The sequence below is a fragment of the Quercus suber genome, unplaced genomic scaffold, assembly GCF_002906115.3.
Source record: "Quercus suber isolate HL8 unplaced genomic scaffold, Cork oak 2.0 scaffold_430, whole genome shotgun sequence".
Lineage (NCBI taxonomy): Eukaryota > Viridiplantae > Streptophyta > Magnoliopsida > Fagales > Fagaceae > Quercus > Quercus suber.
This window is the reverse complement of record NW_027069881.1, coordinates 320847-383371: the sequence shown is the minus strand read 5'-3', so window position 1 is coordinate 383371 and position 62525 is coordinate 320847. Positions and strand designations below refer to the sequence as shown.

Genomic DNA, 62525 nt, shown 5'->3' with positions numbered 1-62525 from the left:
TCTCCTATCCACGTCTATGATTCCAACACTTTAGTAAAGAGTTGGATACGAGGTGTAGGGTACACCATTACTCCTCAGGTAGTGGCTGATGCTCTAAGGGTACCGTTGGTTAGGGATCTTGTCTATCCTATGATGAGTCTCCCGAGTTGAGCGATGTTTTATCTACATCACTGGGACTTCTGTCCAGTGGGGTTCTAATCCTAGGATAACTTCTGCTGAGCTCTCCGGGTTGCACTATCTGTTCCTTAGATAGCTTGTCATTCCATCTGGCCCATTTCTTATGTTCACACCATTCCTCTTGAGAGGTGTGTATTTTTGTACGCTCTGCTTACTGATGCTCCTATTAGTTTTCCCCATCTCTTTCTTCGTTCTTTGAACGATGTTTATAGGAGTTCATCTTCTTCTCATGCCCTTGTTCATCCTATTTTCATTCATAGGATTTTGCTCCATCTTGACCTTAGTGACTTCCCTTCCTCTGAGCCCGTTCATATGATAGCTCCCATAGGTGCGTCTTTTCTTAGACAGAGGGCGCTCATCTTCGAGCTGGTTCTAAACACCTTAGGTCCGAGCCGTTTAGTAGCGACCTCCTCCTTCTTCTTCTACAGATACTGCTGGTGAGGATGTTCCTAATCCAGTTGGTGATGATGCTGCTGCTGCTGATGTTCCTCCACCTCCTTCGACCGACTTTGATGTTCGTCGTACTTTGGAGACTGTTGTGACCGTTCAGGGGTCATGGTCAGATTTTGGTGGACTTACTAGATGAGATTCGTGCTCTCCGAGCCGATTTAGCGCGTCTTCATTCACCCTCACCACCTCCTTTTGATGGCGACTCATGATTGCTCTTTGGCATTCCGTCACAAAAAGTGGGAGTGGAGTTTTGACTTGTAGGAGATTTTGTTGTTAGGGGGAGAGTGGAATTTTGACTTGTAGGAGATTTTGTTGTTAGGGGAGATTTTTCTTACTTGTTGAGAGGAGCTTGTGGAGTTTTTAGATTGTATCTAGGTGCTTTACTTTGTATATCATTTTTGGAGATATTTATGTTAGGGGGAGTAACATTGATTGATATACATGTTTTTTTATTGATTCTTGTTGATTTGTGATTCACTGCTTATTGATTTATATTTATGAGTTGATCATTTATATATGTCTTTATTTTGTGTTGTGTGAATCTTACAAGAATGTTATACCTGTTGTTTTACTCTTTTCTGTCACACATGCATTTATGCGTTTGTTGAGTATTTCAGGAATATACAGGTTGATTCAACTAAGCTGCTGTCTACACTTGCAACCGATGGATAGTAGTTAGGCTGAATTTGAAATTTATGAGCATTTCTTTGTAAAGGGTTTTTTACTTGTAAAACTTTGAACTTTTAATTAGGGTTTTGTCACGGATTGCCAATGGGGGAGTTTGTTAGGTTCTAAGGTCTTAGGATTTTATATATTTAGAACTCTAATTTGTAATGTTGGCAAACCATGATCAAAACAATGTATTTAGTCTTGTTTAGGCTTGCTCAAAGTTGATTTATTATTTTAAAGTTGGAATTGAGTGGCTGCAGAAGTACTTGGGACTTTTGGCCTGGCTCGATCGATCAAAGAATAGACTCGATCGATCGAAAATCGCACAGGTTGATTTTTCTACAGAATTTTCAATTCAGCCTTACTTCATTAAATGTTTAGGGTTTTATGTTTTTACCCTAAGTATATAAACTAAACCCTTGCCACATTTTTTAAGGTTGCTTCAATTGTATTGTTGCTCATACATTGCTGTTTTGTGTAAGTCTCTTGTCAGATCTTTGAGGAGCCTTCCTTTACACAAAGCTTAGGGTTTTCAAGTTGGAGATCTTATCTACATCTTGATGATCAACTTGGTTGCTACCATTGAAGCTTAAAGAATATCAAGCGGGGGTGCTTGTAGCTGATTGAAGAATCCAAGAAAGAAGGAGTCTGTGGATTCGGAGCTTGCACGTGGTCGTGTCAGTAAGTTCTACTGGTGGGTAGCATTAGGAAGTCGAGCGGGAAGCTTGTAGTCCTTCTGTATGAACTTCGATTCTTTTGCATAGTGGATTCAGGTTTACCTTGAGGATAGCTAGGTCAAATCCTCCCCAGGTTTTTACCGTGTGATTTCCTAGGTCATCATATCTTGTGTTCATTTATTTTCCGCTGCTTTATATCTTGATATGATTATTTGATTGCTTTAACCTAGAATTGCATAATTTGACTAAGTAACAACTTGGCTAATTAATCTAGGCTAACCAATCTGGTTGTTTTAAGGGGTCTAAAACCGTTCGATTTCATTCTTTATCCCCTCTTGTATGTAGATGGTTCAAGAAAATATTTAGCTCGAGTCTTGTATACAGATCAGTGGATCACCTTTATTGGCTTGCTTTATTTACTAAGCACGCTGCTAATATATTGAAGTTAGCCTTCATGTAAATGGATCAAATTTGAGGGGCCAGTTAATTATTATTTATTTGTTTTTGAGGTCTCTCTCTTCACATCAATAAGGCGCAATTTTAGTGGACCACATCAATATTATATATTTACAATGAAGAAGAAATAAATTTTAAGTTAAATTGTTATTGGCTTGCCTTTTTTGATGCACACTTGTGTGGGTTTCAAGTATACGTGTCTCATCTCAACTAACTCACCTCTGCTTAATATGCAAGAGGGACATTGAACACCTTATTTTCTTGTTGCACACCAATATGTACTCTGATACTACTTGCTTGGGAGTTGATATCTTATGGAAATTTTAAATGAGTAATTAATATAACATATAAAAGCTCTACTCATTTAACTAAAAATTTTAAGCTTATGACATCGGGATTTTTGGGCTAATTATTTTATATTAACCATTTACTCTTATTATAATTTTTCAATATGCTACTTGTCTCACATGGATATACTATATGACTTAACAATTTAACCATATTTTAAAAATCTAAGAGGCATACTGAACTCAATCACAAGTCAAACAAAATAACCTTAATCATCATTACCCACTTAGAAAATCCATGCCCTCATACTGCCTATGGCTTATACACCTCATAGAAATCATTTCCAAACTCCGTTTTCTCATTCCTTACTTCACTTCACTAGAAACCCTTCTTAAGAAAGGCAAATAACCCTTACTAATTAAGGATACTCATATCCTTCTAAGTTAGTGATCAATAAAAGGACTAGGCAAACTCATCCTCGTTTATATTTGATTCCACTCTCTCCCTCCATTCACACTTAAGTTTATTGCTAGATCTTTTCTCTTATACTCTTTACTTTACTATTAGATATAAGTTAGAATTCCTTCGTTATTTGTACATTCTTTCTTGGACTAGAGCTTTATTTCTTTTGTAGGCCTAAAAGCGTTAGCCGAGGTCAAGTTTGATATTTCAGGTACATGTATTGCCCAATTGAAACGCACTGTCGTGCATGTTGAAACTTAAACTTATCCATATGGTGTAGGTATATCCTAAAAGGACACGCATAAATTCTAACGAAACTTGAGACAAGTGGAATTCCTTTCAACAAAATGTCGAAGCTCCTAGCAGCCCGATTTTGCAATGACTATTTTCTTGTAATTAAGACTTAACCATCCACGTATGGTGCAGTTGAGTGGCCTTTTTCTTTTTTCTTTTTTTGTCCGGTGCTTCCGTAAGTGTGGCCCTGGACTTCCTCTTCAAAGACTCTCAACAACTAGTGGAAATTAATGTATGCACATATATATATGAAATGAAAGCATCAAGCTTTTATCACTTTTTATTCCAAGCAGATCATCGGATACACATCAGAGAAATTGTTAAAATTAAGAGGAAAAATGAAACTGAAAGGGAACATTCGGGGAGATCTAATAGTGTGCTCTCTCTTTGCCACCAACTTGCCATTCTTATCTTCAATTCTGACCTTTAGTTTTCTTTCTTCACTTTATACTTCTGGTCTAAAGATTCATGCAAAGGGAAGCGGCATGCAAAAACAATCTAGGGTCGAATATGCTATAATGAAAATCTAGGTACAATTGATGATAGTGTCTATCAGTGTTTTCAATACGTAGAAAGTGCGTAGAAAAACTTGAAGATGTAACGAATATATCTTCAAGTCCTCTCTCTCTCTCTTCTTCTTCTTCTTCTTCTTCTTCTTCTTCTTCTTTTGAATAAAATAGAGAGCATATTATTAAAGCGGCCTAAAGGAGGAAAGTGGCAATAGAGAGGGAATCTGCCCATCAACCTACTTACAAAAGGCCAAAGAGGGAATGGAGGAGATGGGCTTGGAGTCCCCAAATTGGACAGAAAGAGGCCCAATGGGCAAGGGAATGAGCCAGGCCATTGGAGGACCTGGGGCAAAAATTAAAAATAACATTAACAAAGCTAGGGAGAACTCTAATGCTGAGGGAATTGGGACCACGAGGCCATGAGTAACGAGAAAGCAATCATGTATACCACTTGTGCACGCATATCCAAATATCCTATTCCATTCCCCTGCATGTTCAAAATTTGGTGTAAATCATGTAGTATAAAAGGTACAGCAGAGTTATGGTAGCAACTTGAACATGAGGCATAGCAAAGGAAGAAGATGAGGGGTTAGGAAAAAACAATGCAAATCTCCTTTGGCAAAAAAGAACAGGCAGATCGATGCATATTGCAAACTTCTGTTTCGACAAAGGAGAATTGCCCTGCCATTCACCTGCACATAATTGTTATTTCATCCTTGCACCTTCGATATCGTGACTATACCAATAAATAAGCTTGTAATGGTTTCTAACTTTGTCTTTACTATAATTATTTGGTTTCTCTTGCCTTGGTTACAGTTGTATTCTTTAATTGTTTGGAAGGAAAAAGCTGAATTATAACAAGTAACAACATGGATCAACAACATGTGAATTCCAACATGGCAAGTACTAAGCTTAGAGAGATCTCTATATTAAGGTGTACGTAATATGGGTTACAAGAACGTGATTTATATTGAAAGGTAGCTCAATTTAGTACTATTTCTGACCAGCATAAGCTTCTTCTTCTTTTCCCATTTTTCTTTTTCTAGGAAGCATAAGACTTGTACAACTACGCAAATCTTTGTGTGAATTTTGTATTCTTCATCGTGATGATTTACTGTTACATCAAAAGTAACCTCGTGTTGATCTTTTTTCTCCACGAAGAACCTTCTTATGATCCTCTGATTACTTAATTAACTAGCTAAAGTGATTATTTATATGAAGAAACAGAAGTATATCCAGCTGATTTCAAGAGGGAAAAAAAATGTCATGTCATTTTCAAATAAACATTAAAATGGTTTCACGGTCATATTTATATATTCACACTCTTCCTTGTCACAACCAACAACATTTGTGTGGACATCTCTACGCTTAAGCATTTGTGTGGACAGCTCTACACTCTTCCTTCACTTTATATCTGTGCCAAATCTCTTGAGTTCCACAAAAAATGACTTTGATCGACTTGACAAGAGGTGTTTCATAGTGTCTGGAGTCGATTTTTACTGAATTGTCGGTTGGTGGAGGGTCTCTCCCTCCAACACCCGAAGTTGTAAGGTGGAGTTTGGGTTAAGTAGAAACTCAACCCGTGAACACCTCTAGCTACTCTTGATAAATTTATTCCTAGCAGTATTAAAAATATAATAGGAAATTTACATGAAAACACCACAAATGAATAAAATATATTAATAAAAAAGAGTCTGAATATTATCATAATGATATTCAAAACATCTGATATATCAATTCTAAATTATATAAAAAGATTATAAATTTTTCCCAAATGCATTGTTGCTGCCACATTTGGATCTGAAAGTAAATTACCATTCGTAAGTTAAAAATTAGAAAAATTTTAATTTCAACCGAGACATGAACCATGACCCCAAAACTCCTCAAACTCTTCAGCTTTGATAAAAATAGTTAAATTAGGTCAAACTCAAGAGTTCCACAATAAAACATAAGGTTTGACCAAGTTTGACCGGTTGTGACTAGAAGATTCGATTGGTCAACCCAAATGATTCTTGAGCCACCACACATGTATTTTGATCCCTTTAAAAAATAATGATAACTTCCCATATCGGATGTAAACCAAATGAAGTATCAAAGAAACAAAACAAAAAACAAAAGCCTTCCAAACTAAGAGCAAAATGTTTAACCCTTTCCAAAATTAAGGGTGTGCCAACCTGCCAATCTACCAAAACTGATCCGATCTAACCCAATCCACCAGGTTTGGTTAGTTTTTAGGGATAAGTGGGTTGGGTTGGGTTTTGAAATTGCTTTTTACAGTGGGTCGGGTCAGGTTTGTGTAATAAGATTCACAAATCCACCTAGCTCGACCCAATCTGCATATATTTAATATATATTTAAAATTCAAAAAAAAAATTATTTCATAATATTTAAAATATATTATAAAATTTTGTTATTTTTTTTTTCTCATCTTCCTAAATAAAACCCATCCAATCTGCATATATTTAATATATATTTAAAATTCAAAAAAAAAAATTATTTCATAATATTTAAAATATATTATAAAATTTTGTTATTTTTTTTTCTCATCTTCCTAAATAAAACCCAAACGCTAAGGGTATGTTTGGTAACTTTTTTTTTCCTCTTATTTTTTGTTTTCAAATCAATTTTCTATTTTTGAGACTAATAAACTTGTTCAGCAACCCAAAATAGATAGAAAACAAAAATTATTCTCAAAACTCAATTTGTAAAGAAAATTAAAAACAGGTAAAAGACTATTTTCAATTTCTAATTTTCAAAAGTCAATGAAAATATGAGCTTGATTTAATGAATTTGTCTTATTTAATGAGTTAGCATTAGAATTCGAATCCTAATAACAACATATTTCAGCAATTTTTTTTTCTATCTCCTCTGTTCTCTTACATAGAATTTTCTCTCTTTATTTTGCACTCTATTCTTTTTTTTAAAACTCCATTGTGTGAAACTCAACGGACCTATAGAGAAGCATCACCTTACAGGTTGGAAGATCTTAGGCAAGCATATTGAAAAAGTATTTATGAATGTTGTTAGAAAATTGCATAAATTGTTCACAGTTTCTTGGTGGGTCTCCATGTGCAATGTTGGCTTAGTTCCCTGGTTGGTTCTCACTATATATATTAGTAGCAAATATTTTTTGAAGTCAAAAGATGGTTTATATTTACTGTTCATGTAAAGTGTACAATATTATACACTATTCTTGCAGATATATACACATACACATTTGCTTAATCTACAATGTGAATTTTATATAACAATAAAATGTAAACTAGTACTTTTCCTATTTTTAATGTTAAAATTGGTTGTACAGTCACTTGCATTGCCAAAAGTTTTGTGCAATGTCCATCTAATGCTAATACCATATAGCATTGTGCACATAAAGTATAAACTATATAACATATAACTTCTTTAGAAATTTGTAATCATCCTAAGTGCTACATTTCATATTTGGATAATAATTTCCATTTGCCTTTTGTAACAAGTATATAATATTATTTCAGCATCATCAAAGTTACCAAAAAAATTTTATATTTTTTTTCTTTAGAAAAATATTTTTTTATTTAAACTAACCAAACATGTTTTTTATTTCAAAAATAAAAGATTTTTTTTTTCTTTCTATTCCCAAAAACAAGTTTTTGGAAATAGAAAACAAAAATTGTTACCAAACATAACCTAAGTTTTCCTTATTCCAATCTCCTTCTTATCTCACTTGTTGGCTTAAACTTTGAAGCACTATCAAAATTTAAAATACTTTGTGGTTTTGTTGTTCTAATGCTCAATTTAATAATAACAATAGTAATTAAAAAAAAAAAATTCAAACCATGGGTCCAACCCGATCCATGTGGGTTGGTGTTAAGAACAGAGTATGGTGTTTTGAGTTTCTAGTTGGATTCGAGGTCAGCTGGTCCTCCAAGAAGAAGAGAGAAAAAAAAAGAAAAGAACTGAATTATGCTTTTGCTTAGTCAATGCTTGAATCCGTACAACCATGCTCTCTTGCCTTTATACACTTTCCTGCACTCTAACTAACTTGGAATTACTAACTAACTAATGCTAGCTGTACACTCACAACTAACTCACCAGTACTGCCACTCTCAATACCAATCACTTTCAATTACAATTGCTACTTAATACAAATCCTAACAATACCCTCCCCATTAAAACACCTTGCCCACAAAGTGAGGAAATTGTTGTTGCAGCAAGTACAGACTTTCCCAGGTAGCATCTTCCTGACTTCCTCCTTGCCATTGGACTAAAACTTGAGTGATGATCCTACTCCTTAGCTGATGAGTTCTGTCCTGCAGAATAGCTATGGGTTCTGGATTAAGAGTGCCATTTGAATCCATAGGTGGGACGGATTTAGGCCTTAAGTCATAGAAGGTGGAATAAAGTCTTGAGTCTGGAATGGGCAATGGCTGGAGTAAACCAGCTGGACCCTGTAAAATGTCTTGTATCTCCTGACCATGGACATTACTAGCCTTAAGATCATTCAACCAAGCTGGAGTTGGAAAATAAATCTTACATAAAACGGAATCACCTAAACCACCCTTAGCTGGAAAATCTTCTAAAACGCTATCAGCTGGAGAATCTCCTAAACCACCATCACCTGAAGTATCTTTTGAAACGCCATCAGTTAGAAAATCTCCTAAGCCACCATTAGCTGGATTATCAACTCCAATAGTTGATAGCCTTGACTCCATGTACACTGGATATACTAGTAACTTCCTTTTCACATCCCTACCCACAGCAACTTTAATAGTGAAAGGTCTTGCACACTTCAAAAGATCAGCAACATCGTATTTCTTCCCTGTACAATAAAAAACAGAACTACCAATCTTGCCTCCCACCAAGTAATCTTGCTTCCTAGTACGTAAAGCCCTTGAATCAAGATTTGATTTCTTATAAATGTTATGATCACCTTGGCTATAGAACTTGGCAAGTAACGCACTACTGCTACCAACACCATAAGTCAATGTAGAACTTATTTTCTTATAAAAATTGTGATCATTTCGGCTATGGAATCCGTCATTTACCTCACAGCTATCACCAAGAAAAGAAACATCTAGTTCCTTGGCTTAATGACAGCCACTAAGTAGCGAGATTTGGCCCTCAACAAGAATGTGTAGTAAATCTACTTCTTCATTCTTGATTACATGAACCGACCCATTTGGTGAAACATGAGCATGAGTGTGTGGTAAGTCTGCTTCTTCATTCTTGATTACATGAACAAACCCATTTGGCGGAACATGAGTTTGGTTAATGCCAATGAACATTGGATTACTCACAAGAATAGGCGTTTCTTGAATAGTAGCCTTCACTGGATTGTCACAAGCAGTAGATCCAAATTTGACTTGTAGTTCTTGAACAAAGGCACCCCAACTATCATATAGCCCAATATCTTCAGCATTTTTGAACCACACTAATGCTTCCCCATCCATGTGAAAATAGGCCATCGAAAGCTTTTCATGATCTGGGGTCTTGTAATAGTTGAAGTATCGGTTTGCTTTACAAACCCAAGCCGCATATTCTTCACCCTTGAACCTAGGAAAATCAATCTTGATTGGTTTTGGAAAAGCCAATTCAATCTTGATTGGTTTTTGCAAGGCGATGGCTAGAGCATTGCTTGATATATGATTCTCATTGGACAAAGCTTCAAATTCTGCCTTAGACATACCCACTGTTGAAATCTGTCTCAGCCGAGCCAAGGCCTCCATAGGGTCATCATATGCTGTGGGACCAAACCTTACATGTAGTGCTTGTACCAATGTTTCCCAGTTTGAGAACACCCCAGCTTCCTTAGCTTCTTGATACCAGACCAGAGCTTCTTGATCTATGTGAAAAGAAGCAACCAACAACTTCTCTGCAACCGGTGTTTGATAATAGCCAAAATATTGATTGGCTCTATAAACCCAACTAGCAGGATCTTCCCCTGAAAAACGAGGGAATTCAAGCTTAATTGGTTTCATGAAGGATATAGCTAAAGAATTTCTGATTGGGGTTACAGGTTCTTGGGAAGAATGCGGTCTAGCTTCCTCGGAATTTATCTTTTGCAGAATGACATTAATATTCTGAGTCATGGCCTTGATGTTCTGATTCATCTCATTCAAGATCTTGGTTTGAATGGCAAAACAAGTTTCAGCCATTGTTGTCACAGGATTGAAGCTCTGATACCATTTGTTAAGAACAGAGTATGGTGTTTTGAGTTTCTAGCTGGATTCGAGGTCAGCTGGTCCTCCAAGAAGAAGAGAGAAAAAAAAGAAAAGAACTGAATTATGCTTTTGCTTAGTCAATGCTTGAATCCGTACAACCATGCTCTCTTGCCTTTATACACTTTCCTGCACTCTAACTAACTTGGAATTACTAACTAACTAATGCTAGCTGTACACTCACAACTAACTCACCAGTACTGCCACTCTCAATACCAATCACTTTCAATTACAATTGCTACTTAATACAAATCCTAACAGTTGGGTTGGACCCCTATGATGGATTGGATTTTTTTTAATATACAATGGTTGGTTAGATTGAAAATACTCCTCAACCCGACCCATACGCACCCTTAAACCAAACATTTGAAATTTTTTATGATGTACCAATTTTCAAGAGGCATAACTTCTCACCGTAAGCTATGATTTGTGCAAACTTGATTTTGTTGGAAAATTAATATTATGAAATTTCCAATGGTACCTTGTTTGTTCAATATCAAGATCAGGTAGACTCTCAACAAGCCTCCAGAAATCAAAGGCAACATTAGAAAGTCTCAAAAATGCGCACTCCAGGCACCCTTGTCTCAGGTGCTACTCTATTTAGGCTTTTTGTAAATACCCCCTCCCTCATCTTAGCAAACATATTGCATCATTCTCCTTGGAATGATGGCATTCTGATGAGTTTAAAACTTATAAAATATGTGGGATTTTAAAACTTATATATAATAATCCTAAAATTGTACATGATAATATTAATTTATACTAAAATATTTTGTTAAATCAATGTAGTTGCTCGACCCTTTAATTGTCTCGTAAAAATATCTTATCATTACATCAACTTCGGGGCAAACAAGAAACAATAGAAATACTTTATATCAGATTGTTAGAGGGGGAGATAGTAATCTCTTTTAGAGTAGTCTATTTTTCATGTAACATGAGTTGAATATATTCTAGGACATTTATGTACTTATGCAATCTTGTGTGTCGAAGATCTGTGTTGAAGAAACAAGAAAACTACTCAAGAAAACTGCTAATTCTTGTGCCTCAACTGCATCTTGATAGTAGGTTGACTGATAGGGCATTACTAAAGCTTAATATCTAACTCAACACCTCTTGGCCAATCGAGCTATGAGAATTCCGAACAAATTTTCCTGTTTTAACCCATGATAACTAGGCATGTCTTTGGATATGTGCACTAGGGTTCCCAATGATGTAAAAACTGTACTTAACAGTCGGTATCATACAACAAAGAGGAGACATGCGTACTGACAAGCTACTGCAACTTTGTACCCCTAGGGCTTTGTAGCGGGCTAATACTAGTTCATATTGGAGCATATTGTTGCGAATAACTTATATCAATCAAATGCATCAATCAAGTGTTGTTGTAAAAGTTAGTCACAAATTGGTAGATTCATGCATAGAAGAAGTCTGCTAAGAAGAGTAGTCTAACTGGGTTGAAGCTGAGCTTTGATAGATTAATAGGTTCTACTGTAGGTGGATACTTTAGATAAAGTAAGATTCCTTATACTTGTATCCTTATTTTTATTAGTGAATTCTTCAGAAGTGATGATTTACATAATCACTAGTTGAGTTTTTTCTAAGAAAATTTTTCCCATCGTGACCATATCACTTGTGCCAAATTTATTTTCTGCTACACTTTATTCTAGATTGTTGACGTTGTCTTGTATTAATTGGACTTTACATGTAATTAGACATATTAAACAACTTGAATAATTAATTAATTTAATTGTGTCAACTTTAACCAAACAAAGTTGATATAAATACAAGGGTAATTATTTATTTAAATTGTATTATTAATGTAAATCTTGTATTGTAGACTAAACAAAGTTTACAATATTGCACACATTTACATAAAATGTACACAATTGTTTAGTTTACCATATAAATCTTAGATTGCTAGTAAAATGTAAACTAAGAACTTTCCTAAACACAGTCATAAAATCTTAACTTTTACAAAGTGGATTTGAAATTTTCTCTTCTATACTTTTGTTTATGCAGGCAAGAAAAAGACTTATAAGATGAGGCTTTTATGGTGCTCTAAGGGTGTATTTGTTTGGACGTGAAATAGAGTGGATGGAAAATTTTCAGGAGAAGATAGGAGAGAAAATGAGTTTGTGTGTTGTGTGGTTGGGAGGAGGGGAAAGAAAACTTTTGTGTGGGGCCAAGCATTTTCCACCCAAGCCCACACAAAACTTTTCTCTCCAAAATGGAGAGAAAAGAGGGGAGAAAAGTTTGAGGCATACGGTGGTACAAAATTACCCTCACTTTTTATTGCTTTCACTTACCCCTCTCGATCTCTTTACCGTCTCTTGTGACCTGATCATCCTTATCTCTTAGCCTCTTCACAACAACAGTGAACTCATCTTCTCTCTCTCTCTCTCTCTCTCTCTATTCCACATTCTGTTGTATTAATCTATTATGTAAATTTGTTGCCCACATTGTTGCTGCCCAGCTGGGAAGATAAACTGCTTAGTTAAATATTTTGATGATTAGCTTATATATGACTTTGCCAAGTTAAATTTATGTGATTTTGCCAGCTTATATGTGATTTGCTTAGTTGATTTATAAGTGCCAAGTTTTTAGTGCACGCTTGCCCAATTGCCGACGTTATACACTATTTGTTGCCCATGTTCCGTGGAGTTTTTATCATCAAAGTTTGTTTATTTATTTATAAATTTATTTTTTTTTAAAATGAAAATGTCTTCGTTGTGATTCTAAATCTAATTAGGTTGATCTTGGTTTGATCATTGATGTGGTGAGATTTTTTTTTTTTTTTGAATGTTCTGTAAATTTTTCCCCTAAATGAGACTATGTATGGTTTTGGAAAATGAATACAAGTTTAGTGAGATTTGTTTTTTGAATGTTTCTTAAATATATGGCCATGTATATCCTTTGAGTACTGGTTTGAGGTTGAGAGTGAGTGAGAAAGGGGTTTATGTTCTTGTCCTTTTGGGCAAACAAGAGAGAAAACGAAGAAATGGAGAATATAAACGAACTAGAAAATTGTTTGGGTGAGAGTGCACAAACGGTAGTACATGGTGTTAGTGTTTTAGGACCAAATTTATCATTTTTAAAAACCCGTGGATGTGTTTGGTATTACCCCAAACTTCAGGGTAGGTCACTGTAATTTACACATAAAAGTATTCATTTCATAACTTTTAAATGAATCATATAATTTATTTAAATAATATATATGAATGATTTTATAAATCGTCATGTAATAGGCAAATTGGAAGAAATTTCTTCCAGATGAATTTGAAGTAAAACTTTATCTTCTACTTACCATTAAAAATAAAGTGAACGTTAAATCTTCACTCATTAAACATGTCTATATGGTTTACTAATTAAAAAAACCTTATACGTGAGAACCTTTTCAAATCTCATTAAAAAAAATATATCTTCAAAACATTTAATGCATGTGAGAACTAAGAATTCGTTAAAAAAATGATATAGCACATTTACAAGAATACAAATTAAGCACTACAATTTTTTTTTTTTTTTAATTTTTGGCAGCATTCTTTAATTAAGAAATGTTTGGAGGATCAATATAACCAACATTAAAATTTTTTATTCATTTTAGGGAAGTATATAATTAGTTAAATACTTTATTACTTTTTGGGCGCTCACGTGTTAGTAATTATAGTGACATAATTTACGTACTTAAGATAATTACCTCAAATCTACATGAGGGTTAAGTTCACCTTTATCTTATAAGCCCATGTTTCAAAATTAGCAATTTACGTATCTAAAGTCAATTCCATTTAAGCTTCTGCAACTCACTTCTAACTTTCCATTACGAAAAAATGGTTTTTATCACAAAATCAAACTTAAAACAAATTAAAAAGTTAGGTTTTGAATTCTTTACAAAAATGATGAACATTAGATATGAAATTTCAAACATGTAATATCAATTTTTTTGAAAGTATAAACTCAAATCAAATGCCCACGAAGATGCCAAAATTTTCACAACAAACACAAAACACAAACTCACAACCCATGTTCACTTCATCTGCAACACAAAACCACAACCAAAAACAACTTCCAAGCCCAACACAGCAAAATATATTAACTGATCCACACACATACTCAAACCTACCACAGTTGAAATCAGTTTGCTGAAATGAACATCCACGAGCAGTTTAGGTTTAGGAGCTCTCTAGAGGTCGGGTCAAAGAGAGCAAGGACATGGGTTTGGGTCAACTCGGTGAGTGAGGAGCTACTATCTACTTTCTGGACAAGAAAATGATGAGTGTTCATCAAGGGTTTTTTTTTTTTTTTTTTTTTTTTAGGGCTTTTCATACTTTTTTCAAGGATTTTGACCCTAAAAAAAGACAACTTTGTTGTAGTGAAATAGTGGAGTCTGTGGAGATAGCGATGGTGAGGATCTTCTGGTCATGAAAGTGGTGATGGAGGATGACAAAGATGAGGAGTGGAAAAGGAGGCAAAGTGGGTTGGATTTGGATCAGTAATGGAAAGAAGAGCTTTTGTTAATTTTGCTAACGTGGACTTGACTTATTTTATAATAGAGAAATAATATGTTTACAACATTTTTATAACAAATCTTAAGTGGCAGGTTGTTATTAGTTGTTATTGTTGGGGCAAAAAAGTAATTTTAATATTAGTTTCAAATTTAAACCAATAACAATTAACCACCTGTAATTTGTTGTAAAAATATTGTAAAATTATTATAGACGTAATATCTCTCTTATAATAATAATAAATCATGGACTTGACTTGGATTACTTGATGAGTTAGACTTTGGTTGGACCCCATTCATCATCTTGTTATAGAGCACATGTTAAGGGATAATAAAATGCTAAATTCTGGTACCTAATACACATTTTCCAAGAATAGGATATAAGAGTTAATGTTTTAATGGATTACATGCACAAATTCATTGTTATGTTTTTTTTTTTTTTTTTGAATATGTGTTCAATTTTACTTTTTTTTAATATATAAAAAATTTATTTAATAAAACATTACATGAATTTTAACCATTGCCGTTAGGGCATTTTTTTACAAGAGCCTTACAAAATAAAGTTAATAGAAATTTTAGTATAATAAACTTATAAATAGAAATTGACAATAAATTTATTTAGAATCACTCTAACAAGATAATAAATAACTATTTAACTTGTCGTGATCAGTGATATGTTGGTGTATAATACCTATGGAGAAAAATCTATATTATCTCTAGTACCACCATATTGCAAAAATGTAATTGTGAATGCAAAGAGAAAATTAAACACCATGTGAGCATATGTGCAACCACGCGTTTGACTGTTATACGTGCACGTATATGCCCTAGTTACATAAGGAAAAAAAAAAAAGGAGATGCTGGGTTTGATATATATTAGGTAACAACTAACAACTAGTGCCTTGGCATTATATAAACATTACCTTGGGTTTGATATATATCTAAGGTGACTGAATGATTGCACAGCTTAATTGCCGGGCAAATATCCCTTGGCAATGAACGTCTCCACCTTGTGACCTAAATCACATACGTGTATGAAGTGCAGGTGAGTGGTTAACTGCCAAAAGACTAATTGCCCAGTAATGCAACCGTGCATACGCTTGATCCATTTCGTTGATGAATAGTTTTGGGTGTTCATCTCTATATATACCTGAGAAAAAAAATCAGACAATTCTGGGATGTGCCATGTAAATAGGATATTCTTAGCACATACCCTTTGTTTGGTAAGTTGCAAAGTGGTCCTGTGGCTTCAATTCACGCAACCCTAGCTCTTTTTCTGCACTAGGTTAGATGGAAAAAATTAAAATTCCTCTCTTGGTAGAAAGAATAAAGAAATATGAATTATCTATAAAGAATATCCGCATAATAATTCTTCAATTCGCTTCTTGTTTAAGTCATGTGCATGAACGTTTTTCAACACAAAACTTATGGAAAAGAAGAAACAATTGATTTCAAGTGGACATGATTAGATGGTTTTACATGCATATATACAGGAATGGAAATAATTTTACTGTGTTTTGATTGCTAGAGAACATTGGAAACTAAGAGGTGGGTTGACTTTTGGGGTAGGAACTTGATTCCAACTGAAAAGTTTAATTCTCCATAGCCTTTTCAATCTTCTTTATATAACTGTTTGTGGGGGAAGATTCTGATAATTTTGAATTATATTCAACAATCTGCCATCCTCTGGTTATCTTAAGACATTTCATTCTTTATCCCCTCTTGTATGTAGATGGTTCAAGAAAATATTTAGCTCGAGTCTTGTATACAGATCAGTGGATCACCTTTATTGACTTACTTTCTTTACCAAGCACGCTTCTAATATATTGAAGTTAGCCTTCACCTCATATGGATCAAATTTGAGGAACTGATTAATCTCTCTCTCTCTCTTTCTCTCTCTCTCTCTCTCTCTCTCTCTCTCTCTTTATATATATATATATATAACTGAAACCTCTAAAACTCTCACAATTTTCCACGTCAGCACAATATTTAAAAAATAAAATTAAAAACTTTTTTTTCACTCAAAAACAAAGTTGGATACTTATCTTAAAAATAAACAATATAAAAATATAAAAACAAAACAAAACCGAGCTTAAGAGAGACTCATGTTTAGGACTCTTTTCCTATCTCAAACTCTAATGGCGTTTAGCCTAATTAGTTTAAAACCCTACGGATTCGTCTACACTTTTATCTCAACTATCATTCAATAATTCCTCTAAATCATCTTCTCTATTTTCTATGACTAAATTTCTTAACCTTAGATGGCAAACTAATCTGTTTTTCTCTTCGTTTTTATCTCAGATTCTTAGCCAAACCCTTCACCTCTACCTCCTTTATTTATTCCAACCCCAATTTTCGACTATATAGGAATTTCTCTTTAAAACCCAAAGAACAAAAACGTGTAAACCCTACACAAAAGCCTTTGAAGTCTGAACACCACAAAGATTTAGACTTCAGACACAGCCTCTTCAACAACCAAGTCTTCTTGAGGAATTTTATCACAAAACACTTACCTCTCTCCTCGATTGAGTAGCAGAGACCCCAGCTTTTAACTAGTTTAAAATCATCCTAATCAGATTCTCACAACAATATGCAAACTTCACCCTCTCAGATTCAACCCATCCTAACCCTAAGGGCCAGGAACGACTCTTATCTATCAAACATGACCTTGCAGTATTCTATGGGTACTCCAAAAGACTTCCATTTACTTTTCACCATAAACCTTAATTATGACATTTACAGGTAATTTTGAATGTCTGGTGAAGTTTAATATTAATCTGTAAACATGCATAAGGTGTTATGCTCCGAACCCAAAAGGGTCCAAAGCATGAGAAATACATCCCAAGAGTACCTGTAGATTTTTCCTTTTTGAAAAATCAAACTATTGGAGATCTTTATTTTCCTTTCTTTTCCACATGATAAGAATATATAACCATACTAAAATCTCCACATTACAGGTTACAGCTCTATAACACATTTACGAAGAATAACTAAAAATCATGTGCATCCACAATATACATAAATATATTACAAAACTCTGATTAAAATTACACAAAGTCATAATCTTATCAATAATAAGGACCTTAACATCGAGTCTAGGCCTACCACGACAAAGGCTAATAAACCTCAAACAACCCACCTCCAATAGAATTAATTAAGGTCTCGTTGAACATAACAAGATCGAGTCACCAACCATTTACAATAGAAGTCTCCAAATTTAACATAGCAATCTAATCATCACCAAAGAAGTAAGGTCCATACCCAAGGTATAGCTAATAAATCTGAAAAAAACTGTTAAAGGGTGGAATGAGATAACGGCCAGTAAGTAGCATAACTAATGGGGGTGGGGGAAATGCAAATCTCATGATAATGAACAGTTTACAAAACATGTTTTAGTTTGGGAAATTTCTAATAGAATCATGCAAGATCATTTTCAATAATAATGTGACAAGAATGATTAAATGATAAAACACAAAGTTTCTCAAAACAATACCATGAAACTATATACAATAATCTATGAGCACTGATAATATAATTCTAAAGCCATAAAATCTAACATACGGTAATTTATCACAAATATACCACATTACCATATAGACCGGTTAAGGGATCCACCCATTTACAATTGGCATGATATTGTTCTCTTTGGTATGCAAACTCTTGGCCCCATGGAGAGCAGCCTCACCCATACCCTTAAGGTTTTTCTCTCCCCCCATGGGCAGCGGAGAGAGCGCGTCAAATAGGACCTCTCTTGCATATGGTCTTTTGGCCCCATGGGCAGCAGCCTCACCCACACACAATCAAGGAATCTCTTCCCCCCATGGGTAGTAGGGAAGAACGCACCATTCAAAGTGAAAGGGAACTAATTTTGATTTGATTCTGTTGTCACATAGCATGGTGTTAAAACCATATAAAGCTCATAGGCATACATTTCCTTTCAAATTCATAGTTTATAACTAGATAGTTTCAGAAAAACCTTAAATAATCTAACTTCCACAAAGTTTATAAGGTTTTCAACTTTATTCTTGTTAAAAAGATTTTCTATCAATTTCTCACATAACAAGACAAAATAAGCATCTTTCAATTTTCTAATATACCATAAAATCAAAGATTTCCTTATTAAAGATTAAATAAAAGATGCTCATTTATCCATGTCAACAAATTAATGCATTTCTCCAAATGCAATACCAAATATGATGCATTTTCATATATAATCATACATATATTAGGGTTACGACACGATAGTTTTTAGGAAAATATTATTTCTATAGGTAGTTTTCAAAAACGTGTCTAATCCAAAAACAACATTTATGCAACATGTTTATTTTCAAAAATCCCATTAAAAAAAAAACTACTTATCTTTCAACCTGCAAAAAGCCTAATTCTCCAATCTCCAAAGGAGATTAGCTAGAACCTCAACAATATCAAGCAAACCTAACACAATAAGCATAAAGCTTAAAATTGTATCTAACTACAATTTGGGAATTGTCAAATAAGCACTTAATTAGTCAAGTCTAGTATTTAACCTCATAAATAATAATATATTCCACTTCCAAAATTTCTCAACAAATTGATTCACAAGGCATAAACTCTAATTTATAAAGTTAACTCATTTAACATCATCTCCAACATCATGAATAGCTTCCATAAAATTTACACTACATCATTAAGAGACCCATGAAAGCAAAATCAAAATATCATCCAAGACAAGAAATTTAGAACTTCAACTAACTCCAAATAAACCCAATGACAATGGAAAAATTAGATTTACCAAACATCACATGTTATAACTCAAAACCCCCAAATTTTCCACTATACATAAACCTTAGGTAGTCATCATTAGCACAAACTATAAACTCACTCATTAAATAATTCCACCAATACAAAACCCATACTTATAAACACATAAATATTATTTCCAATGCTCATAAATCACATGGGTATTATTATTAAAGCTTAGATAAAAATAACCTCAAGCAAAAGCATTTAAACCCACCAAAAAGATTAGAAATTTTTACCTCAAATAAAAGATAAAGTTGCTTAGAGATTCCTAAGGATTTTCCAGTGGCATTGCCGGAAAAATGATGGTGGTATGGATGTACCGGTGGGAGAGGATGAGCAAGTGATAGGGAGGAGTGTATGAGAGAAAAGAAAAGAAAGAAAAGAAAATAAGAAGAGAGGGATGGCCGGATATGAGAGGGTGAGGTAGATTGAAATAAGTGGTAAGTAGTGGGGTTAGGTGGGGCACGTGGGAACCCAAAAAAATCTGATCTTACACCTTTTTTTTTTTTTTTTGACTTATTTTAACTTTTTGCTATATATAAAAGCTAAAAAAAAAAAAAAAAAAAAAACAATAAGCTAGTTCCAAACACACACTAATTCAAATCTTACTAAACTTTTAATTAATTAGGTGTTGGGACTACTGGTCCAAACCAATATATGATTGATAATATACTTAGTATGAACTTGTTAATGCATATATATATATATATATATATTAGAAGGAGCTTGATAATGTACTTATATTGGATCTTGATTTCAAAAGCTTAATATTAAGCTCAAGCTCAAACATTGTTTTTTAGGCTTAGTTCAAGCTCAAGCATTGTTTTTTAGGCTTGGTTCAAGCTCAAGCCAAACTTAAACATTTAACATTTATTGTCGAATTGAGTTTGAATATTTAATACTCGATAAGGTCAGCTATTAGTCATTATCTTTTGGACTGACTATAAATCTTAGGAATAATTGGGGTGGACAAGTAATAAAGTTTTGAACAATTGAGGAGGCAAACTAAAAATCCATTGAACTAACTAGAAATCTTAGAAATAATTGGTGGGTGGTTCTAATTTTTTGGGAGGACTATATTCTATTACTAGTATAGTTGTAGGAGAAAAAAAAATTGCAATGTAGCTTTCTAACAAGCAAAAGAAGTTTAAGGATAGCTGTGATTCAAAACCACAGGGATTCCAAAATCCATGCCTGTACAAAGCGGATTTCCTTTGGGCCGAGGCAAAGGCAGCTTAGGCCAATAATCCTCCATTGCGGACTCTTTTGAATACAATTTAGTTTAGTGTTGTTTGAAGGGGATGCTTAAGGGCTTTTGGATGCCATCACTGGGAAAGTTGAGGAGACTCCTTGGGAAATTTCTAATCTTGTTTGTGATATTTCTTCCTTGTTGATGATCCATGATCTTTTGTTCCCAAGGGTGCTAATGTATCGGCCGACAGTTTGGCCTCCTAGGCCAGCTTTTGTAACTCCTATGGCCTGCTACATTTTCACTATCCCTTCTTGGTGTGCATACAGCCCATCAACTGGACAAAACCAACCCAACATTATGTTTTGTGTTAGCGTTCGTAGATTAATGGGTTGGATTGGATTAGGATTTTAATGTGAGCCTTGGGCTGGGTTAAGTTTGGATTGATAGTTTTTTCAACACATTATATATATAAAGTTATTTTATTATACTTATTTTAATTTTTTTGTGTGATTTATTTTGGTATTTAAAAAATTAATTTTGATTAATTTGAAAATTTGGAATATAATTTAAGTATATTATGTGACTTGTAATAATATATTAAAAAAATATTAAATAGTTGACAAAAGTCCAATTTTTTACGAGGTATGAAATATGTAAAGCTTTGTGATTGTTCTTTAATTTTTTTTTTAAAGAAGAAGAAGAAGACGGAAAGAAAAAAAAAAAAATATATATATATATATATATATAAATATAAGTAAGCATAACCCACTGACTCATTTGGGGGTTGGGTTGGGTTGGGTTGGTTTTTACACATATGATGGATTGGATTAGGTGGGGAATTTTTCCACCAGACAAGGTTGGACTAAAAAAAAAAAAAAAACCCTTCCAACCCAACCCTACGCAACCAATGCACACCCTTACGTGGAGGGCTCCCCGATTTCTTCTTCCTTTTTGTTATCAATAAAATATCTCATTAATTAGAATATATATACACACACATGGATGGGGATACAAATAAAGCATAAACACATTGTCCATAGCACATCCCTATTTTTCCCAAAAAATTTTGCACAAAAATTTATTTCATAGTATTTATGCTTGATTTTAAAAATTCAACTTGTTTTTTTTTTTTTTTTTTGGTACAAAGGGGAAATTTTATTTATTCAAATAGACAGTTTATGAGAGTACATAGTTTGTTACATAGAGCACACTTTCTAAGAGTGCCCATTTGACAAACATCCCTAAAATACTTTTCATACACAAAACTCGGGCATGACTCATATACAAAAATTCTATCCATTTGCAAGCTTCCCCTTTTAGCCACTCCATTAGCCTCCCGGTATATGTGAACAGGAAGGACGATCTACTTGCGAGTGATAAGGGACCTGCAATCATTAATTAAAACATAAAGTTGTGGCGCATAAGCACCATCATGTGTTAGTCATTGCATAGTTAGGGTAGAATCTATTTGTAAATTAATATGTTTAAATCCCAGATTCCAAGCCATATTTAAACCAAGCATATCTCAAACTAAATGAGTGATGAGAGAAGAGTTATTACATACCACAGGTTATGGAAAGCATGCTTAGCCATGACCCACAACATGGGCCACTGTGTTAAGGAGGTTCTTGTAATCCAAGAAACACGGCACTTAACATGTCAGATTGTGATGTTTCATTCGCTGGTTAATTCAATGACTTACCATGTCATCCATTTCTGCAATAAATTCCACTTATTCTATTGTAAAGCCATTACAAATTGATTCATCCCTTAGGGTCCGTTTGGATTGAAGGGGAGTGGAGGGGAGTAGAGTAGATTTGGCTGAAAATATGCTAATTTTGGATCAAATCTACTCTACTCTACTCTACTCCACCTCCCTCTCCCTCAATTCAAACAAACCATTAAAACCTCAACATTTTGCCACAACTAACCTTGTGATCCCAAATTCTTATAGAGAATGAGAAACCACATCCTATTTTTCCTTGTTATCCTGAATGAGTTCCCTTCCCCTTGCTAATCATGGATGGCTTCCAACTGACCCATTTGTGCTAAGTTTATAGAAACTTTTTGAGGGCAGAAGCCATCCTCCGAATTTCTAAAATTATAGTACTAGTTTGTACTCACAAGTCACACTTTTTACAATAGTTGTGTGTTTAGATATATCTTATTTTTGGTAACTTATTTATATAATGAGACATAAAAAGTTAAAAGCTAAAAGTTTGATATTTGAATCTATCATTAACATCACTTTTTTCACTTAATTATAACCATTCATCTCGATCAATCGGAGTTATGCTATAGTCACAAACTTTTTTACAATATTTTTACAAACTATTGATGTAACAAATTCTTACAAATTTTCATCTGGATCCAACCACTGTTAGGGACATATTTTTATGTAATTGGCATATCTTTTGATAAAATGCACTTTACTTGTATTTGGGTAAATCTAAGTAGGTTCAAGATAGTCATTACAAGTGGTTAAATTGAAGACGTGAAGATTACTTAAAAACTACCCAAGAAAAGTGCAATCTGCAAGTCTCGATACCTCCTCGACAGAAGCTCGATCTGTCAAGATTCATTAAAACTCGATAGATGTTTTGATCTATCGAGCTAACGGGATTTAGACTATAGCTAGCAACATTTTTATTTTAAAAAGCTATTTGTTTATGGGTTTGTATAATCCTTATTGGACTAAGAAAGCCCAAAGTTTGTATAAACCTATTTGGAATAGGAGAGCCCATTAAGCTCCTATTTAAAAGGAAGTGGAAAAAGAAAAAAAAAAAAAAAACCTAGAGAGCTTCATAAGGTTTTCTTTTTGAAACCCTAGCCTCCTCCTACAGAAGAAAGAGTTTTTGTTGCGTTTCTTGTATACCTTTGGGTTCTGTAATCAAGCAAAGTCTCTTGCACAACATTGAAGATTTTATTGGTGTTTCTATGTGAAGTTGCTGCAAATCAACTACAACAATCAAAGGGTTGCTATAGAGTTAGACATGTACTTGGATTCGTGCAAAGGAGTAAGCTGCGTACTGGAATCCGCACATCAGATTGGTTAATCACGTATTGAGAGCCATGCATTGAAAATGAGAGATTGTTATTACAGAAAAAGTCCAATTAGGTATTGGAGTAAAGGTTCAACTGTAGATTGGTATAAGGTACTGAGATTCCTTTACTTGTAACCACTTATTGTGATAATAGTGGATTTTCGGGAGTAGTGACTTTAAAATCATCTGGTGGAGTTTTCGCCGTGTAAGTTTTCTTCATTTGTAAATAAATTACCGTATCAATTTATTTTTCGCTGCATATTTAGTTTAATTGGTGATTTGTTTGTGCTACCACACGTTTTGCATGTTAATTTGATTATTAATAAACTTGGCTAATTAATAAATTAATTCATTATAAGGGGTTAATACGTTTTGGCCCATCAACCACAAATATCTTTTTTTTTTTTATTTTTTTATTTACATGATATTATATTAATACTAGTTTATTATATTAATACTAGTTTCTTTGTAAAAAAAAAATAGTAATTTTAACATTTTACTAGAGTATAAACCACTTCCTGAATCATAATATCATATTACATCTCAAAAATATCAACCCCGTGAGTCTTTTTTATTTTTTGAGAAAAATCAATTCCATGAGTCCAAGACGGCAAGACCCCATTGGGACTCACATTTATTAACTTCACATGTAAACCAACATTTCTCTCTCTCCTAGGTTAGACTTGGTTGGTGTGGATGTGGCTTGTGAATTGTGATCCACCGCAGCCGCAGGGACGTTTATCTGTGTGAATAAATGTGAGCAGTTGAGGCATAAATATTGGTGTTGGAGAATTAAAGATGGCTATAAATGTGACAACCTTCCTTTGATGTAGTCATAAATGAACGAGTTTGACAGAGTCTAAGATTTTAGCTGCTTCAATAATTTCGAGAACAACACTTTCCCACTTTACTATCAACATTGTGATTTTTTTTTAAATAATAATCCCACGTCGGTAAGTTGTGATATTAAAAAGGAGTTTATCACTTGTTCCATAATACTAACTGTCATATATAATTTTGGTATTGACATATGAGTGTATTTTTTTATCTCATCTCCCTTTTCTTATACGTGTGTGTGTCTTAGATAATATTGTTTATAAAAAAAAATATATCAAAAGATTAGAGATTAAATTGACACATAATATAAATGATAAACAACAAATACGTATCTTTATTTTTTCTTATTTGAAAAATAAAGCATCCTTAATCTTTTGGTATTGTATCAAAATCATCTTGTCCTTAATTATAAGAGTGAGCATTTTTCATTTGTCAGAGACTAAATTGACACAATAGTAAAGAGTTAGAAACCAAATTAACACAATACAAAAATAGTATGATCAAATTTATGCATTTAAAATATTAGAAATTAAATTGACAGTAAATGTTCAAAAATAGATAATGGAGCTTGTAAATATAATTAGTGCCTTGCATTGTGTTTTGATGTGTTACTACTTGGGCACTAATTGAGTTTATCATTACTAGAATCTAAAATTTTCCAATTCCCAGTTATGATGGGTCTTAAAAACTTTCTAGTTTCTACTACTGCGCCACCTTGGTACGAACTTTGTGATCTTTCTCCATTATTATTTCCANCTTTGATGTAGTCATAAATGAACGAGTTTGACAGAGTCTAAGATTTTAGCTGCTTCAATAATTTCGAGAACAACACTTTCCCACTTTACTATCAACATTGTGATTTTTTTTTAAATAATAATCCCACGTCGGTAAGTTGTGATATTAAAAAGGAGTTTATCACTTGTTCCATAATACTAACTGTCATATATAATTTTGGTATTGACATATGAGTGTATTTTTTTTATCTCATCTCCCTTTTCTTATACGTGTGTGTGTCTTAGATAATATTGTTTATAAAAAAAAATATATCAAAAGATTAGAGATTAAATTGACACATAATATAAATGATAAACAACAAATACGTATCTTTATTTTTTCTTATTTGAAAAATAAAGCATCCTTAATCTTTTGGTATTGTATCAAAATCATCTTGTCCTTAATTATAAGAGTGAGCATTTTTCATTTGTCAGAGACTAAATTGACACAATAGTAAAGAGTTAGAAACCAAATTAACACAATACAAAAATAGTATGATCAAATTTATGCATTTAAAATATTAGAAATTAAATTGACAGTAAATGTTCAAAAATAGATAATGGAGCTTGTAAATATAATTAGTGCCTTGCATTGTGTTTTGATGTGTTACTACTTGGGCACTAATTGAGTTTATCATTACTAGAATCTAAAATTTTCCAATTCCCAGTTATGATGGGTCTTAAAAACTTTCTAGTTTCTACTACTGCGCCACCTTGGTACGAACTTTGTGATCTTTCTCCATTATTATTTCCAATTCTTTTACCACCACCCTGGCCCTGATGATGGTAAGGGTAGGGTTCAAAATGGATTCACATTAAAAGGAAGACTTAAATTCTTAATTGAAATGTGGAATGATATTGTAGAAGAGCTGACAAAGGCATTGAACGTGGAATGAATTGAATGGTTTTTTTTTTCGGGAATATGAAGGGGAAAACATAGTAGACTTAGTTTCATGGAACTTACAAAGAGTTTGTAAAGAAATACTCTATATATATATATATATATCAACTTACAAAGTCTACCATCGTTATTTGATTCTCAAAAAAAAAAAAAAATGATGTGGAGTAATTGATGATAAATGCAATTATTATAATTTGCACCCAAAGATACTACTAGTCGCCTGCAGTAATACTCCAATATGGTACTAGCCTACTAGAGAGGTATACCTTAAAAGGAACAATGTCCCTTAATTTGATTCTTTAAAAAAAAAAAAATTAGTGTTCTTAATTTGGTTGGAAAAATTAACAAATCCTTTAAGGGTATTTGCTATAAGAAATAATTTTAAAAACTTTTTATGTAAAAAGAAAATTAATTTTTTTGATGGTTTTTTATAAAATGATAAATTTTTTTAAATTTTTTATTAACAAATACTCTAAAGATACCCGTTAACTTTACTCAAATTATTTATAACAAGACCCTAATTTCATATAACCATCGCTAATGCATCAGCCACAATGGCAGAAAAACATTCACACATTCACACTTGCACCGAATATTTTTCTTCAAAATGAATTTACTGTGTATGTGTATGTGTGTACCACTGTACCTAGACAAAAGGTGGCGACTTTTCTCGTATGCATTGCACATTACACACCATCCGTGCTCCCTCTTTGTTTTCAGACTAAAATGGCCATAACATAAAACCATGGGGATGTCAAGGAAATCTAATGGCTAAGCCAAGCATATTTTCGTTTCTGACCATTTATCAGTCTCGGTTCCTAATCTTTTCTAAGTAATGCGACAGTCACAAACTATTTTACAATATTTTTACAAACTGTTAATGTGATCAATTTTTTATTAGTTTTTATTTAGGCATACTATTAACATCATTTTTTCATTTACTAATAATTATTCACTACACTAGCAATTTGTAAAAAAGTTTGTATATCTAATATTACTATCTTCTTTAGGTAGGTTTTATCAAAGTAATGCAATATTCACATAATTTTCAACATGTTCATAAATATTTTAGGAACTTCATATCCACTTTCCCTGTTAAACTACAAAATAACATGTTTCAAGCATTTTTTTAAATCAAAACTAGTAGCAGATGAAAATTATGTTTATGCAGAAAAAGAAATGTTAAAAGAGTTTTGCTAAACTGGTGCTTATATATGCTATGACCTTAGCAAGTTGCCTATCAATCCATCACATGATTGATCCTTTGAATAAAAATCATCCTTGACGTGGTCAATAGACAGACTCAATAGTCAATAGACCAATTGTTCCCCTGTATACGGATCATCATGATGAAAGATGTACCATGCACTATGTCTGACCCAGAACTCGTGCTAACTAGACTTACTCCTCTACATGCGTTTCTCAACCATGGTTGATGATTACAAGACGACGAAAATACAACCTAACAAGAAAATGAAAGAAAACGAAAAGAGCTTGAAACAGAAAAAAGTACACTTCCAACTAAAAGCACATGATAAATTTTTAAGAAAAATGCAAAGACAAACTATTTTGCATGTTTTATGTGACAATAAAAAGTTGGTAAGTAAACAAATAATATTAGTGGTGTTAAGATGAAAATTACTAAGAATTTAATACATTAACATACAATTTATAAAAATATTGTAAAATAATTAGTGACAGAAGTGTTACTCATTTTAATACCAATATATTAAAACTTTTTTAAAATAACACATTAACAAATATCTTAAGATAAAAATATTATCAGTATATTAATTTTTTTTTAAAAATAATTTATTAACAAATGTACACTTTTATTTATTTATTTTTTTAAGAAGGACCCTTTTATTTTGTTAGATGGAGCAAAAAGGCAACCAAAAAAAAAAAAAAAAACCCACAAGAAACATGGCTCATTCTTCTTCTTCCTCCAAATCTCCTCTTCCTCCTCCTCACCTATCATCACACTTCACTCCAGTAAGTACATAAACATATATAAATATTAATTAAAACATTAACATAAAACAATTGGAAATTAATGTTTTATTTGATGTAGTTTTTTTATTATTATTTATGTTTGTTTGTTGTAGATTCAAGAATGTGAAAATGAAGATGGGTATGGCGATGAACAAAGGCAGAGTAGAAAGACTACACCAAGTGCGCCAAAGCACCACCCTACTCCACTTCATCAGCCTCACAAAATTATTGGCAAACCCAAGAAGATTAAGCAGTCAGATTCTGATGCCAATGGAGTCGAAGATGGTACTACTGCAGTGCGTTGCGACAAGTGTCGTCCACACGCGCGTGAGAAAATCTCTGTGGTTCCACTCGACAACAATGGCCTCAACAAGCACTCTAATGCTTCTTCTTCTTCTTCATCGAGAGCAAGTCCCAATGGCATATTCAAGTCCATATTTTTATCTTTAACGAGGAAGAGCCCGAGGTCTAGTCCCTCAGAGGCGGCGAGAGAGGAGCAGTGGAAGAATATTGCAGTGGCTGAGCTCTCACAGAAGCTTATTCACGCTACAGGAAAGAGAGATGAGGCTCTTCTTGAAGCTTCAAGGCTTAAGCACTCCATGGCTGAGCTAGAGAAGAAGCTCAACAAGCTCGAAGTCTATTGCTATAACTTGAAATCTGGGCTCCAAGAATGTAGCACCACTAACTCGTCGTATCAAATGGGAATAAAGACTAGCCGCAGTAATGGACACAGCTCAATCGGGCTTAATGACAAAGTGATTGAACACTTTTTGGTTTCTGTTTCGGAGTCTCGGTCTTCGGTCAAGCTATTAAGCCGTTCGCTCACTATGCAACTTAGGAACATGGGAAGCAAAGTATACGAAAGAATTTCAGTTCTCCTCCAGCCTTATGATATAAAGTTCTCACTCTCAAAGAACCCAAGAAGTTTGGTGTTTTACCTGGAGGCTTTACTAAACAAGGCTTTTTATGAAGACTTTGAATCAATTGGGTTTCGAAGGAATGCCTCGAATCAAATCTTGGACCCGATTGATAGGTGCACGGCTAACTTCGAGTCCTTCAACTTTCTTCGTGGTTTGAAATGGGAAGAAGTGTTGAACAAGGGGNTACATGGAGGACATGGGTGAGATAAGTTGAGAAGGTTGGTTCCATCTGTGGTTCGTATCATGGTTGCACCTGGATTCTATGTCTATGGCAGTGTGGTTAGGTGCAAGGTTCTATGCAGGTGCTATAATGACATCAACTACGATCAAAGTAATGGTGAAGGAAAGGGTTTAATTGTATGAACTTAATTCTTAAACATTATGAGCATTCTGTAATACTTGTAGTTGTTCTGCTTAATTGTTACATGGGTTGTTTATGATGGGTGCCTATGTTTCTAGAATTTGGGTTGTGGGGTTTTTGGGGGGTCAGAGTCTTGGATCTCTTTGTTTTATTCTCTGTCTCGTCTACTGAGATCTTTTATCATTTTCACTCATTGGTACATGGGGATAATTGGATTCTGAATCTGTATGAAGTATGATCTAGATAACTTTTGATGCGTCCTAGCTATGTGGATATTATTATCAACTAGGGAAGCTGAAACAAAGGAAATAGAAAACAACCATGTGAATGGAATCAAAGGATGCTTTTCTTGTGAATGATTTTTGGATTTTATGAATTCAATTTATCATTTTATATGAGTATTGATCTTGTTATGGAACGACGGAAGCCAGTTCTCTGTGAGAGTCCAAGCCTCAGCTGGGAAGTGCAACTCAATACACCAAAGAGGTACAAGTCTATTTGCAAGGACAAGGTGTATTTCTAATATATGTTTCCTATCCTATCCTATCCTATCCAATCCACCAAAAAAAAAAAAAAAGGAGATTTGGCAAAAACTAGAGATTTCATGTTCAAGTGCAAATTATTACAAGCGCTAGTGTAAGTATAAAAAAAAACTAAAAGGGAATAAGATATTCATGGGGATTTTTTTTGAGGAAAAGATATTCATGGGGATTGATTGTGAAGATTATGTTAAAGCTCAATATAAAGTAGAACCCCAAGTCTGCAATTGATTGAAACTTCAATTATCCTTATTGCAGTGGTGCTGCCAAAATCTTAATATTTACTTACATTATGATGCAACTATTCAAATTTAATGATCAGATAGTTCCAGAGTAACGGCATAATGGTTTTCTGGAGTAGTTTCTACGTTTTTGAATGACATTGAGAGTACCTTTATTGTTTCTACATGAAAGGCCGCTGTTTAACCTTCCTTTTACTTCTTGAGATTGTAGCATCCTTCGCGTACTCTATGATCGAATGGTGTGTTTAGATAGTAAGATTTGAAAATTTGGATTTGACTTTGAGTGATTAAAATTCAAATACTTTGTTTGGATAGTTTTGAGAGATCAAGTAGTTGAATTTGAAATGACATCTAAAATCAATGGATTTGAAATCAAGGCATTTCAAATCTATTGATTTAAAATCAAAATTCAAGTTTCCAAACACAACCAAAATTCTACTCCAAAGTTCCTGGGTAGAAACTAACAGGTGGGTCACCTATGTGTAGTTAAATTTTGGTTATGTCAAAATTTATCAGCATTTTTGTTTTTGACAGGATCATTTAGACAGATTTGCTAAAAGAATATTTGGTTTTTGTCTGTCCTGTGCTTTGGTTGTTTCTTCATGCCTTGAAGGAAACTACAAGAAGATAAAAGTTTACATTTTAGGATTAAGATTCTTTAGAATTTTAAAGAACTTCTCTGATCCATACATTTGAAATGAGTAAACTGCATTTATTTTGTAACCAAAATTTAAATAGATACTGACTTCCTAACCGTAAACTTTTATTCATCTGTTGATGAGTGATAAAATCTAATCTCACACGTATCAAAATAGATTGATAGGATTTTAGTAATCTCATGGTGAAATTACCCTAAGAATTCATGAAGATTCTAATAATTTTTTAATGATCGGATACATGTGAACTTAACAGACTATTGCATCAAATGTCTGGATCCTGAAGATACGGAAGGTTTGAACCACATACGTATAAACAACAATGGAAGAAGCCAACGACGATGGAAAGTCATAAAGAACAATGCAAGATACCAGCAAGTCCTTAGTTGTTTTATGTTCCCAATTTAAAATGTCAACGATTTTGGGAGACTCTGATCATATCAAAGAGGCTTTCAAATGACCTTAATGTAAGAATTTTAACCTTCTCTTTTGCAAAATTGTTAAATGTTGTTTTGTTTTCAGGGACCCCAACCAGCTGAGAGCAAAAGAAATATACAATATGAAGAGCAGAAAAAGGGCTCTGTTTATAGTACAAGTTAAAAACTATAAAGTCACAGCACATCAGATTCAGATAGAACAACCTTGATCCCTAGAAATAATGTAGCAGCTATATCCAAAGAGACAGATACAGAACTGAAAACTAATACCTCTACTAAACATAACATCAATGTAAGTTACTGTTTGACAAAACTAAAGTTCAAAGAACTAGTAGGGTTGGAACAAAATTATAGAATATCAAAATTTCATGAGAAAAGAATTTGGCCCATGGTATACAAAATGTGAAACCAAATATTCTTTCGTGTGTCAACTTCAAAACAAGTGCGGATGGCCACTTATGATAAACATTCTCCAAAGTTTCCTAGACTTCCATATTAATACAACCCTTTTTTTCACTGGTACAATACATGCTCACTAAATCTTGAATCCAATGCCTCACCCTCGAGGTCTTGACTTCACCTTTTACAAAGAGAGGTGTTAATTGAGTTAAACTTTATTGGCATGTTCTACAAAAATGCCGTGTAAGACCAGAGGCAACTAGAAAAGCAGTTAATTTTGGTTGACATTTGATACATCATACAACACATTTATGATGCATCCAGTACTGTGCAAAGGAGGATCAAACAAATAGTGCTAGAGAGCTCCTACAGTTATCATGAAAGCACCACCAAAAGATAGTGGTGGATGAATTTTGTGAACTTCAAAATGAATTCCAACTGCCTCCTGGATGTCAATTCAACATAGCATTAGACAGCCCAGCATATTCATCATGTGTGCGTGTGTGTGTGAGAATATAACTTAATGTCCATCATATCATGATTCATTGCAAGAAACATAAATAAATCAAAATCATCCATTATTTACTAGAAACAATTGATGATTTAATTTTTCAATTTTTTTCTTTCTTTGATAGGCAATCTAATTCTTCAAATATATTAGTACATTATCTGATAAATGCTAGGCAAGAGAAGATAAGTTAACTTTACCACTAAGATACAAAACTACAAGCAGTCATCTGCAAGATTGTGAGAAAACAGCATCAACATTAGAACCCAGATCTGACCAAGCAATGCTGTCTTCATTTTGCATGTAATCACCATCTACCCCACTAACAATACCTTCAAAATCCTCATTCTCAGTCTCCTCAGCAACCTCATCCTCAAAACTACATACATTATTCTTCAACTCCGGATTATATGTCCACTCCAATCTTCTCAATGATTGTGAAGTAACATCACCATCAGAATCCAGCTCCCACCAAGCCTTGTTATCCTCTTGTATATTATCATCAACTACCCCACTAACAATTCCTTCAAAATCCACATTTTGGGTCTCCTCAACAACCTCATCCTCAAGATCATATACCTTTTTCTCCACCTCAGGGTTATATGTCCACTCCAATCTCTTCAAAATGTCACGGTCCTTCCATTTTCCAACGACCGATTCTGCCTCCTTCTTAGCCTTCCCCATCAAAATTTCACTCCATGAAAACCCTGCATCCGCAACCCTCTTCAAAGCCCCATCATTCACATCCCCCACAACAACCGTCTTCAAACATCGCAACTTTGCCTCCTTCAAAATATCCGCAAAATCCGAATCATCTGACACAAGCACCATACACTCAACTCTCCTCCTATCCATCATATCCACCATATGATTCTTCAAAGCAACATCTGCAGCTTGTGGCTTATTCGACACAGTGCGAACCCAAAACCCTGCTCGCTTCAACTCATCAGCCAAACCATACCCCACCTTTGGAGTCAAAATATCCCTTGCAGCATTCTTATACTTCTCCATCTTCATGGAATACTTAGCCACTAACTTCACCCTCATCTTCCCCCTTGCTGACTCTATCTGATTCAACCTTTTTATTTGCTCACGCTCATGAATTTGCTTGAAATGATTTACAAACTTCTCATTTGAATAAAAATTCCTCCCACAAACCCGACAAAGATACGGCTCAACTGTCTTAATCACACCCCTATTCTCCAACTGATTCAATATTTTCCGCTCTTTTCTTTGCTCCCTAACAACCTGTGGAACATGGGTAAATGCATGATGATTTGCATATGCCACCATGTATCTAACAACCCCAAAAGACGCCATTGCTGCCTTTAGCTTGACAGCAGTGTTGTATGGCGGGAATGAATTTGGTGGTTTATTGTCCAAATCCCAGAAAATTGCAACATTGTTTTTGGTAATTTTTGGTCTCAAAGGTGATGACAGGTCCCAAGAATTGAAGCCCGATTTCGATTCAAAGTGACAAGATCTACTCAACAAGGTAAAAGGGTCAAGGATTCGTAACATTCTGAGTTGAGTTGTGCAGAAAAGTTTGAAGGATTTAAGTAACACAACCATAGGTAGAGTGTTCTCCTCAATGCAATCATAATCTAAAAAATTGGAATAGAAAATATAGCCAAGAGAACTCAAGTGGACCAGTGAAAGGAAAAATGAATTGACTTTTACAAGAGTAGTTTATAGCCTCAACTCCAACACACAAGCTGATTCACACCGTTGCTGAACTATAAGATCTGCAACCATAAGTTATTTTATTATTTTAGTAATCCTTTGAAAAAAAAAAAAACCCATCAAAAGATTCAAAACTGATTAGTGTATTACCAATTATAATATATTTCAAGCCATGCTAGCTTTCTAATGTGTAACATTAACATTCAGTCTACCAAACATGTAAGTCCTTTAATTACCTATGGTTTGCATTAAGTTTTAATTTGTCAATATGTGGTTTAAAAAATAAACAGTACCCACTTTGGGATCATATCCTTTATTACCCTTTAATATAAATCAAAAGCAAAGACAATTAAATCTCAGTGGAATCAAGTATATATAACTCTTTAAAATACCAACCCAAATGTCTTTCCTATACAACTAAATATCACATAAACAAACCAATTATATGTTTAAAAACAAATGAATGGTAGCAAAGATGATAAAGAAATAATTGTACTTCTTAAAGAAAATCAATTATATCTTTAAGTTACTTCTTTTAACGTTGGGTTTGTAACTAAGAAAAAAAAAAGTTCAAGCAAACGTTACCTTCATTCCAATCACTTAGAAAATTCCCATCTTGAACATCCCCCCCCCTCTCTCTCTCTCTCTCTCTCTCTCTAAAAAAAAAAAAACCTTTCCAATACATGTATTTATTTAATCTAAAACGTTTGCTTCTAGGTCAAGGACTAAGTTCATCAATATCTTTTGGAAACTAGTTTTTTCTCTTAAATATAGCCAATATAGGCTTCAACAATAGAGACCATATCACTCACATTTCTACGCTATATGGCGATCGCTTTAAGAAAAGAAAAAGGACTATCATTGAAGCCTATATTGGCTATATTTAAAAGAAACACTAGCTGCCAAAAGATGTTGATGAACTTAGGCCTTGACCTAGAAGTTTTAGACTAAATAATATAACGTATTGGAAAGGTTAATTAAAAAATAAAAAAGAAAAGAAAAATAAAAGAGAAGGGTGTTCAGGATGGGAATTCTCTAAATGATTGGAATGAAGTTAAATTAAAAGCATAGCTTAACAAAAAAAATTTGAAGTACAGAAAACTGCTACAAGCTGCATATACCTTCCAAGTTGATTTTGAATCCCCTGTTTGGACTACTGAAGAATTTCATGCAATAATTATATATATATATATATATATATAACACTAAGCAATCAGTCGATAATTTGGCCCTGCCTAATCTCTCTGTTCATATCAGAAAAATAATGCACGCCCACACGCACATATCACTTCATGATAACCAAATAACTTGAACAAACATCTTTTACACTAATCGACATTTAGTTGCCAAAAACAAAAAAAAAGTTTCCACTAAAGAAAAGAACTATCTCAAATTCACCAAACCCTCCAGCACCAGTAAATAAGGGTGAGGTAATTATAAGTAGTTGATTGAGCTAGGAATGACCACCATTGATCCAGACAGTGAGATTTTTAAAGGCCAATTCATTGGTTTTTCACACGTGTTAACACCGATTTGTCCCTATTCCAATATCATGAAACTGCCAATAGCTTAACCTATACTCATTTTTCCTTTACTCAACACAACTAATCATTAATCAAGGCAGCCACGCACAAATGTCATAATCAATCGGTTAAACACGTATGTCACCTGAACCTCAATTTACAGGATTACTCTAACTGTCTCAAATCCTAGTAATAATAACAACTATTGTTCTTCAAAAATAGTATGACGGTCGAAGCTACACTATCAATTTTTGCTAATAGATGCATTATCCATTGAAATACATTGTTATAGTACTTGATCAAATGCATTCCTAACTGCAACTAATATAAATGACCGATTCAAGTTAAATTATTCACTAAGCTCGACTAATTAGTTTCAATTTCTTACTAATTACACCAAATTAGAAAGAACTAATTAAATGGAGTAAAAGATGAACATACTGTCAAATCGTGTAAATTACACACACACAAAAAATTGATTAATTAAGAATGAAAGAAAGCAAAGTGAGAGGGAGAGAGAGATTGAACTCACGGTCGCGGCTGGTTTGTCTGAAAATATTGTAGTCGGTGCCATAAGACGATGCCGTATCGGAATGGGACAGCGACATAGTCCTCAAAGCCTCTGATTCTCTGTGATTCTTACGTAATTGATCGCTCAGAAACTGAAATCACAGAGAGAGAGAGAGAGAGAGAGAGTGTGAACTGGTTGAGGTTTGGGGTTAGAGAAGGAAGAAAATAGAGCGTATGAGAAAGGGAGAATATGGTTATATTTTATTTTAGAGAGTCCAAAACATTTCAATACCTACCAATTTCGTCCTAAAAGACAATTTTGTCCCTGAACTTAAAAATTTAAACCGTTACTTTTTTTTTTTTTTTTTTTTTTTTTTCTTCTTTAAGTTCAGGGACAAAATTGTCTTTCAGGATGAAATTGGTAGGTTTTAAAATATTTTGAACTTAGGGTTCGTTTGGTTCCTGTAAAATATTTTTCGGAAAATAGGTATTTTTTGAAAATGTTATTTTCCGAAAAAGGAAAATATTTTCAAGTGTTTGGTTGTATTATGAAAATTGTTGTGGAAAATATTTTTATGTATTTGGGTCTATTAGGAAAATGTTATTTTTCGGCAACAACAACAATAACAACAGCAACAGCAACAAATTGATTCCGGCAACAATAACAACAACAACAATCAGTTCATCAAATAAAAAAAACAACAAACGGCGATGGGTCTGGTTCGTGGTTCGTCGTGCTCGAGGAGGCGATGGGTCTGGGTGAAGGCGATGGGTTGCTTGTGGGTCTGGGTTCGTCGTGCTCGTGGGTCTGGGTCTGGGTGAAGGCGATGGGTTGCTCGTGGGTCTGGGTTCGTCGTGCTCGTGGGTCGTCGTGCTCGTGGGTCTGGGTGAAGGCGAGGTGAAGGTGATGGGTTCGATCGAGCTCGGAGGCGATCTGGTGTCGATCTGGAGCTCGTTGCTTGGAGTCGATCTTGAGTTCTTCAAGTTTCTTGGCTCTCTCTTTTGTGCGTTCTCTCTCAACTTCTCTGGCTCTCTCGTTTGTTTCTCTCTTTTGTGCATGTTGTGCGATTTCCGGAAATGATTTGATGGGAAAATAAGAGCGTAAAATCATTTCCGGGTCAAAGGCGTAAATATGGTCAAACTGAAGCTAATTTTCCGGAAATTAAAATTTTCCTCCCCTACCAAACACTGGGGTCAGGTGGTAAATGATTTTCGGAAATCATTTACCACCAAAACAAACGGACCCTTAGGCTCTGTTTGTTTTGGGGGTAAATGATCCTGGCCTCACTGTTTGGAAGTCAAGGAAAATAAAATTTTTTGGAAAATATGCTTTAGTTGACCAAAATTTACTCCTTTGACCCGAAAATGGTTTTACACTCTCATTTTCACTTCAAACCATTTCCGGGTCACGCACAAAAGAGAGAGAGCTAGAGAAACTTCGAAAAAAGAAGACCGCGCCGAGACCATTCGAGAAAGAAGAGACCAGAGCTCGCCAAGACCACGCCGAGAGGAAGAACCCAGCACCAGATAAGCCGGAGATGTCGCTGGCGAACCCCGAGCATCGCACCGATCTCACCTTCGATCACATCGCGCGATCTCGCCACGAACGGCGAACCCCGATCTCTGCCACGTGATCTCGCCACGAACCCAGAACCCATTGTCGATCATCGATCTCGCCACGAACCTAGAACCCATCGCCTTTGCACCGGCGAACCCAGAACCCAGAACCCATTGAGTCACACCGTCGATCGTCTTCGATGCGAACCCAAAACCCATCGCCTCTGACCGGATTTGATATATTTTTTTCTTTGGTTTTGTTTCTGCTTTTCATTGCCGGAGTTTGCTGTGATTTTGAAATTTTTTGTAATAAAATTTGTTTGGATGCTGAGAAAATAGCTGAGAAAATGTGAAAAAATTGTAGGAAAATAGCATTTTCAGAATAGAACAAAACACATGAAAATATTTTCTACAACAATTTTTATAATACAACAAAACACTTGAAAATATTTTCCTTTCCCGAAAATAGCATTTCTGAAAAATAGACTATTTTCTAGAAATTATTTTACGCGAACCAAACGGACCCTTAGTTGGTATTATTACAAACTTCAGGAGTAGTTTGTGGAATTTACCCTTTACTTTATTTTAATTTTGAGGCTTAATCAACTATTTATTTGTTGAATCACAAGAATTTGGGGCTTGGCTTCATGCTTCGATTTTCAATCCTGGTAAAAAGAGTGTGGTTATTGTGGGAGGTTCTGGGGAAGAGATATATGGTGTTTCTCCACAAACATTGGTGGCTGGGTACTGTTAGTTCTATGGATTTTGAACAGGGAATCGTTACTCCACTAAATCAGGAATTTCACAAATTTTCAAATGAGGATGTGACAACTGCCACTCAAATTGCTACTCTATTCTCTGTTGAAAAGTCTCCTGATTTGGTGGGGATTAACCACTCCCTCAAAACTAGCAAGGTTATTCCTTCGGATACTCAATTCCTAACACTAGAAACTCCTCTTTCATCACCAAAGTCTTTTGAAGCTAAAATTCTACAGATGGATGCTGAATTGAAGAAGTTTGACAAGGGGAATTCTTCCCAAACAGGTGTGGCTTATCCAAATTCTTTATTTCCCTCATCTTCAAGAACTTTATCTGTTAAGTTAGATAAGGATTGTTGCTTGCTCACTCCCAAGTGCAGGAGATCGTAGCAATATAATTCTCGGAGTACCGAGGTCGAACCACAAGGAGCATGGTAAATTCAAAGACAATATAATTAAACAGTAATTTGGGTGAAGAAGAAAAATACTTTTGCTTGGTGATTGTTAACAAGAATAATAATAAAAACTGATTTAAATCAATAATGTAAATACTAGGGCATCAGGGTGTTTCCTTATATCGATATGAAATTCTTTGTGATCTAAGAAAATATATATTTCATAATTGATTGTTCTTATACAATTAAAAACTTATGATTCAGTTGAACTGAGACAATTTAAGAACGCATGATAACCTCGATTAATAATGCGGTTAGAAAAGTTTTCAGAAAAATCCATTCACTTTAAAACATGATTTCTATTTGAAACTATTAGAAATTCCTCTAAACAATAAGAAAAACATGATTGAACTTATTGAAAGCATGGAAGAACTAATACATCAAAAGAAATCTAATTGAACAATCAAATATGTCATTGATAAAATCCTAAAAAGAATCACATTGAATATTCATACCGTAGAGAAGAAACATAACCCCTAGCCCTAGCAAAGAGTTTAGGCTGCCATTAGAGAAAGAAAAATACAAGGTTTTCTTTGCCAAAGTTCGCTCTCACTGCCTCCCTTCTAAAACCTTAATGTCTAAATGTCCAAAGAAAATAAAACTTTTCACTATTTAAATTTCCGTCCAGGTTTACAGCAGTAATTTGTGAGTTAATTTTGGCCTTCAAAAATTGAGAATTTCGAAAAACTCAAAACTGGAAAGTTGTAGATATTTAAGTCACGGTTCCAACCCATCTAGTCTTGTGTCAATTGGATTTTTGAGGAGAGAGATACGCCCAAAATACTGATCAGTGCTCAAATCAGATTTTTCCTTTTCAGATTTTGCCTCTTTGATTTCTTTCCTTATTTGAAGCTTCCAATCATGTTAGATGATCGAAGCACTCCAGCTGCACCTGCTTAGACATTTAGGCATGGTCCTTTAGCTCCACTTTAATTCTAGTTTGGCCTCCATTCTCTCACAAATTTCTATAAACTCATCTTTCTCACATGATTTTCTGAAAGTAAAAAATTACACACAATGAATAGCATCTTATTCAAGAAATTATGTAAAGATAAATAATAGGGACTAATACAAATCATGGCTTAATTATACAAATTAAGCATAGTAATAAGAAGATAACACCCACATAAATATATAACAAGTACACATTTTAAGGCGTTATCAATTGTCAAGAGACCAATAGTGTGGAGATGGCTAAGGGAACTAATGCTAGTACAACCAATAGTCCCAGGACTTTCTCATCTTCAAAGACCTTATCTGACAATTTAGATAGGAATGTATTAGATATCAATGCTGTGGAGATGGCTAAGGCATCCAATGTGAATACAACTCCTATTCCCGTGACTTCCTCATCTTCAGAGACTTTATCTGACAATTTGAATAGGAATGTATTGGATAGCAATGCTCTGGAGATGGCTAAGGCATCCAATGTGAATACAACTCCTATTCCTGGAACACATAACTCCAATGAAGATGATATGCCTCTTAAGCCAGGGTCTTGGAAATGATTGGGCAGAAAGAAAAAACCAAGGAGTCTAGTTGTGCATAACAAGTCCTACGGGAAGAGAGCAGTGTCTGATTGTGAGGGAAATCAACTGAATTTACCTAGCAAACGTTTACAAGTTTTGAAAGTTGATGAAGCAGTACCTTTCAAATTGGTGGAGGCTGCTATGCAGCCCCGCCAAGAGCAATGAGTCTCTTAGTTTGGAATTGTCGTGGGCTTGAGAATCTATGTATAGGGAAGGAGCTCGATGAATTAGTACGGGCTAAAGATTCCTCTGTCGTGTTTATAGCTGAAACATGAGCAGATGAAGCAAGGCTAAGACAAATTAAGAAGGATATTCACTTTGACGGTTTGTTTTTTGTTCCAAGAGTGAATAGAGGAGGAGGTTTAGCTATGTTATGGAAAAATTCTATCAATCTGTCAATTGAATCATTTTCTAAGAATCATATTGACTTAATTATTGATAAGGGTTCAAATGAAGCTTGGAGATTTACGGGATTTTATGGAGAACCAGATGCACAGAAGAGGAAGGAGTCTTGGGATTTACTCTGTTTGCTGAATAGGCGTTTTAATTTACCTTGGCTCTGTGCTGGAGACTTTAATGAGATTGTTAGTAGTTCAAAAAAGTTGGGAGGAAGTTCAAGGAGTCCAATTCAAATGTAGCTTTTTAGGGAAGTAATTGATGAGTGTGGCTTTATAGATTTGGGATTTATAGGCTCTTAATATACTTGGCAGAGGCACTTTTCCAATGGTCATTCAATTTGGGAAAGGTTGGATAGATGTTTGGCAAATAATGATTGGTTGATTAAATTTGCAGGCTCTAAAGTACATTACTTGCATTGTAGTACCTCAGATCATATTCCAATGTGGATTGTCCCTGATGGTATAGAATTTGCTAGACCATCCAAACCTTTCCGATTTGAAGAGATGTGACTATCGGATAAAGGTTGTGACGAAACTATTGAAGTTGTTTGGACTAACATTAATCTTGTGGATCCTGGAATCCGTGTTGTCAGTAAGGTTGAGAAGTGTGGACAAGCTCTTACTTCATGGAGCAGAAAGTGTTTTGGTAGTGTGAGGAGGGACTTGGAACAAGCAAGAAAAAAGTTAATTCAAGTCGAGAAGGATGCTATGATTTCAGGGGCTAATAATCGAGTTTTGGAATTGAGGAGTAAAGTTAATGAGTTGCTTGATAAAGAAAATAGAATGTGGTTTCAAAGATCAAGATCTTTATGGGCTGTTCATGGAGATAGAAATTCAAAATATTTTCATAGTAAAGCTACTTAGAAGTTTAGAAGGAATAAAACTGGGGGTATTAAAAATTCTACTGGGCAATGGGTTACTAATCCTAATGATGTTGCTGACTGCCTTGTCAACTATTACAAGTTCCTTTTTACAACTTCTGGTGCTTGTCAACCCGAAGAGGCCATCAATACAATCCTAAACCTAATTACACTAGAGATGAATGAAATGCTTTATGCATATTTCATGTTGTGGGAAGTCCAAGCTGCTTTAAAACAAATGGCTCCTCTCAAAGCCCCTGGTCCCGATGGTATGCCTCCACTCTTCTATCAGAATTACTAGAATCTTGTAGGTACAGATGTTTCACAATCTATTTTGTCTTTTCTCAATTCAGCTTCTCTTCCCCAACATCTCAATCATACTTTCATTACTCTTGTTCCGAAGGTTAATAATTCGGAATTAGTTTCTGATTTTCGACTTATTAGTCTATGCAATGTTTTGTATAAACTATTTTCTAAGGTTTTGGCGAATAGACTCAAGAAAATTCTGCCTAAGATTATCACACCATATCAGAGTGCCTTTACCAAGAATCGAAACATATCTAATAATATTTTGGTAGCTTTTGAAACTCTTCATAGTATACACAATCACAAATCAGCTAAGGAAGGTTTCATGGCTCTCAATTTTGACATGAGCAAAGCATATGATAGAGTTGAGTGGTCTTTTTTGGAGGCTGTAATGAAGAAGTTGGGTTTTAATGATCAATGGATTTCTTTGTTGATGCTCTGTGTTAAATCAATTTCATATTCCATCCTTGTTAATGGTGAACCTAAAGGAGTTATTCATCCTACAAAAGGTATACGTCAGGGTGATCCTCTTTCACCTTTCCTTTTTCTTTTGTGCACTGAAGGACTCAATGGACTTATTTCATAGGTAGCACATCAAGGTGATATACATGGTTTTTCTTTGAGTAAGCGCAGCCTGAAATTGACGCATCTTTTATTTGCAGACGATAGTCTTTTTTTTTGTAGATCAACTTCAGAGGAATGTCAGAAAATTATGGATATCCTTGGAGTATATGAGAGGTGTTCGGGTCAACAAATAAACAAGAACAAGATGGCTATCTTTTTTAGTAAATCAACTTCAGAAGCCAACAGAACTCAAATCAAAGATGCTTTGGGGATTGAGGAAATAAAGAAATATGAAAAATATTTAGGTTTGCCATCCTTTGTGGGAAGGAAAAAGAAGTAGAGTTTTGAGTTCATTAAAGAAAAGGTTTGGAAGAAATTGCAAGGGTGGGAGGAGAAACTTTATCTAAAGCCGGCAGGGAGGTTTTAATTAAAGTTGTGCTACAAGCTATCCCTACTTATTCTATGAATTGTTTCAAATTGCCATTGGGATTATGTGATGATCTTGAAAGTTTGATTAGAAGATTTTGGTGGGGTTAAAGGGATGGACGAAGGAAAATTCATTGGTTGAAGTGGAGTGAGTTGTGTAAGCCAAAAAAGGAGGGAGGCATGGGTTTTAAAGACTTGGCTTTGTTTAACGATGCTCTTCTTGCTAAACAAGCTTGGCGCCTTCTTCACAATAAAGAATCACTATTCTACAGGGTGTTTAAGTCTAAATTTTTTCCTAATTGTTCAGTTTTAGATGCTAAAGATAATCCTGGTGGGTCATATGCTTGGAGGAGTATCTTAAGAGGTAGAGATGTGCTTAAAAAAGGTGTTCATTGGAGGGTTGGAACAGGGGAAAATATTAAGTTATGGGCTGATTCGTAGCTGCCTTCACTTGAAAATTCAAAGCTTCAATCTCCTTTGTCTGCATATCTTACTGAAGCTCATGTTGCTGACCTTATTAATCGTGTGACCAAACAATGGGATCTTTCACTCCTTGATAATTTGTTTCTTCCCCATGAGGTAAGTTCTATCAAATCTATTCCTTTGTGTAAGAATCGGGTTGCTGACAAAATTTTCTGGCCTTTAAATCAATCGGGAGTATACTGTTAAATCTGGTTATCAATTCTTAGTGGAAGAGTATAGTCTAATAATGCTGAAGGTCTGCAACTTAGTCAAGCAGTTGTGCTACCTATTGGTCAAGCTGAATAGCAGAAAATATGGAGTTTGTCAATACCAAATAAGGTGTGTAACTTTGTTTGGAGAGCTTGCAAGAATTCCATTCCCGTGAAGACAAATCTGGTGAAAAGGAAGGTACTAAATGAAGAGAGTTGTGATCATTGTAATCTGTCATGTGAAGATACATTGCATGCTCTTTGGAATTGTCCCTGCCTTTCTCCTATTTGGCATTCTGACTCTATGTGGACTTTTCGACATAATTCAGAGTTTAACAGTTTTGGAGAGTTGATCAAGTTTATCATTGAAGAAGGAAAGAATTTAGAACAGTTTGCAGTCATCGTGTGGACAATTTGGTCTAGGAGGAATTTACTTTGCACTTCAGATAAGTCTTTCCCCATCTCTCAAGTCCTTCCTAATGCAATTGCAGCTCATGCAGATTTTATACACACTGTCCCTGCTGCTCTACCAACTCTAAATTCTCACAGATCATCCACAGTGATGTGGTCTCCTCCTCCTCACCCAAAGGTGAAAGTTAACTTTGATGGTGCTATGTTTAAGGAGAGTAATTCAGCCGGAATAGGAGTTGTTATCCGGGATGATCTTGGACAGGTTATGGCTTCTATGTTTGAATCTGTTCATTTGCCTTCCTCATTGGATGAAATTAAAGCTTTGGCTGTTGTGAGAGCTATATATTTTGCTCAAGAAGTTGGTTTTTCTTCCATTATCCTTGAGGGAGACCCTGAGAGAGTAATAAAGTCCCTAAGGAGTGAAGAACCTTCTTTTGCTTCTTTTGGCCATTTGATTGAGGATGCTAAGGTTTTAACAAATCCTTTGTTGATTTTATTGTTTCTCATGTTAAGAGACAAGGAAATTCTGTTGCTCATAAACTTGCTAGACATGCTAGACATGTTAGTGATTTAGAGGTGTGGATGGAGGATGTTCCTTCTCATTTTAATGCTGTAATTGTTGCCGATTTGGCACCCCTTGTTTAATAATATTATAGTTGTCTGTTTTTCAAAAAAAAATCAACTATTTTGGTTTTATTGTTTCTAAAAAAAAAAAAAACTATTTTGGTTTTATATTAAAAAAAAACTATTTTAGAAAATTTTTAAAACAACCTTTTATGGAAATTTAAAAAGCTGCTAAAAACTAAAAAAATTAATAATCTTTTTAAAAAATATTTCCTTAATCAATGTTCTTAGAGCTGGCATCGATTAACTTTTCATTTTTTTTTTTGTTTCAATTAATTAATTTGCCTTATTTATTTATTTATTTTTTTTTTTAAGTGTGGGTTGGGTTAAGGATTTGGTTTGATATTTTTTTTAATAATATAATTGTTTTAATAAGTGCAAATGAAGATTTGAACATTGATTTTTCTTACGAAGAAAATCAAGTAATAGCACTGAACTATAAAGTTCTTGGCTTAGAACTTGGCATTGATGAATAGATTTTTTGTGTTTGTGTGTGAGTTTTGTTTTGAGGAAAATAATTAATTTTGAATTGCATTTACTAACAAACTTGTATTTATCTATTTAAAGGATAGGGTTAGAATGTTTGGTTTAAATTTTTTTGGGAGCTCAAGGTTATATAGGGATTTTGCCTTAGGTAAAGTAACCACGAACTAAATAAAGTTCTTGTGTTTATGCATATTAGAACTACGGAATTTTGATCGATCTCTCTCTCTCTCTCTCTCTCTCTCTCTCTCTAGCCCATCAACATTTGATATCTTTTGCTTACCCATTTGAGAGAATTTATGGCTTTTGGCATGTATGTATGCATGCAGTCATTAACGTTTTAAATGAGATTCATTTTTGTGTCAAAATTTTCTATACAATTCTCCTATTTGAAGGAATTTTGACAGAGTACTTTGCATCAACAAAGAAGGGTCTTTAAAAAAAAAAATGGTCTCCTCCAACAATGGAGTAATCTGCATCAACAGAGAAGGGTCTGTATTAACAATATCAAAGATATTTCTGCTAAACTGCTTAAACTAGCTATCAGCATTAGGAACATAAGCTTGTACTGATATGTTAATAGATGAGCAATCAACAACTAAATAAGATGCTCTCATGGGTGACAATCTTGAAAGCTAAAGCATTTTAAGTACCATTTTGTTTGTCACAAAAACAATATTGTGAACAACTACATATTACTTGGTTGTTAGACCTCTTGTATGGAATCAGTGGTTTAGCATATAAGAAGTCTGTTGCACAAAGAATAACAATATTAGTCCTCCGTAATTTATTGAATGGCCTTAGCTTAGCTATGTGCTGCTTCTATTTTGCAGTGTTTGGAAATCATCATACGCCTCATCGTCCTGTGTAATGTTTGTCCAGAAGCATTTATTGGACCTTAATATTATTTGAATTTCACTTGAAAGTGAAATCTTTTTCCTTTCCCATTTGCTAATTAGATTTTACCTTTTTTTTTCCACCTCTTCTTCTTATGGGAAATTTAGTGGTTTCATAGGATGTGTGTGTAATGTCAAAAGCTTTTGGGCATTCTAACGAGTTTGAGCTTGAACACTATTTTTAGGCTTGGTTCGTGCTTAAGACGAACTTGAACATTTTATTTTTATTATTGAGCTAAGCTCAAACATGCACTATTTGATAAAACTTGGCTCATTTATAGCCTTATAATTACTCGAGGTAATTTGCAGAGTAGCATGAGTTTGCCACACTATGTAGTTAATTAGCAGGAATTGCAAAGAATTGAGGAAAATAACATCTCGAGCCTTTAAGGCTTGAGTTTGGCTAAGAAATTGAGCCTCAAAAACTTGAGTTCTAATTGCTGACATGGAGATGTTTTTGCCAAATGGAACTTGAGTCTTTAAGACTTGAGTTCCATAGAAGAGGAAGAACAAAGATGATGATGAAGATGAAGAACCAAAAATGAAGGAAGAAGCACTAGATCCGAAGACCTCTCTAGAGAATGCAGATCCGAAGAATCAAAACAGGGGAAGAAGAAGAAGAAGTACTAGATTCAAAAACCTCTCTGGAGAACACAAATCCGAAGAAGAAGAATTATGGGTTGGAGGAGAGAAGAACATGGGAAGAAGAAGAAGCAACACAGGCGTTGGGAAAGCAAATGGTGGAACTTGAGTCTTAAAAACTTAAGTTCCACGTGGATTTTTTTTCCACATTAGCTGCCACCACTTGCAACTCAAGTCTTAAAAACTCATGTTCTATCTAGGAAATTGAGTTTTATAGGAAATTGAGTTTTAGACACTCGAGATGCTAATTTGCTGAATGGTTTTGCAAACTAGACAACTAACTAAAATATTATAAAAAATAAGTTGAATGCAAAAAAAATTCACAATTACTCCAATATTGACTTCGACTAAGCACATTCTTCAATCTAGCCTCCCTGCTTGGTGACTCAAACCTCATCTCCCTGCCAATCTTTGTCTACCAAATCGGATGGCACTTGTGTTGGCTACTTCTAATTAGGTTGCTCGGTTCGAAACTGATAGGGTTGCTTTTAATTCTCTTCAATTTTCAATTTTCAATTTGCAATTTGTAATCTTGCAAACTCATAGGGACTGGTATGAAAAATGTAGCTACATTTATTAATTTTTCTCCTGCGTATATTCTTTGGCATAGAGGTTTTTCTTCAAATTTTGATTTGGACATTACAGTTGCTTAGCCATGTTGGTGGAGCATGTAAGGATGATCATCTTTATGTGTTTCCCTATTTGTTTTAATTTCGTGATGATAGTGTAATTTTTATTACCTATATCTGCTGAACATTTTCTTAGTTGCCATGCACTGCATATTGAGAACTTTTACTCGTGAAAGATGCACTATATTCCTCAAAATGCAAGGTGGCGGTGGTACAAGAATGGAGAGCGATGGTGGTCGCTATACGGAAGCAGTAGCACTCTTGGCTTTTTGAATCTCACAGGAAAATTAGCTTGGTTGCATATACGTTAACCAATAGGAAGAGAAATGTCCCCCCAAATTATATTCCACTTAGAAAAATAATTGAATTCTCATTTGATTGAAACTTGCAATGAATTCCTTGTATTACTTTTTCTTCCTTGAAATTCATAATATTGGACTTGAAATAAATAAGTTATATAGTTGGTTAACTTATTTATTTCGAGGGACTCACAATTGATGACTAATGACATTTTGTTGGCATGTCCAATAATGACTTAATTGCAGATTTCTATCTCAAGGGTGATTGCTAGAGTCGACAGCGGACTTAGATTTCAAAATTAATCCAAAATGGACCGAATGGACTGAATTGGACTAAATGAACTAAAGTAGATCAAAGTGAACCGAAACAGACCAAAAAGGACTGATGTACACCGAATGGTCATGATTTAATATATGAGATATATATATATATATATACATATGTTGGTACATGTTATTCCATGAAGCCCATGATCATGTCTTTTGTTTATGGTGCCATGTTATACTTTTATATTCATGGAATCCATATGTTATCAAGATTGAATCCTTATGTTGATATTTGTTTCCTTGGCCATCTTATAAACATGTTTTAATTCCATTTGATCCGTTTGTGATCAAGCGCTGGATTTAATGTGCCATGATTTATAGTGTCGATGCCATGGTATATGTTAGTCTAATGATATATTTTTATGATCAAACAATATGTTAATGCTAGAATTACAGTATTTTGCTTATTGGTTAAGATCCTTTAATGAAATTTATTCCTAATGAGATTAGGATTATGTTTTCAAGGTTTTTAGCATTATTATGGTTCTTGATCTTGATATTGAAAAGCTTAATGTTTGATCTGTAAATCTTCATTTATAAAATAAAAAAGTGTTTTTGATGGAAGAAAACAATGAAGATGTCAAAAACGGTTGCTAGAAAATTCTGAAAAAATTCAGTTATGCGAGTTTTGATTGATCGAGAATTCCTTTCGATCGATCAAATGTTCTTTTCTATTGATTGAAGAGGAATTGAGATTGATCGATTCAAGCAGAAACTCCACGATGAAATTCTTCATTGTCTCGATCGATCGAGAATTCCTTTCGACTCTCGATCGATCGAATGTTAATTTCGATTGATCAAAGAGGAATTGAGAATCAATCAAATGAGGTAGAAGCTTTGTGACGAATTTCTTCATTTTTTCGATCGATCGAGAATAGGTTTGACCGATCGAAGGCACTGAATTTTGAATTTTCACTTGTTTTATATTAACTCTAAATGAGATATTTGGTATGAATCATAATGAGTGCTAAAAAAGGCTTAAGGAGGTCCAATTCTATATCATTTTATGAAAATGTTTTAATTTTAAAATGAATTGGAATTCTTGGATGTAGAGATTAAATGTTAATCTCATTTGGATATGATCCACAAGTCCTTGTTAGAATCATTTGATTAATTCAGATTGTCTTGAAAATAAATTCTTTTTATGTTATCTGAATTGATGAGTGAGTTCTACGCAACGGAAGACATCCTAAAAGCTAAGGCTATGATTAATATGATTTAATTCAAATTTTTTAGCCTGAATCGAAAGGTAAGGGTGGTAAGAATATCAAATAGTTGGACAAGCTATATGCCCTATTAGTTGCTAAAAAGGAAATTAGACTCAAAAATATGACTAAAAGGAAAGTGTTTTTGTTTTGGTAAAGCTTAGCATTGTCCATGATTGTCTTCTAGATGGAAATTTATATGTTTTACTTTTTAAAGAGAAAGTTTCCATCCTTTGTAATTGTATGTTTTGACACTTATGTCTAGATCTTATTAATCTAAATGATATTCAAGATTAGTGAAAGATGGGCTTTTAGAACCATTATTTTATTACATTCTTAGTCTATGAATTCTATTTAGAGGATAATAAGATCTAGGGCTCCTTTTCATAAAGGAATGAAGTTCCAATGACTTCTTAAGTTAGTGCATATATAAAGGAGAAATAGGGCTCTTTTAAAGGTAGAATGTTCTAGAAGAAAAATGTCAGAATTTGTTATAAGACAACTATAAAATACATTTAGAAATGAGATGGTTGTATTATATACACCACAAGACATTATTCTATAGATAACTATTACACCAATACAATATTGTAGTGCGAGGATTACCAAATAAGTTCATACTTTTGGAATAAACTTTTAAATTCATTCCATAAGGATATGAATTTGATCATCAGTCCTACGTAAAGACAATAGATGATATGAATATGGATTACTGGATCAAGGTTGTGTGAATAGAATTGGATTCTATTTAAAGTTTAGAACTTGTAGATGTGCCTAATGTCATTAAGTCTATTGTTTTCAAATAGGTTTACAAGTAAATGAGATTGATAGATTAGATGGTGCAAACTTTCAAAGTCAAGACTAGTAGCAAAAAGATTTATTCAGAAAGAAATGGTTCGACTATGAAAAGATTTTTTCACCAATAGTCAAGTTTGATTCTATCTAAATTCTCTTATTCATTATATTTCATTTGGATGAAATATGACAATGGATATCAAGAAAGCTTCTTTTATTAGCAATCTTGAGGAAAACATTTATATGATGTAACTAGACTTGTTCATAGCAAAGAACCAGTAGCGTTTAGTATGCAAGTTGCTTAAAGTTCATTTATGGACTAAAACAAGCATTTGAATAATAAAATATCATCTTTGATCAAGCAATCAAGTTGTTTGATTTTGATCAAGTATTAAAAGGCCTTATGTGTGTAAAAGTTATATAGAATAATAAATTTCTTAGTGTATGTTGATGACATTCTAATCATTTAGAATGATGTAGAGTTATTGTCATCAATGGAGATTTTTTTGTTGTTGTCTAGTCCAGTTTGATATAAAGTACTTTGGAAAGATTGGTCACATCTTAAGAATTTAAACTTTGTTAAAAATTCAAAAATTAGGATGTTGGGTCTATCTCAAACTACTTAAATAAATTAGATTCTAGCCAAGTATAGCATGTAATACTTCAAGAAAGGATTCTTTCTTTTTAAGTTTGAAGCTCCTTTATGTAGGACTACAGTCCTAAGACATATAAAAGGACGAGTATATTAAAACGGTTCCTTATTTTATATCAATAGGAAGTCTTTATGTTATGCTATATTCTAGGCTAAATATCTATTTTGCAATGGGCATGGTAAGCAAATATCAATTGAATCTAAGATCACTTAATTTAGTGGGAGTAAAGTATATACTCAAATATCTTAGGAGAATGAGTGATTATATGCTTGTCCACTAAAGTAAGGATTTGATGGTTACTAGTTGTACAAATACTAACTTGTAGTTTGATTGTGATTCATGAAGTTGGACTTCAAGATATGTGTTCATTCTAGGTGGTGAAGATACACATTAAGCGTAAGTATTATCTCATTAGGGAGATATGAGTGTTGAAAGAACACATATTCTCTAGATGGAATCCATAATCTCTTTTTATAGAGACACGAAATATCCCCTTGAGATAAGTTTAATGAGAATTGGTTATTTAGGGCACCCACTTTAGTAAGGAGTTACTAAAGCTTATATTTATTAAAATTGGATTTCAATAAATGTGAATAACTAAAAGATTAAACCAGGTACTCAATGATAAAATAGTTGTTTACAAAGTGACAGTCCCTTATGACTTTGTTCACTATGAATATTTCATGGAGGGGTCAAATGATATCATTAGAGTCTTGAGATATAATTTATTAATGAGGCCTAGAGTGCAATTATATTTATATAGTGGTATTAAATATAATTAATGGTAACTTTGGACTTGTTAAGAGTTGACAGAAAAGTCCAAGGCCCATTGGAGTTAGAGTCTTATTTATTCTCTTTGGTCTCATCTCAAGTCACAAACTAAAGTTCAATTGGGTAGGCTCAAAAAGCTAACCTAATTAGATAATCAGTTTTTATTTAATATCATGAGTTATTAAATAAAGTAACTACCAAAGTAGTTAGCATGTACGTATGATAAAAAGAAAAGAAAAAAAAACAATTTTTCTCTACAATGAAAAGAAAAAGACTTTCTTTGAGAATCAATGTACATAAAGACCGATTGAGAGATCACACTTCTTAGGCACCATATGAAATTGAGATGAAGATTAAAGGTATTCTTGAGTCTTGGTTTTGAATTTCATAATATCAAGGTGCGCTTTCTATTCTTTGTTCTAGAATTCAAGTTTAAATGTTATCTCTCAGGAATAAAGTAGATTCGTGATTGTTGCTTCTGCTATGTGTTTTGTATGAGATGCAAAACTAGATTTTCCAACAGCTATGTGCTGCTTCTATTCTATAGTGTTTGGAAATCATCATACACCTCATGTCTTGTGTAATGTTTGTCTAGAAGCATTTATTGGACCTTAGTATTATTGCAATTTCATTTGAAAGTGAAATCTTTTTCCTTTCCCATTTGCTAATTAGATTTGTGTAATGTTAGACTTAGTTCGTGCTTAAGACGAGCTTGACATCTTATTTTTATTATCGAGCCAAGCTCAAACATGCACTATTAGCCCTTTATTACTCCAACATCAACTTCAACTAAGCACATTCTTCAATCAAGCCTCCTTGCTTGGTGATTCAAACCTCATCTCCCTGCCAATCTTTGTCTACCAAATCAGAAGGCACTTACTTTTTCTTTCGCATATTTATAGGTTATTTTATTGGAGTCTTTGTCTGAATATTACTGAATCTCGGGTTTATTTGCATTATGAGCACTGTTCCAACTTATTTAGGGAGAGAGAAAATTTTGAATTTCAGCAATAGCATTACCGAAATTCCTGCTACCTAAACAGGCTAATTGAGTGGGTGTGAAGTGCTTAAAGTGTGCGGGTGCCCAAAGGAAACCAATTGTGGCAATGCCATTGCAGGGGAAAAAAAAAATTGCCATTGCCAAAAATGGGAGGGAAAAAAAAAGTGGATACTGAAATCTGGGGAAGAATTAAAAAAAAAAAAATATAATGTGTTACGTACACAATATTTTTCAATTTTCAATATAATGTGATAGGGTTGCTTTTAATGCTCTTCAATTTTCAATTTGCAATTTGCAATCTTACAAACTCATAGGGTCTGGTATGAAAAATGTAGCTACATTTATTAATTTTTTTCCTTCATACATTCTTTGGCATAGAGGTTTTTTTCTTCAAATTTTGATTTGGACATTACAGTTGCTTAGCCATGTTGGTGGAGCTGTAAGGATGATCATCTTTACGTGTTTCCCCATTTATCGACCGAGAGTAAAGTATAAACAGTCACGTCGCTGTAAATGATCATGTGGTTACATTCGTCAGCAACAGCCTGTATTCACGCTTCATTATTCTATGCAAACTGGAACAAAAAAAAAGGCCACATGTAATGTAACCATGCAAAACGCGTCCAGATTCAAAACAAATAAAAAAAAGGCTCCTTATTTCTTCTTCAAACGTTTATTAATTACTTTCCATTTGTTTTGACGAAAAATTTTCTATAAAGGTAATTTTTTTTTTTTCAGTTTTTTAAAAAAAAAAAAAAAAAAAAAAAAAAAAAAGGCTCTTTATTTCTTCTTGAAACGTTTATCAACAAGAAATACTACACAATATAATAATGAAAATATATCTATCTATATTTGCGCAAGTTTGCATCCCAAGTCAATGGGAATATAAGAAGTCTCCGTCCATATCTTTCAAATTTCAATCCAATCTTTTGGTTGTTCATACATCAAAGTCAATGGCTCAAAGCACCATTTGCCAGCTCCCACCAACAGCTAGCATAAACAAAGTCTAATGTCCTGCAAATGCCATCTCCTTCTCAGCAAGCTTTGCTTCTTCCCTGAACTTCTTGTAAATGTCACTCTTATAAAACTTCCTAGTCCTAAGGACTAGAATAACGGAAACCAGAGCACCAGAAAGTGTTACAGCAGCAATTATAATGAAAGACAATCTGAAACACTGAACCCCAGTACAATTCAAAGCTTGCCCAGCCTTCCTTGTGAGTCCCAAAGCAGCTAGTTGCTTTCTAGCTTCCCTATCATATAAATGCCCAGTGACTGTCACGTTGAGTACATATAGCCCAATTGGGCTAGCCAGTGTCCCAAAATTGTACAAAGTTGAGTAGTACTTAAGGCCAAAAATTTCAGAAATTGATATGAACACAACTGACCATTGTGCACCAAAACAAAACCCAATAATAACTGAAGCCACATAGAGACCCCCAGGGGGATGATATGCAACTAGAAGGTGACCAACACATGCAACAAGGAGGATTATAGTGAGCATGAGAGGGCGAGGGAACATGTATTTCTTCAAAAGGATTTCAGATACCAAACCTCCCATTACTCTTCCAAGATAATTCCATATACTTACTAGTGACACAAAAGTGCTTATACTTCTCGGTGAGTAGCCGAGAGAAAGTCCCATTTGTCCCAAGTTGTCTATGGCTGTTAATGTGCCACCAACACCAGCAATCACTGTGTAGAAAAGTATCAACATGTCAATGCTGAAAAGTGCTTGGAGTATACTATAGTCCTCACCGCGCTGTGGGGGAGTGAATACGTTACTCCAACATGAAACTTGCTTTTCTGTGCTTGGTTCAAGGAGCAAGTTTTCTGAGACAGAAGAGGCTTGTGGCAGAGATGGACTAGCCTCGTTCTTTGTCTTGTCTGTGATAACTTGCAGCTGTGAACCATCACTTAGTGCTAATTTCTTGCTCCTCCAAAGCTTAATCTCTTCAACGATAGCGATCCCAAGTGGAAGAAAGAGCAAGAAAAGCACTGCAGCTGCACTACCACCATACTCGCTTTGTGTGAAAGAAACTTTTTGCTCAATTACAATCATAATCAACAGAAACCCCGCGAGTCCAAATGTAATATAAAGGAAATTATAGAACACTTGGAGCTCGTTTGATTGCCTAGCGACCTTCATTAACCGAATGAAAGGTGCAAAAGCAATATTTACCAGAGCCGGAAGCCACCCCACTAACAAAATCAAAGACTTGGGGTCGTTAAAATAGAAAGCATGGTATAGTTGTGTGAGAATAGCACCACTGAGGCCAACATATCCCTTTAGAAGCCCGAGTACAATGCCTCGGCTTTCGGGGAAGTTCTTGATGCAAGTAACCATTGCTGCGGTGTTTGCAAAAGCAGTTGAATTAGCACCAAGGCAGATGTACAAGCACATCATCCACACATGGGGCTTAGCCATTTTTTGTGTCACGGCTAGCCACATCATCAAGTACCCAAAAACGCTCATGACTGCACCAACTGATAAAACAAACCATGGGGGTGTGACCTCGGCAAGGAGGCCTGAGAGGACACCAACATTGGTGCCAACGTCTTTGAAGAAGCTGATCGAATTGAGGGTACTTTGGTCGTAGCCAAGCACTGACTTGAGCACGTTGGAGTATAGTCCAAAGGCATAGGGTGTGCCCGCAGAGGACATGATTATGAAAGATGCGAATACCATGGACCATGGCCCTTTGAGGACATGGAGAAACAAGCCCTTGTTACTAGCTTCCATTCTGTAATAAGTCTTAGCAAGACTATTACAGGTTTGTTGTTATGGGGGCTGGAAGAGATGTGAGCTACTTGATACAATATATAGGCCAATAGTGGAGAGAGAGAGAGAGAGACAGAGGATAGGCTTTCATTTCTCCTTTATTATTTTAGTTCAATCAATTAGACATGTTTAGTTATTTTATTCTGTTTTCTAAATTAAGATTTCTTATTCTTTTTTCTACAAAGATTGAAATCAAAGCAAAAGGATTATAGACTTTCAATTCTTACTTCTATGAGCTTTCGGCCCATGCATAAATTAATCAAGATTCTATATTTGATATATTAAAAAACTTGAAATAATTGTTTCTTTGCAAGTATGTTTTAATGTAAAGTTCCAAGATCGCTGGGTCAATGCATCTTTTTTTATTATAATAATACTACTAATAATAAAAATAAATAAACAAAAACAACTAAAAAAGTAGGCGAAACTACAATATTGGTTTCTAAAATTTATTCTGTGTACGCAATTGGTCTCTTAAGTTAGAAGTGAGCATAATTAGTTCCTCAAGTTTTAAAACTGAGTTGTATTAGTTTTTTTACTAACTGTCGTTAGTTATAATGTTACTTATGTAGTTAACGGAACAATAACTTGCCATTTTTTTTTAATGATGTGGCATGTTTTTAATTAAAAATTAAAAAAATTAGTTTCCACGTTAGAAACAATATTCATGGTACCAACCATTTAAAAAAAAAAAAGTATTTTCTACCTCAATTAGCTGCCGCCCCTTGCTCATATTGGACTATTTTGTTTGAGCTAGACAGTAGTAGCCATTTTTGAATAGTTGTATTAAGTTGACAACATCTCACATCAACAAAAATATCAGACAAATTTTGCTGCAAATGTATTATTGCATGAGCGTCCTGTGGCATCAAATTGTCTTTGGTACCTCAACTATTCAACATCAACCACAAGCGAATACTCTGGGTGACCTTTGAGCATACATGGACTAGTACTAGTAAGCCCAATTGTAAACAAAGCCAAAACCTTGAAGTAGTGCCGTATGGGCATTAGATTGTTATACTGGTCTTGACACGAGATAGTACCCTGACAAAAAAAAAAAAAATCCATGAATAAAAACACTTCGATGTACTCCTTCACATCACAATGTTTAGATAGCGTGCGAGAGAAGCAAGGATGCAAGTGGCTGTCGCTGCCGGCAAATAGGGCTTGGGCTATTTGGGTCCAACTAACACTCTCTGTACATTAGAATAGCAAAACTTGGTCTATTGGGAGTTTAACATGCTTAAGCATAAAAGATGAATTTATGAATCGAATAGTAAATAACATCTTATTAATATGAAATTTGGTATGTGTATTAAAAAAACAAAAAACATGTAACCTAACGAAATAAAACTACCTAATCAATTTGATTGGAATTATGTTTTGAAAATTATATATAAGCTTGCCTCTTTATGTTCTTTATACTCGCAAAAACTTAAGATTATAATAGATCAATGGTTTTTTTTTTTTTTTTTTCTGCAAAATATTTAAATATGAAGTTTTTATATTTTAAATTAAAAAAAAAAAAGAGTTGATATATATATATATATATATATATATAGAGAGAGAGAGAGAGAGAGTAATTAATAACATAAATGCTAAACTTTGATGAGGTGGGCCAAAAAAAAAAAAAGAAGGTAAAATACTATTTTAGTTACTAAACTTTATGAAAAAGGTAAAAGCTTATAAATGTTTAACTTAGGCAGGAGTTGGCTATATACCTTCGTTGTGCTTGTAGGATAAAAATGGTACTGGTAATCAAGGCCTAAGTCAAGTCAACGGTTTGGCTAGAAGGAACTATGATTTTGGCTTGTAATGTGTTCTTTTTCCACTGAGAAGCGTGATTAACAAACCAAAAATATTATACTAATTATAGATGTTAGGACCACAATTTATTTATGTGGAGAGTTGTAAGCGGTAAATTTGTAGACCCATATGAACTCATCACTTTTATTTTACCACACGTCCTACCCACATGGTATTAGTAATCATGGCTTAAGTCAAGTCAAGTTAAAGATTAGGTTGGAAGGCACTATGATTTTGGCTTGTGATGTGATCTCTTTCTACTGAGAAGCGTGTTTAACAAACCAAAAATACTATACCGATTATGAATATTATGATCACAACTTTTACCACAATTTTGTCACAATTTATTCACATGAAAAGTTATAAGTAGTGAATTTATAAATTCATATGAATCCATTATTTTTATTTCACCACTCACAGTTGCCTACATAATACCAATAACCATGACCTAAGTCAAGTCAAGTCAGGTTAAAGGATTGGCAGGAAGGCACTATGATTTTAGCTATGAAGATACCGTATCTTACTAGATAGCCTTTTCTTTCCAGACCTTTTCCTTTTGAAACCAGATTGTTTTTTTTTCTTCTCTTTTCTTTTAATTTATTTGCAACTAATCTTACTTTGACCAGCCAGTCAACAAAGCTGTTATCCTCTAGAAAACTTAAACATAAATAATGGAATTTTTTTAATAAAATAAAAACCGGGTAAACATTAAAGAATCATTCTCCAAAACTCCAAGCCAAGTTTTGTCCAAAACAACGCACAAAACAATATCCGCTTTTCACACTACCCGCCCAACACGAACACTCTAAAAGGAATGAAACACTCTAGGCACTACCATTTTGGCTTGTGATGTGATCTCTTTTTCACTGAGAAGTGTTTGTGTAATACCCGGAAAAAAAAAAAAGGATGGGTATTTAAGTAAATCTATTTTGTGGGATCAATTTTATAATTTATAATTATAAGGGAGTTTTTAGAAAATAGGATTGAAACCCTAGCTATATATAAGCTTATTAAGTTTTGAGAGAGGAGATTATTCAAAATACTCAAGTAGAAAATGTTTGACTGCACAATTGAGGTAAGAGTCTAAAAATCTCTTTCTTATTAAATCTAAATTTTATTTAAAATTAGAGTATTTTTTTAAGTAGATATTTTGACCAATGAAACTATTTAAATATTCAAGAGTTATAATAATGCAAACTTATAGAAGTTTAGATTTATATTTTTGGTAAATTGGACATTGTACCTGCAGATTTTTCTGACTCGGTATTGTGATTTTTCCTATGCCCACTGTTGTGTGGAAGTTGCATAAGGTGATGCATGGTGAGTCCGGTTCTGCACGAGTTTCTTCCTTAAGAATTTGTACCGAATTGTGGATTGGTGAATATGAAAAGTCATGGTGTGGACTTGAAGTCTCTGACAAATAAAAAAAAAAAAGAAAAAAAAAAAAAGAGAAAAGAGAGATCACACGTATAGAAGATAGATCTTGGTGGTGTCCTTTACGCATTGACTTTTGACCATATTTGGCTATGTGTATAGCCTATTATATAGGCTTTGTTCCTAGGGAACTTTTAGCACTGGGAAGTAAATGAAATATATATTATGAATGAGAATAAGTTTCATCCGGAGCTGGCGTAAAAGACACCTTTTACGCCAGCCAATCAGCCAATCCTGGAGCGACATGTCAGCCAAAACATTTAAACTCAATACACCTTATTACATGCCATTATAACCCAATTAAAACCCCAAATGTTCCTCAAACACGTTCAAAGCTTCTTCTTCAAAAGGCGAACCAAGGGCAGACTCTCCTCCTCCTCCCCACAACGGAGCTTCATTCCGCCACAGTGATCACCGGAGTTATTTTTAGAGCCTGAAAAAGATGCCGAATCCGCTGTTAGTCTAGTGTCACAATCTCAAGGTTTGTTTTCTCATGATTTGGAGGTTTTCCCCTATTTTTAATTTCGAAATATCAATGGAACTGGTTTTTTTTTGGACGTTAATCACTTGATTTTGTATGGGTTTTGTTGATTTGGTATGGGTTTTGCTGTTTTTCTTATTAGATTCTTAAATCTTAAGTGGTAGGTTCAATTAACGTCTTTGAAGAAGCTGATCAAATTGAGGGTACTTTGGTCGTAGCCAAGCACTGACTTGAGCACGTTGGAGTATAGTCCAAAGGCATAGGGTGTGCCCGCAGTGGACATGATTATGAAAGATGCGAATACCATGATCCATGGCCCTTTGAGGACATGGAGAAACAAGCCCTTGTTACTAGCTTCCATTCTGTGATAAGTCTCAGCAAGACTATTACAGGTTTGTTGTTATGGGGGTTGGAAGAGATGTGAGGTACTTGTTACAATATATAGACCGATAGTGGAGAGAGAGAGAGAGAGAGAGAGAGAGAGAGAGGAAAGGCTTTCATTTCTCCTTTATTATTTTACTTCAATCAATTAGACATGTTTAGTTATTTTATTCTGTTTTCTAAATTAAGATTGCTTATTCTTTTTTTTCTACAGAGATTGAAATCAAAGCAAAAGGATTATAGACTTTCAATTCTTACTTCTATTAGCTTTTGCCGCCCATGCATAAATGAATCAAGATTCTATATTTGATATATTAAAAAACTTGAAATAATTGACTCTTTGCAAGTATGATTTAATGTAAAGTTCCAGGATCGCAGGGTCAATGCATCTTTTTTATTATAATAATAATATACTAATAATAATAAAAATAAATAAATAAAAACAACTAAAAAAGTAACCTCGTTGAGAGAGAGAGAAGCTTTGATCTTCACTACCACATGAGTAATTAAACTTTTCACTCCATTTAATTGGTTTCCATTTTTAGGTTCAACAAATGAAAAGTAAATTATATAAAAATAATTTTACAGTCATAAACTATTTTATAATATTTTTATAAAATATTGATGTGACTAACCTTTTATTAGTTTTCATCTAAACCTACTATTAATATCACTTTTTTATTTACCAATAATTACTCATTACATCAACAAGTTTATAAATTTTTTTTATAAAATAGTTTGTATTTTTAACATTATTCATTATGTAAATATGACATTTAGTTTGAATTTAAAATGAAGTAGTTATGCATCATTTTAAATGGTGTAATATTTAATCCAACTTATTAGGATGACATCCTTGAACTATAGCACTTTCTTAAACAATGCTCGCTAACATCACCATTTGTCTCTTGCTGTTAATATAAAAGTAATAGAAGTTTTATTAATCTTTTTGAGAATTTGTGTAATAAAAAGAAAGCAAAACCCACTGAAATATAAGTTTGACTGAGTCCTATATATTTGATTCTCAATTACAATAATTACATCTTGATAATCAAATGTTTGAAATCCTCTAAATAATATATCATTTTAATTTAATCAGATTGAATATTGGATCAAACCTTTACAAGGCTGGATTAGATATATATGGAGATTCTGTAATATATACATAATATTTTATATATATAACTATAGGCAGAACCAACTAAGAGATCTTTTATATATCATTTCTGGTTAAGACATTTTCAGCACTCTTTCTTCTAAAAAAAAATGAAAATGAAAGAGCAAAAAAAATAATCTAAAGCTCATGCCACACGAATATAAATCATTTAATCTTTTAGGTCGATTTTGCATAGGATCTGGTGCCACAAAATCTCTCATCATACTAATCAAATCAAAACACAATCATGCACGTTCCATAACATGTTTGGACTGGGATTCCTTTAGAATAATAAAACCACTAAAAAATAAGCTGTGTTTGCTATTGATAAATGATATCCTATAATTTATTGACGAATAACAGCTAGCTATGACTTTTGCGAGAGCGTGTATTGGACGAGAACTAATATAAGAAAATAATGTAATATTAAATAATTAATACAGCAATAATAAAATAAAAAAAATTAATACAGCAGATATTTCTTAGGAGCTAGCATCATATATATCATGGAAAAAAAATTGTGTATATACTATATTTGTGAGAGAGAGAGAGAGAGAGAGAGAGAGAGAGAGAGAAGACTTTTACATGTCTTTCTCATATCTGTCTCTAATAAGTCACATTTTCACAAGACTAAGATTTTTAGCTTAATATTTTCCTTTTACAGCTAGAGTTTTGGTCATGCTCTAGAAGTCAGAACCCTTAATTAAATTATTATTACGAAAGTAGAAAGTGAAGATGCAGTGATGCATTTGGAGATGCCATTTATTCATGCACAATAAAACTCAAATACTCAAATTCTTAGCAGGGTGTGCATTCTTATCGTTGGTAGACAAACGCAAAAGGTTCTCGTTTTATTGTGCAGGAATGAAAGGTTTGAGTAAACTTCGAAAAATAAGTGTGCATTTTTATAATATAAGTCATCTATCTCACTTTTGTGTTACTTTACACATGTTCCACTAATTACAACTTATCTGATATTTATTTGACTTTCTTTATGAAATCACCAAGTTAGAAATAGAAAAAAAAAAAAAATCATTAAATGACATATATTATGATTGGTAGAATATAAAGTGAAACATAAGTTGAGAATTTATATGCTCATTCTCAAAAAAGTTAATTGCCTCTCTCTTGGGATGTTTTTATTTATTTATTTAATAAATAAGATGGTATTTCAAATCTATGGCATTTGCTCTATAATGACTTATTTTTACTATTAAGTTAAGACACTAATTAAATTTTAGTGTACATAAAAATTAAATCACACATCTCTTATTTTATGACGGGGCTAGGGACTCATTGCGGGCTATGCCTATGGTCAACTATGGGCCTAGCAATACTTCTTATCTTTGAGAGATGGAGGAAATTAAAGCTACTGTCCATTAGGGTACCCTTCTTATCTTCAGTGCAATATGTTCATGTCACCCAAAAAAAAAAAAAAAAACTTATGAACACTGTGTCGGTTGGGAAATCATTAACAAATTGAGATTCACTACTATCCGTGCTTATAAAAGGGCGAAGTGTGAAAGGATAAGGTACTCAATGAGTTAGTTATTTAGTACCTCATGCAACCCATACAATAGAGGTGTTTAACAATGCGAAGTAAAGCTTAAAAAAAGTGTAGAACAAAAGCAAAACACAGAGATTTTTTACGTGAGAATTTGTCGGGGATAATAGGTCAAACAATAGAATGAACAAAAAAAAGAAAAAAAGAAAGAAAGAAAGGTTTAGAGACACTAATGAATTGTTGTCTTTAAGAAAATATTTTGTAAATTTTTATCTGATTTTTGACTGTGTCTCCGAGGGATAGTTGAACGAGTGACTCATGAATGTTGCCGGATTGCATGGATGAGCAAATAACTCGAATGTGTTACGTGTAAAATCTAAATGAAAAGAAAAGAAAAAATTGAATATGGATGCGTAATATTTATAAACAATTAAGAGTTACCTTTGACTGGAGACTAATTCTCTCTTCTTCTTTTGATTCTACTCTACCAAATCTTACTATCCTCTTCATTTTCATCATTGACTTGCTAAACCAATAAAACAAAGTTAGGTTAGGAACCTGGTCATTTTAATAGATATCAAATTGTCAGATTTACAACTGAATACAATCGAATCCAATAAGAGATTGATCTTAAATAAATATAATCAAACTCAACCCTATGATGTTACATTTTTCCCATTATTAGGTAAAACTGCAACTAATATTTTGACCAAGTAGTCGAGAATTTTCATATGCATATCAGGCTTATA

The 62525-nt window shown here is 33.9% G+C and overlaps 3 protein-coding genes and 1 long non-coding RNA gene across 5 annotated transcripts; 1 reads left to right on the top strand and 3 right to left on the bottom strand.

The window, feature by feature from the left end:
* Nucleotides 1-3720: 3720 nt before the first annotated feature.
* LOC112027456 (uncharacterized) lies at nt 3721-19870 on the bottom strand. Of its 2 annotated transcripts, XR_010624317.1 has the most exons (4): nt 19696-19870; nt 18268-18556; nt 15601-15953; nt 3721-4469 (listed from the first exon to the last, which is right to left on the bottom strand). It is a non-coding gene; the product is annotated as an uncharacterized LOC112027456 (long non-coding RNA). The 2 variants fall into 2 exon arrangements; XR_010624316.1 differs by lacking the exon at nt 3721-4469 and having other exon boundaries at nt 15355-15953.
* Nucleotides 19871-28112: 8242 nt separating this feature from the next.
* LOC111992101 (IRK-interacting protein) lies at nt 28113-29322 on the top strand. The gene is made up of 2 exons (XM_024023913.2): nt 28113-28198; nt 28312-29322. Exons 1-2 carry the CDS (start codon nt 28130-28132, stop codon nt 29320-29322), a joined length of 1080 nt encoding a protein of 359 aa, XP_023879681.2. The 5' UTR covers nt 28113-28129.
* A 2987-nt stretch (nt 29323-32309) lies between these two features.
* On the bottom strand, nt 32310-36240 carry LOC111992064 (uncharacterized). Its single transcript, XM_065761813.1, has 2 exons — nt 35999-36240; nt 32310-34005 (listed from the first exon to the last, which is right to left on the bottom strand). The coding sequence occupies exon 2, from the start codon at nt 33830-33832 to the stop codon at nt 32486-32488; it is 1347 nt and encodes a 448-aa protein (XP_065617885.1). The 5' UTR covers nt 33833-34005; nt 35999-36240; the 3' UTR covers nt 32310-32485.
* A 16759-nt stretch (nt 36241-52999) lies between these two features.
* LOC112003274 (uncharacterized) lies at nt 53000-55052 on the bottom strand. Its single transcript, XM_024035460.2, has one exon. The coding sequence runs from the start codon at nt 54973-54975 to the stop codon at nt 53242-53244; it is 1734 nt and encodes a 577-aa protein (XP_023891228.2). The 5' UTR covers nt 54976-55052; the 3' UTR covers nt 53000-53241.
* Between the last annotated feature and the right edge of the window lie 7473 nt (nt 55053-62525).

Excerpts from the sequence above, each read along its gene's own strand:
- LOC112003274 (XM_024035460.2), bottom strand. The coding sequence starts at position 54,975 with ATGGAAGCTAGTAACAAGGGCTTGTTTCTCCATGTCCTCAAAGGGCCA.
- LOC111992064 (XM_065761813.1), bottom strand. The coding sequence starts at position 33,832 with ATGGTTGTGTTACTTAAATCCTTCAAACTTTTCTGCACAACTCAACTC.